Source organism: Marmota flaviventris, chromosome 11, assembly GCF_047511675.1.
Source record: "Marmota flaviventris isolate mMarFla1 chromosome 11, mMarFla1.hap1, whole genome shotgun sequence".
In the NCBI taxonomy this organism is placed as follows: Eukaryota; Metazoa; Chordata; class Mammalia; order Rodentia; family Sciuridae; genus Marmota; species Marmota flaviventris.
Window position 1 is genome coordinate 59,489,312 of NC_092508.1, and position 72,089 is coordinate 59,561,400.

The 72,089-nt window shown below is 39.5% G+C and overlaps 1 long non-coding RNA gene across 1 annotated transcript; it reads right to left on the bottom strand.

The window, feature by feature from the left end:
* Window positions 1-19,489: 19,489 nt before the first annotated feature.
* LOC139707713 (uncharacterized) lies at window positions 19,490-39,540 on the bottom strand. The gene is made up of 3 exons (XR_011709176.1): window positions 39,466-39,540; window positions 21,559-21,665; window positions 19,490-20,119 (listed from the first exon to the last, which is right to left on the bottom strand). It is a non-coding gene; the product is annotated as an uncharacterized lncRNA (long non-coding RNA).
* Between the last annotated feature and the right edge of the window lie 32,549 nt (window positions 39,541-72,089).

Below are 72,089 nucleotides of genomic sequence, written 5' to 3' on the forward strand. Positions count from 1 at the left end.
CTAAAAAGCCAAGAAAAGAAGAGTGAGTTAAACCCAAAGTAAGGAGAATAGGGGTAAATAATAATTAGCAGAAATCACTGAATTTCTCAAACCACAGAGAATCAACTAAAAGTTGATTCCCCCCCCCCCCCCACTGAGGAGCTCCTAGGAAGAATGATCTAAAAGAATAATAGATATAAATTACTACTATGAGATAAGAAAGTATCATTATAACAGATACTAAAGACATTAAAAGAACAAAATAGAGTACTCTAACATTTATGCCAATGAATTTGATAACTTAGATTATTAACTTAGATTAGATGAACAAACTCCTTGAAAGAACTTATCAAAACTGGCCCATGGGGCTGGGGTTGTGGCTCAGTAGAAGAGCAGTTGTCTAGCATGTGTGAGGCACTAGGTTTGATTCCCAGTGCCACATATAAATAAATAAAAAAATAAAGGTTCATCAACAACTAATAAAAATATTTTTTAAAAACTGGCTTAGGAAGAAACAGGAATCTGAATATTCCTCTTTCAATTAAAAAGATTGAATCTGTCATCAAAAAAACTATTCACATGTATATATGTAATACCAGCAGCTCTGGAGGCTAAAGTAAGAGGATCGTGAGTTCAACGTCAGCCTCAGCAACTTAGCAGAGCCCTGAGCAACTTAGCAAGACCCTTTCTCTAAATAAAATATAAAAAGGGGCCATTGATGTGGCTCAGTGGTTAAGTGCCCCTGGGTTCAATCCCCTATACCAAAAAAAAAAAAACCTCTTCACAAAGAAAACACTTAACCCAGATGATAAACATTTTTTTAAAAAAATAGCATCACTCTTCTATACAGTTTTTTTAAAGAGGGGAAAAACAGAAGAAAATAAATCTTTCTTGATTTATTTGATGAAGCCAAAATAATACTGATATTGAAACCTGAAAAATTACAAAGAAAGTTAGAGCCTCATATCTCTCACTTATAGATATTAAAAGAGCATTCAGATAACATTAGTAAGATAAATAGAGAAATATATCAAAATTATAATTCATCATGATCAAGTGGCATTTATCCCTGGCAGGTGAGGTTACTTTAACATTTGAAAATGAATCAAGGTAAATTCTCTATATTTACAAAATAAAAGAGAAAAGAAAAATCATACATTCGTCTCAATAATTTCAGTAAGGGGAATGTGCTAAAAGAAATAAAAGAAAAGAAAAAGAAAAATATCATGGCAAAAACTAACATAATGGCAAAATATTTAACTCTTGCCAGGGAAGGTGGTGCATGCCTGTAATCCCAGCTACTCAGGAGGCTGAGGCAGGAGGATTGCAAATTCAAAGCCAGCCTCCGCAACTTAGCAAGGCCTTAAGCAACTTACCGAGACCCTGTCTCTAAATAAAATATTTTAAAAGGGGGGGATTTGACTCAGTGGTTAAGGGCCCCTGGGTTCAATCCCTGGTACCAAAAAATACATATAATATACTAAACTCTTTTCTATAAGACAAAAAAATCAAATAAGGATATCCACTCTCATCCCTTTTCTTCAATATTGTCCTGGAAGGCCCAGTCAATGCAAAGAGGTAAGAAAAATAAATAATAAAGATATAAAGATCAGAAAGAAGAAACCAAATTGCCATTATTCACAGACAAGGTAGTCTACATAAAAATCCTGAGGACTCTACAAATCAGCTGCTAGGATTAAATGACCTCCCCAAATTTACATCACTAATAAAATCAAAACTGTGATTTAAACCTACATACTCTGGTTCCCAAACTCTTAACCCTTCTACCACACCCCCTCTGCTTAGAGATGACCATGTAGCTACACTTATCTTAGCCCACAAACCTCAACACAGCAGATATGAGAAGCCTCATTTGAAGATTTGGAGTCAGAGTTCAGGAAGATTAATAACTTGGTAGCTAAGGGTAGAAATCATATGGCTAGTGGGTGGAGGTTGAGGACATTGAATACAGATCCCCTGACCCCAAAACAGAGCTGATTCGGATATATCTGTTTTCATACTAAAAGCAGAAAACGGTGAGGAGGCCTCAGGTACACCACTACATGTATGTGCCCTATGTCTGAGGGAGCTGAGGGCTGGCTAAACTTTCCTTCCCTAAAATCCTAGGGAGAGCAAAATCAGCACCACAGAATTTAACTCTGCTTATATATTATACTGTGTTGTCCTCAGTCAAGAGATATATATATATATATATATATATATATATATATATATATATATATATATACACACACACACACACACACACACATATAGACAGATCACCAATTGAGATACACACACACACTTATAGGGGGAGGGGGATGTCATGTTCTCCTGTGGATTTGGGGCCACAAAGAGATGTCCCCCAAGAAGCTGCAAATAGACAGTTGTTGAGCATTAAACTTGAAAGATAACACATTGCTCACATCACTAAAAGAGATTCCTTGATATATGTGCCTCATAATGGAACTAGATAACACTTCTGTTGAAGCTTTCTTACCAAAAAATCAAACCTGAATGTGATCAAGCTCTAGACCAAGATACCAACTGGAAAAAAAAAATTTTATTTATTTTTATGTGGCGCTAAGGATCCAATTTATAGGAAATATAGGAGACAATGGGACATGTTAAAAGACACCATGGGGTACAATTAAATATCAGACTATAAAAAAGACAAGTTTCTTTAAGAAATTCATCATGAAAAAGAGAGAGAGAGAACCCAGACCTAGAGACAACTTAAAAAAACTTATTGAGATCCTAATAAAAACTGCAAGAAAGCAAGTTATGAAATAAATGGAGAAATTTAATATTGATTGGACATTTGATAGTAGTAGGAAACTAATGTCAATATTTTTTTAAGGTTTAACAATGCTAATGCTATTGTTTTCTTTATAAAGAGTCTTTACCTTATACATGCTGAAATACTGACAGATGAAATAACTCTTATGTGTGGGATTTGCTTCAAAATAACCCTGGGGGCAGAGGGGGCAAATGGCATATAAATATAGTAAGATTGGCAGTGAATTGATATTTTTGGATAGGGGAGGGGTGGTACAAGAACATACTATTCTCTTTCCTTTTTATATGTTTTGAAATTTTTCTTAATAAAAATGTATTTTTTTAAAAAAGTAGATTAGAATAGAGCTAGGAAATGTCATTTGTTTCAAGAAAAGGATTCACCAGAGCTAGGAAACAGAAGGAATAGCAGAAGCAGTTGTTGGCAGAGCCCATCTGGGCCCTCTCCCAGGTAAAGAGGGTAGGTACAGGAACCTGACTATAGAGTTGCAGAGGTCACCTTGAAGAGGAGGATGCATGTGGCCATCTCACCCTGGTCCCATTATCACCTTTTCCAGTCAGGATACTGCACTGACGATGGAGATGAGATGATGAATAAAACACAGGGACCAATGTCAAGGGATGCAAAAGGAGAAGTAAACAGGCCATTACCATGGAGTCTGCTTTGTGTTGTGTTATTAGAGTTGGACAAAGTGTGCTGTGGGAGCACTTTTGACCGCCATCTAACTGGAAGAGGTGACAGCCACACTGTCCTGAAGCATTTCCAGAACTGCTCTGATTAAAATTGAATTCCTGGACTCTGTCACTCTAGGAAAAGAATGCACTCAGCAGGCCAGAAGACCTGCTGGCAGCTATGCTTCTTAAGAATACATGAAATGTGCCTCTGGTAACCACTGGATTTCCCATGCAGCTTGCCTAGAGAAAGACTACTTAGCCAAAGGATGTGAGTGTCCACTTCTCTGACATTACAGATTTTACTGTCAAATTAATGAACTGATTTTTAAAGCCTCTGAGAGTCTGGTGCCTGTGCATCCATCCCCAGTAGATGCATTTATTCTCCATGTGCTGACAAATCAGGGTTGTAAGATTGCAAGGTCAGCCCTGAGCCCTAGGGAATTTACCAGGGTAATGTCAACCCTGGGTACCTTCCTGGGAGACATCAGCCTCCCCCAGAGATGAACTTCTGTTCTGCATGCTTCTTTAATCTTCTATACTGCTCAAGGGTGGGCCCATGTCTGATGTTTCTTTGATATTAAACTTGAAATGTCTGAGTCATCTTCTCATACCATGTGTGCTACAGAGTATTTTGGTGTTAACAAATTTGTTCCTTGATTTCCTTCATTCTCATTCAATCACATCAAAATAGCTAACATAACTTCTATTTAGAGTAAGTCAGATGCAAAGAGACAGTCCAAGAAGTATTTTGTAAAGGAAACACAAATACTTAAAAATTAATTCCTTGGCTGCTTTTAAAAGATGACAACCTTTTCCACACTTGATCATGTTAATTTCATCTTCTTCTTTATGGCTGTGACAGCCAGTGGTCCTCAAGTAATCCACTGAGGACTTCCCTCCAAGCTATGCACAACTTCTAACTAAAGGAAACAAAACCAAATTGTGAATTCCTTCCTTTAAAAAGACAATTTATTTCATCTCCAGTGGTTTTACTGTCAATCACTTAGTAAGCTTCTTTCATTTAGAGAAAAGGATGGCAAATTTTTTCTATAAAGGTTCACATAGTTAATATTTTTTTAATTTTTTTTAGTTGTAGATGAACACAATACCTTTATTTATCTTTATGTGGTTCTGAGGATCAAACCCAGTGCATCATGCATGCTAGGCAAGCACTCTACCACTGAGCCATAACCCCAGCCCATAATATTTTAATCTCTATGGGCCACATGTCTCCCTTGCTGCTACTCAACTCAGCTACTGTAGCATGAAAGCAGTCACGGACAATATGTAACCAAGTAAGTGTGGCTGTGTTTCAATAAAACTGTTTATGAACACTGAAATTTGAATTTTATATAAATTTCATAGGTCACAAAATATTACTTTTCTTTTTATCTATTTCTAACCAATCAGGAATGTAGCCAGGAAAAGTAACCCATGCCTGTAATCCCAGCTACTTGGGAGGCTGAGGCAGAGGATCGTAAGTTCAAGTCCAGACTAGCTGACTGTCAGGAACTGTCCACGGGTTGCATGTGGGTCACCACACATGGAAGCCTCATGGATAGAGATATCTGGTGTCTGGGAATGACCAGTGGACATTTCCTCTGCTCAGTTGCCCAGGGACAATGTGAATCTCTATCCACTCTGCCATGGCCCACATAGCACCTGAGATAGGTGTGACCTGCCAAGATGTCAATCAACCTGCTGACTGCAAGACATCCCAAAGCAAAATTCCACCCTTGAAATCTTATCCCTGCCTTTGATGTAATCCCCTAAATAAACCACTGGAACCATTTTGTCTTTGTCTAGTTCCAGAACCCATGTGGACTAGATCTATCAGGGGCTTCAATTTTTGTAAACATATTTCTGAGTATTTGTGTTTTGTTATTCACTAATTATTTGAGATTTTAAGCTTTAGGATGGCTCACACCCTCCTGGACAGGAGAAGAACCCCCAATGAGATGCTGGCCATGACAGACTTCCCCACCCCACCCCTACCCACTCAATAGTTGACTTAGCAAGATCCTCTCTCAAATTAAGATGTTAAAATGACTGGTGCTGCAGCTCAGTTGTAGAGCACTTGTCTAGAATGTGCAAGGCTCTGGGTTTGATCCTCAGTAACATACACACACAAAAAAAGAAGAAAGTAAAAACCCTTCTTAGCTCTAGAGATATACAGGCAGCTGCCATATCTGGCCCATGGGCCATAGTTCTCAGACCCCTGCTCCATCATGATGAATACCAGCAATGATTCACCAAGACATATGTGAATATATGTGGTCCCTTTCACTTCATAGTGCTTCTTTACCAACCATGATATCTTAAGTTCATAGGCTGAAAAATTAAAACCTTGTGGGAAAAATATTTTCACTAAAAGTAAACAATGTTCAGCACATTTTTAAAAATGCTATCTTAGAGTTTTGTTGCTGTTTGTAAGAAATATATACACAATTTTCTAAAAAAAACACATAATGCAATCTTATATATCTTAAATCTCAAACAGTTAATCATCTCTGTGATAAAAAAATATTACAAAATCTAAAAGATAGTAGCAAGCTTGCTTTGATTCTCAACGTGTCTGCTGAGACTTTTTCCAATGGTTTATCTATTTAAGTATTTGGTATCTTTCTGATTTCAAGATCAATAGTTGCAGGCTCTCATCTCCTCAGTCCTAGTCCTAGACCATGAATAGTTCCTATGTTAAACTCTTTGCATTTTCTTTCTTTAATCCAATCCTAACATTGGCATGTTTTCAACACACTTCCCCACATACAAGTTTATGCAGTATTATCCTGTCGATGATAACTTTCTAGGTGTGCCTCACAAAACACTTTTAAGGCCTTATCTTCCTTGTTTGTTTGCCTCACTTCGATTTCATCATATAACTTTTTTAACTCCTGCAACATTTTCTATTTTCACTCTCCTTTTTACTTCCAATTTCTAGATACCCACAATGGTTGTCACTTAAATCATGCATATATTTGAACTATATATCCCACTTATGTTGTGTTCTCAGTTAAAAGGGTCCAGCATCATATCCCCAAATGGTACATAGGGGTTCATTGTACCATTTCTTCTTTTTCTGTTCGTGCTTGGGAAATGGCCATAATAAAAAGCTACATAAAAATAGGGTGTGTAAAAAGAAAAAAAAATACAGCACACATTCCTATTTTCTAGATTCAGTCACAAGTGGAATTTGTGGTAGGGGAAAAAATTAGCAGATTCCTATGCCACACCTTTGTGTCTCTGCTCAAGCTGTTCCTCTGCCTGGCTTGCACTCCCTATCCTCTGCCTGGTTAAACGTCCCTTAGCCTCTGAGGTCCAGGCAAGAACCCTTGGGAAGCATCCCCCAGCAGACCTGATGACTCTCCTCTGCATTCCCAAAACATTTTACACATCTCCATTAAAGTACCTATCATCACACTGTGGTTAATTGCTTATGCAGCTGTCCTCATACCAAACCCTCTCCCGAGCCCCAAGCCAATAAGCATCCTCACTGCCCAGCACAGTGCCTGGTGGGAGGCAGGAACACTGCACTGCTCAGACATATTGAGGACAGTGAAATTCCACTGAGGGACTTCCGGGCTTCTCTAGCCAACTTCCAGCAGCAGCAGCATTCTCAACCTTTCCCCTTGCTGAAAAAATAAACAGATATATCTAAGTAAAAATGCAACTTCAAAACATGTTCCCTGAGGCCCTCTTACAATGAGACTACCACTACTAAACTACTTTTCACAGGAATTCTGACATCAACACTGCAGAAGAGGCAAGGTCATCTTAATACCATAAAATAAAATGTTTGCATGGCACCTCACAGTTTTCAAAGCATTATAGTTTTTCTACTCTTCCATTCATCCACTTATCCCTGGGAGGTAAACCCAAGATAGCCCTCACCTTCTTTTTGAGACACTCAAGGAAATAAAAATGTTACGTCCAAGATCAGAATTGGTGATGGCTCTGGGCCTAAAATCCTCAACTTACTGATCTGTCCATTCACCTGCCGTCCACTAATGCTAGGCTCAGTATTTGTAGCAGGTGTTTTGTTTTGTTAATAGTAGGGTTTTCCCTATTATGAGTAGTGGCATTAAATTGTGAAACTGTGTACTAAAAATCCATTCCAAATAAAATAATTATGAAAAGAGAGTCAAATATGTCCCACTTGTATTAATAGTGCTCTGATTTTACCATAAGTACTTATTAACTAAAGGATTTTCAATGCATTATTGACTGCTCAAAAATGACATACCATGCATTTCTTCAAACAGAAATATGCCATTTATTATCTAAAAGTTTCATAAGGAAGCATTACTATTTATAGATTAAGAGCAATATTTATAATTCACTTTTCCTGAACTAGTATGAAGCACTTATCACATTAGCAGCCTCTACAATTAAGTATGCTCTTAGTTCCTCTACATAATTCTCCGAGTTAACCATCACTTCAATTGTCTTACTATTTATTATATGCAACTCTTCTAATATTAGTATGTATTGTTTTAGACATAAATAGGACACTGCCTGCCAAAAAATCTTGCTACTATGTGGTAACTGAAAGTCAAGAATATTTCTCAGATATATTAATTTATTCAAATGAGCTACATTTAGCTTTTCTCTAATTTTTTTTTTCATCAGAGGCCTCTAACAGTGGAGCATGCACAGCATGTCACACTTCAGATTCTCAAGTTTGATCTGGTTACGAATCTGTTAATAGAAAATTTCAATATGGCAGAGCATACAAAAAAATTCACACAAATGCAAATAGAGATGTCATGCAGATAGCTGCAAGATGTGAATCATTGCCCTTCTGCATCAAACTCCAAAATTCGGCGACAGTTCACTCTGCAAGAATTCTTGCTCAGTTCTTAAAAGTTCAGATGCACCACCTTTTAATCAGGGTAATAAGCTATAATTGCTAACACACTGTGTAATGTTTACTGCTAAACCTGCAATCTGGACAAACAGAAAATTATGCTGTCAGAGCCTAGAAACAACTGCAGTCCGCTGTTACACACCGCACCTTCCCAAGAGAGCTGTCGTCGAGAGTTACGTGCTTCACGGTTTTAATATTTAAAGAGTAAGGGTCTTTTCGCGAGAAGCAGGTATTCAGACGAAAGCAGCCTCCCGCGTGACCTTCCTAACACAGACCTTGAGCGAGCGACTGCGGGGGCACAGAGCTGTGAATTTCAGCAAGGGACTTGACAGCTCTGCTGCGTCCCTCACACTTTGTTTTCAAGAACAAAAAAAAAAAAAAAAAAAAAAGAATGTTACTCTGCACCTGCCTGAACCCCCGCCCCTCCTTAAAACTTAAATTACGTTCACCCCTGATGTCTGAAAAGCCGGAAGATCGTATGTTTCCATTCTTCCGTCCCGTGATGCCAAGAGAAAATAACCCCCACCTAAGAGGGGAGCCTAGAGTCGCAGGGGCGGGGGGCTGCAGCTCTGTCCCCCACTGCGTGCATTCTCCCCACCACGTGTAATAATCTCACGCAGGTGGCATCCCCGAAATGCTGGGGTCCCTGGCTGCCAGCATCTGGGAGGAGGACCTCGGCCCCTCCCCCGCTCGGGGACCCCGGCCCCCGCTGCCCCGCTGCCCGGCAGCTGCGCCCAGGTGCGGGACTGCGGCTCCCGGCGGCCGTGCCCGCGGAGGTCTCAGGACAGGGACAAGGGTAGCGCTTCGGAACCCGGCCCGGGCTGGGGACCCTGCCCGAGATACCTTTTATCCAAGCAGGCGATCCACTCGGCAGAGGAGGAAGAATGGGCAGCGTGCGCAGCGACCATGTTGGGCAGCGGCGCGAGGTGGCCCCGGTAGCAGCGACCTCCCGCGCTCGCTCTGCCTCCGCCACCGCCTCGCCCGCCGCACAGACCCTGCTCCTCCCCGGCGGCTGCCACAGGCCTCCCTCCCTGCGGGTTCCCGCGTCCTGCGGGGCGGGGGCTGGCGAGGGAGGGGACCTGAGGGGCGGGACGCAGGCGCCCGGAGGGCCGAGCCGCCCGCGCCGCTGCACTGCGGCGCCCAGGATGGGGAGCACCTGGGTCCTGCCCGCTGCGCGGAGGCAGAGGTGGCGACCCCGGGTGGACGGCCACCTGCGACAGGTGGCCCTAGAGTCCCACAAGACCTGGGCCCCACCCTCACCTCCCGGCCTCTGAAGTGAGGAAAGGACAGGCACCACCGGACTGCTTGGGGGTGGGAGGGATGTCAGTGTCTATATATTTTTCATACAGCAAATGCCACTAAAATGGCTGCTGCCTCTCTGTTTCCTTAGAAACCCATTAGTCTTCCTCAGCAGCTGTCAAAACTTGCTGGCGGCTTCTTGCTCACCTTTGCTGTCTTCTCTTTAAAGAGATATTGAGAAAGGGACTATAATGACATGGGAGGGGCACAAGGTGGTCTCTGGCTGTGGAATCCAGAGGATGATTTCTCCCAAAGGTTGAGGAAGGAATGGGGGGGGGGGGGGGACATGCAAGCTTGGTGGGAGGCAGGGAGGAGAGGGAAGCCAGTGAGCCAGAGTGGCCTGAACAGAGGACCAGTGGTGACTGAGGGAATGACAAACTCAAAGTCACTGGCCGTGGACCCCTGACTTGCTTGGGCTTCCACACCTGAATGATGAAAAGAAATAAGCAATTAAGAATGGGAAGTATTGGGCGCCGCAGCAGAACTGAGGTTTCAGAAAAAGTACCAAGTTCCCAAGGTACTGCATGAACTTGGATAGTTGGCTGGGCATGCCATCCTTCCTCTAGGCAGGAGTGTTGAATGGTGGGCATAACTGCCTGTTTCTTGTAGGTGTTCACAGCAAATGTTATGCCTAGAAGTTGTTCAGTTACACTCTGCCAAAAATCAAATTCACCCATATGGTTGTTCAGGAACTTGGGGAACAACCTGATAATTCCACCAGCTAGAGATAACAATGTTAATATTTTAGTGCATTTCCTTCTAAACATTTGTATTTTAAAAGGATGTAATCATATATGCACCCATAAACACATACATAGAACTCACTGCTTTCATTCAGTCATGTGTTTATATATGTCTACGTAGATAAGAGTATTCACACAGATTTGAAAACATTAATATAGTTTATAGGCTTTCTTGACTTGGAATGCAAAAATGCTTTACATGTTTTTTAAAATCCTCATTGGAATTTTTTACTGGCTACCAAATATTCTAATCTAGTATAATTTATTCGTGCATTTTTAGTGAATTCTCTCACTATGAGAGAGTTGAAGATCTCTGCTGGAAATCTTTTTTGAGTTGAGGACAAGCTGTTAAGACTCATATCTGTTAACAACATGTAGGCCCTTAAATATGTTGCTTAATGTTTAAGATACATTTTTGTTCATCTAAGCAGAGGTTCAAAGTTAGGAATTTGGAGGTAGACAGTGAGTTCAAATTGCAGCTCCCTCTTCCACTAAGTGTTCGTCCTAAAATAAATTATTTAGCCTAAGACTGTTTCATTATCTGTGAAGTGGAGAAATTAATGTATTACACACGAACATGATGCTTGTAGAATATTTGACATAAATGCTAAGCATGTAGTGTGTGCTAACTTTTAGCTATTATTCTCTATGCAATACAGATAAATAGTATGTGGTCTCTGCATTTCACATGAACTTAGTAGTAAGGATCAAGCATCACTTACACTAAAGGGCCTTCCTTAACATCCATAAATCGTAGATTTGACTGTGAAGGATATGAGGGCCAGGTCTCCCTGAGAAACACTAAAGCTTCCCACTGAAACTATTTTAGACTTGGTGTCACAATCTTTATTCCATTTACATTCTGCCTACCTCTGCCATTCTTCATAAGAGACTACAGATACATAGCAGTGGGTAATTATTGCAACATATACATCAACAGCACATTAATAGAGATAGAATAAGGCCCCAATATTTTCCCATCCTTAGAAATTCTATCATAGATTGGGCATTCAGTTATATCATACTGGCTTACATGATTTTGGAGGCTGAACAGTCCCAAGATATGCTTGCTTTGTGGAAGGTGGAGACCCCCCAAAAGATGGTGGTACAATTCAATTTGAAATGGAAGGTCTGAAAACCAGGAATGCTGATGATACAAATCCCAGTCCAAGCGCAGGAGAAGATGAAGTAAGAGTCTCATCTCAAGTAGCGAGGCAGGGAAAAATGGAGCAAATCCTTCTTTCTTCCACCTTTTGTTCTATTGAATCTATAAAATCTATCAACAGATTGAATGATGCCTAACCCTTATTGGGGAAGGCAATCTACTTGTTTGAGTTCACTAATTCAAATGCTAATCTCATCCAGAAAAACCCTCACAGACATACCCAAAAATAATGTTTAAACTGGGCACCCCATAACCCAGTCAAGTTGACAGATAAAACTAACCATTGCAACTACTCCAAATTCCTACCTCAATTTCCACTTTCTAAACACTATTTACTCTTTGGGGTGAAGAATTTTAGGTTCATGAGTCTGATCTTTGGTATTTTTATTTATAGTCTGCACTATGGCATCTCACTTTGGAATTTCATATTATTCTACTTCAGTGCCTCAGATGAAGCTTGAAATTTAGCAGCTATGACTTAGGCTAGTGAAAATTGAATGCAGTCAACTTCCTTTTCTACATCTTTGACATTCATTCCTACTCAACCAAGGGAATTGCCTTTCCAAGCAGGCTATTCACCTGGGAGTGGTAAGGATTCCCACACTCATTAGGAAAATACAGCTCTGTGGACCCTTGGGATTTCTAAAGAAGAAAAGTGTAATTAAAACTATCTATCTGATGAGGAAATCCCCACTTAGTGGGTCATAACAGAAAGATTGTGGTTTTGATTGAAAACTTTGATGATTTGTCCACTGGGGGAATATATTTGGATTAAAGTCATTTTTTAAAAAATTATTTTTTAGTTGGACACAATATTTTTATTTTATGTATTTATTTTTATGTTGTGCTGGGGATCGAACCCAGTGCCTCACATGTGTTAAGCAAGCGCTTTACCACTGAACTACAACCTCAGTCCCTGAAGTCTTTTTTTTAAAATATATCTTTATTTTATTTATTTATTTTTAGGTAGTGCTGAGGATTGAACCCAGTGCCTCACATGTGCTAGGCTAGCACTCTGCCACTGAGCCACAACACCAATCCCTGGATGAGAATCTTGAAACAATAAGGAAGGGGATATAAAAATGACTAAAAGTGTGTTTAAAGTAATATAAGGGTTATTGTTTTATCTTACTGATAAGGCAAAGTCATAATTGACTCATGCTTAGAACCTCAATAGTTACAGTATTAAATTATGTATTGTGACAGTACTTTTGCAAGTTTTAAAAACAGATTTTTTCCTTTGCTTTGCTTTTTGTATTTATGTAATTATGGCATGTAAAAACAATTAAATCAGAGAGAAGATAACTATTTAATCTTAAATGTACTTTAGATAGATCCAACTTTGGGGCGCTAGAATTAAAGCAACCAAATATCATGAGAGCAAGAAAACATTTGTTTTGGGCTTGTCCTCTCTGGTGATGGTCTTTTAATCTCCAGATGCATAAAGGACTAATTTTTGTATTTCTGATGAAGAGGGAAAAGTTATAGTCCCTTATTTTACAGAAAGATGCAGTCAAGAAGCATAGTTAAAATAAACTGCCAGTTTTAAAATAAATCAGTTAAATTTTGTGACCTAATTACCAATGGAAGCAAGTTCTAAAAGAAAAGAAAAAAAAATCCCCCTCTGGAAGTAGAATTGTATGCTAGGGAAGCATACTGACGCTAAATAAAGAAAATTGGTAGTTATATTGTGTTAGTTCATATGCCATATGAACTCGCCGCCTCTGGGGAGTTGGCTGTGAGAACTTGAATGCTCCATCTGACCTCCTTCCCAAAAGGGACAGTTTCTGAAGAATCTCAGAACTGGGTCATTGATATATGCAAATCATACTGGCCCATAGGACCAATCAGGCTCATCACTCCACCTCACCAAAACAATGGTTGCCCTACAAGCTTGCTATAGAGTGCCCAGTGCCATTTCCTCAAGTTGGGTTGGTAAAATGAGCATGGGCAGATGATTTGGAGTGAGGAAAATGTCAATATGTCATAGCTTTAGTTTTAGGTCTATTTTCCAATGGAGTTTATCGATTTTGTGAAATAACAAGCTGCCATTGCTTTTTGATATTGTGGAAGTGACACATAGCATATTCTTCAACTCTGAAAATCTCTACCTGTGTTTTTATATACATTTTTCACATTAATAGAGAAAATCATTATACAAACAATTTCAAGTGAATTACAGTCACCTGGAATTTGTTATCATTTCTTTTCATCTATAATCCAATACGGGCTCCTGCATATTTCAAAAATAGATTAATCGGTGACTTCCACAGAGAAAATAAGCACAGGAAAGACAGAATGTGACTAAAAGTCATATTGATTGTATTAAATCAAGAGCACACAAAACTTGAAAGTAAAATGGAGAATTGTCATTTAGAGTAAGAAATAAAATCTTTTTTTTTTTTCTTTTTGGTGTGTGTTTTGTGTGCATGCTGAGGAATGAACTTAAACTCAGGGGCACTTGACCACTGAGCCACATCCCCTGCCCTATTTTGTATTTTATTTAGGGACAGGGTCTCACTGATTTGCTTAGCACCTTGCTTTTGCAGAGACTGGCTTTAAATTCTCAATCCACCTGTTCAGCCTCCCTAATCCCTAGGATTACAGGTATTCGCAACTGTGCCTGGCAGAAGACATAATGTCTTGACTGTCTAAAATAAGAAGAAGCTGAACACTTTTGACTAGGGAACACTAATTTTTGCTTTAAAAGCATGGTAGTGCCACAACTACTAAAGAAAACATGATTTGGGGCATTTCTCAATTGGAAATACTAGTTCGATTCAGAGGTAGATGATAACTCAGGAGGCGTAGGAAGGGATAAAATGGAAAGACAGTTTCTTTATCCACATTGACCCTGCAGGGTACAAGACCCACCCCTCTGGGCAAGATGGACCATCCCTGCTTTAGCTCCCCAAATTCAAAAAAAGAAGAGAGCCCCTGTCTGCAATTTCTTCTGCCTATAGACCCAGAGGGTCGCAGACATGACCCAGGCTCCCCCAGGAGCTGCATATTTAAACCCTGGAAATGGAAGTGTTAATCACCTAAACCTAGGCCCTGATGTGCTTAGGACAGTTCTGTTTGTACCCAGATAATCCCACTTCCACCCCCTCAGCCTCCTCCCAATAGATCTGGGGGGTAGGTAGCATTTTCATTTCTCTATACCCATTAATTCACTCAGTCATTCAATTCAGCAAATAGTTATTGACACCTGCATTGTGCCTGGCACTGTGTTAGGCATTGAGGAAAGAGCAGAAAACAAATTTTCTCCTTGCATGGAATGCTTCGATAGTGGGTAAAATGAAACACAACCAAATAAACACACATATAACATGTCCAGTGAGAACAAATGCTATGAAGAACCATTACACAAAATAGGAAATTATAGAGACAGGGAGGGGCCCTCTATTTCCCATACATAAGGTAGTCAGAAGCCTCCCAGCAGAACCTGGGACCCACCTCCACACCACCTATGCCTCCCTGGGGCACCTGCTGCCACAGCAGCCAGCAACTCCAAGACTGTAACACAGGCCCCTGTAGTTTCACTGCCCAAGGCCCACCAGTTACAGGTCTAGAATGTCTGGGTCTTTTCTCCACTTTGAAAGAGTTGAAAGAAGAAACCATAGGACCTTGTTTCCTAGGTGGTTGTCAATGTGACTGAGTGATGCAAACCTGAATGCAAAGGATTTAATTCCCCACGAGTGGACTTTGACCAGAGAGACACCCAGTTGTGGACTACTCTACAGATAATTTCCTCTCCCTCTCTCCCTCTGATGCAGTCTCCAGCCCACAGATTCTCCACACAGCCTGTATGTGTGATCAAGCCTGGGTGCTGTTATGGGCTGTATGGTGAGCCCCCAAAAAACATGCTTTGAGGGCTGGGGTTGTGGCTCAGTGGTAAAGCACTTGCCTTGCACATGTGAGGCACTAGATTGGATCCTCAGCACCACATAAAAATAAATAAATAAAATAAAGGTATTGTGTCCATATACAATGAAAAATAAATATATATTTTTAAATGCTTTCAAGTTCTAACCCCCAGTACCTGTGAATGTGACTTGGAATATACAGGGTCTTTGCAGGTGTAATCAAGTTAAGATAAGGTCATCAGGGAAGGCTGTAATCTAGTCTTTTGTCCTTATAAGAAAAAAATGACAGACAAGGAGCAGGTGGCCGTGTGACATGGAGGCAGAGGCTGGAGTGATGCAGAAGGACTGCTAATGACAGAGGACAGAGGCCAGGAAGGACTCTCCCCTGAAGGGTTCTGGCAGAACACGACCTAGCCACAGTTTGACCTTGGACTGCTCACCTCCAGAACTGTGACACAATAAATTACTATTGTTCTAAGTGACCCAGTTGATGGGACTTTATTACAACAGCCCTGGGAAACTAACATATTAGTGACCAGCTGTGTGGATTTTTACCTCCTCCATAAAGCACGAACACACAGTCCTTGCCCTAGGCTATTTTCCAGATAACTATGACAACTAGAGACCTGGGTAGGTTGAAAGATGATATTTGAGCAGATACATGAGTACAGAGAGTACTGACAGGAAAGCATCCATGCAAAGGCCCTGGGGTGGCAGCCTACTTAGTGTTTTGAGGAGCTACTAAAGGGAAGAATGTAAGGAGATGAAGTCAGAGACAGCCACAGACATGATTACTCAGCCTAATAGGCCACAGAAAGGACTTTGGAAACAATTTATTGTGTTTTATTAGGTGTAAAATGAATATACACCTTAAAGCTATGTTTTTGTGACTTTTCTTTTAACATCTGCATAGCCCAGTGTGACTACCATCCACATATAATTACAGAACATTTCCATCTCCCCAGAGAATTTCCTCCTGCTACCTTCTAATCAATACAACATACTGGAGCTAATTCCTACTCACTTTTATCATCAGAGTTGTTTCATCTGTTCTTGAATAGTGTATAAAGAGAACCATGTAACATGTACTACTTTGACTCAAAATAATCCTTTTGAGAGTCTTCCAAGATGGCATGTGTATTATGGACTAGTACTCCATTACCTGGATACATTACAATTTTTTATCCACCTTCCTACTAATGAATATTTGGGTTATTTGCAATTTTGGCCAATCATGAATGGAACTTCTGGGAACATTTATGTACTCTTCTTGGACATATGTAATCATTTCTCTTGGTATAAACCTGCCAGTATACTTTCTAGGTCAATAGCAATAATTTTGGGTTAACTTTAGTGATTTTTCAAAGTGGCTGCACCATTTTATTCTCTAGCCAGCAATGTATGAGAGATCTAATCATTCCACATTCTCACCAAAACTTGGAGTTGCCAATCTTTTTAATTTTAGCCTTTCTGGTTGGTGTGTAGTGGTATCTCATTATGGTTTTAATGTGCATTTTCCTGATGACTAACGATGAACTGCTTTGCATATGCTCATGGACTACTCAGACTTCTTGGTTATGAAGTTCTTGTCCATATTTTATATTTTTGTTATGGCCACATCCCACTTCCACAATCTGTATTAGTCATCTACTGCTATATAGCACATTGCTCTAAAACATGACAGCTCAAAGCAACTAACATTTATTATCTCACACTATTTCTGTGTGTCAGGAACCTGGGGGCAGTTCAGTTGGGTGTTTCTAGCTCAGGATCTCAGGTTGCAGTTGAGCTGTTGACTGGGGTTGGAGTTATATCAAGGCTGGACTGGGACCAAAGACTCTACCTTTAGCTAAGCTCACTCACCTGAGTTTCATTGTGAGACATGTCTGACTTTCATTAGACTGACTTAATATTGAAAAGCTTTAAGACCCTCTACTACTCTTACTGACCTCTTAGTATCCAGGTTCTCAGTGCAAAAAAAAAAACCTCATCTAAAGGATGATGAAGAGAGACCCAAAGTCCCACAACTAGCTGGGGAGGCTTTGGAAGAGGGAAGTTATCCATCAAAAAATATTAAGACTCAAAGAAATAGAACTGTTTAAAATGGTTCACTTTCATTAAGTTCCCACTCCTCCCTTAGCAGTTTCAAAAAACAAATCATGGTGGTATTTCAAGTCTACTAAAAATGGCCATTTGATCCAGAAACCTATTTATAGAAATTTTTACCAAGATTAGAATCCACAATATAGAGAAAGTTTCAAAAAAAGATGCTCATTGAAACATTGCTAATTACAAATCTAACTTATGGAACCATTAGAGGAACTATATATTCCCTCATATGATGCCATGAATTCATCAAAAGTGGTCATTGTGATTGCTTGGGATGGAGTATTATAGGAAATTCTTAGGAGTGTCCACTATGAAGTAGTAAGGATAGATGAAAGTGATCACAATGTGATGTCACTTACATATGCACATAGGAAAAGACTAAAAAAGAACAGTATAACTCCCATGTTAAAAATGATAGGATACTGGGTACTCTAATCTGATCATTAAACAGGCACTAATTAAAAGTAAAAAAATATTTTTAAAAAAGAGAAATGACAGGTTAATAAGTAAATTCTCCCACCCCTTACCACATTTTTAATAATTATATTTTTACAACTAAAAATTCTAAAAGTTACTATCTTAAATATTTTATTTGATAAAATAAAAACAAAATACAAATTGTTTTGTCATTTTATTTATTTTTATCAACTCTTTATTTAAAAATATTCAAACTCATAGAAAATTTATAAGACTGGAATAGTAAGTGCTTATCTCCCCTTCACCTAGCTGCACCCACTCTTGCCATATTGGCTTTACCTCTCTGTATGAAACATCTGAGAAAAATGCAGACACTTTGACACCAGGGGCTTAAATCCTACAGCACCTGTGTTCAAAGAACAAGGACATCCTTCTACAGTTATCACACTCAAGAAATTTAACCTTGATAGGATCCTATTATGTAATATAAAATTTTATATTCAAATTTCTCCAATGGGCCTAAACATACCAATTTTGTTTTTGTGTGTTCTGTTTGAGTCGAGAGGCACATTGCATTTAGTTGTGTTCTTTGGTCTCTTTTGATCTAAGGTAATTCACCATGTTAACAGTATTTTAGTATTTTTTTTAATCCTTTTGTGACGTTGATCCTTTTATTAAAGACTCTAGATCAGCTGTGTTTTGTTTGTTTTTGTTTTTTCAGAATATCCATTAACTGAGATAAGTCTGTTTCTTCACAATTAGAAATGACCTGAATTTCTTGACTTAACTCATTGATTTTATTTTGCATTGAAATGGAATTACACTTTCCCATTTCCTACGAATATAGAAAATCTCTAATGCTTTTGTTAAAGAGGTTAGGCTGAGATTTTGTTTGCATATAGTACAAGTTGTACTCATGTGTGCGTGTCTGAACTGAAGCATTTTGTCATCTAAAAAAACAGTAAGTATGTGTAGCTAAAGAAACCCAAGAATATACGTGGTAAAAATGGGAGTTCATAACCCACTTGAATCAAATGTATGAAATATGATATGTCAAGAGCATTGTAATGTTTTGAACAACCAATAAAAAAAAAAAAAGAAACCCAAGAATTTGAGAGCCACTGTGAATAAGCTCTAGTTTCCACAGCAGAGGAGGGGGTCTTCTTAACCACCTATATCAGGGGAATATTCTTTGTGTCTTTCTATTTTTCAAGCCAGTCTATAAGCCAGACAGAAAGTTAATTGATTTTAGATTTAAAGGCACCAGGTCTCAATCCTAGAGAATAGAATAATCTGCTTATCCAGACTGCTTAGGTGGCAGCAGTGCAGGTTTCTTCAAAACTGTTTTAATAGAACTTTTGAGTCCTGAAACATACCTGATCTCTAAACTAAACAAGCAGAATTTAGGCAAAGGGAAATCTACATTTTTTTTCCATAAGCTTATCAAGGCTTTTGAGAAATCATACCAATTTATATAAGTAAGAGCCATGGCAGGGATGTTGCCTTAATGATCAGAGCTTCTTACATGGGACTTACAAATCTGGGTTGTATTTTGAGGAACAGCCCACTGTGCACATCCAAAGGGTTGGCTTCAGTCCCAGGAATGACTTAAGTTTTTGAATGCATGCCATTGTTCTTACCTCACTTGCCTGTGACAGTTATTGCTAATTAATCACAATGTTCTTTTCTATTAGCCTCCACACTGCCTCAAATAATTTCCCAACACAGCACTACAAGCAGCACTAATAACTGAAGTCAATACATCAGATGAAGCCTCTATAACACTTAAAAAATGTTTTCCTGAATCTCAACTGAGTTTTAGTTTCTTATCTTCTCCAGCACATGAACGAATGGCAAGGGTTTAGAAGAGTATGTCTTTATGAATGGCCTAGAGATAACTGACAAGCCTGATAAAAATCTCCTATCAGAGCTTGTTGACAAGATGACGGGACAAGAGGAAGAAAGGAAGGGATATTAAGGTTGGCTATTTGCTGTGACATTTTGATCTCAATAGGTAATAATAGCTAAAACATATCAAAAAATTGATTTCTTATTCATGAAATAATCCAAGTTGGTTCCAGGTTGGGGAAGTAGGAGCGCATGAGCTCTGATGTACATGGCCATTAGGGACCCAGGCTGATGGAGCTTCTGCCATCTCACACATCTGACTTGCCCCATCACAGTGGCTGTTTGCATCCATCTGGTGGCAGAAAGAGAGGCATGGAGGAGCATCACATGAGAGGCCTTTATGGGTCAAACTTGAAAGAGGATCACACAATTCTTCAATATTCTCTGTTCTAAACACAGTTAGACGGTAACATAAAGATTTTGGTCATTACCCAGCCATTTCTACCCAGAAAAGGACATTCCTATGACATCCCATGGCTTCTTATAGGACAGGGGAATGATGATAACACTTTCATTTACCTGATACTATGGTACTCATAATATTTGAGTGTTTTCATATTCCTAAATGTGAAGAGCAAATTTGTAAAATTTTAGTCTCTCAGGTGTTTTTTAAAGATACAACTGAAGTTTTGCTTCTATAAGGACATGGTAGACAAGAACATGGCTCCTGACCTAGAAATAAGAAAAACTACAGATAAAATACAAATCTTAATTGTTATTGAACCCACCAGATATCTGAGACCATAGAACAATCAGGTAACCAGAAATTCAAAGTCCCTCCAAGAATACAAGATGCCAACTGTGTCTCACCTTTGACTGAGCATAAGAAATAGCAATGCTGGTTATCATCAAATAAGTAAGAAGAATTCATCCAAAATGTCTAACAAATTGCAGAAATCTGACCTTGAGCTAACATGACAGTGATACATAACAGAGAGACATAAGCAGTGGGAACCTAAGATTAAGGGGATAATTCTATAGACTGGGCCTACTGGGCTGACACTTACACACTTTCTTTTTTAAAAGCAATTTACCTGTGGCCCTTTCCTGGCTTAAGTCAGTGGGATATGTTACATCCCTCAGCAAAAAACCTGTTCTCTGCAGGAGAAATGCAAGCTCAAAAACTCTTCTCTACTGATAAGAACAGAAGTTACCCTGGAGCGGGGACATTTGTGACCTTTATGCAGACCAGATTTCAGGACTCAAGGGGACAAGATAATTAGAAGCAAAGCCCTTCAACTATAAAATCTGTAAAAACAAGTTCCAATTAGAACCAGTCTGCATGGGCCAAAGTGACCCAGAGTTGCCTTGGATCTCTAGCATGTCATTATAATAATAAAATATCCCCTCCCTGGGACAAGACCATGTGCATGGGTGACTTGAAAGTCCAGTGCAATCTTATTGTCAATTAAAAATCAAGAGGTGGATCTGAACAGGACTCTCTGGAAACTTTCCTGGAATCCCTAATAAAACTAGAGGGCAGGAGGGGTGTGCCATGCCTCTCGTCTCTGAAAGGAGCCATTCTCTTCCTCAAGAGTTTTATCTTTTTCCCTTTTCCTATCCTTTCTAATAAACCCATGCCAGCTATTCTGAGCAATTTATCTAAAATCTTTCTGGCATGATTGCAAAGAACTGGTGACAGAGGACATCCACAGAGCCAAAGAGAACTTGCTCTGCAACAACAGAATAAACGTGTCTGAGAGCCATCAATACAAGGGACTTTGTACTTACTGTTCTTCTAGGCCTTGATTGCTTGCTCAAGGAAAAGATCAGGGTCATGGTAGGGGACCAGAAGCAATCTTCCTTTGTGGCAAAGGTATAGGAGAAGAATATAGCTGCTGTAGAAAAGTCACAAAGCCTCCATTTAGTTGCTTCCCTAAGGAAAATTCTTCAAATCACTTGGGTAGAGACAGAAAATCGGTTTCCCTAAGGCAAAGTGAAGAACCACTATAGTTGGAAAAGGGTAAAAGGAAAAATTTCCATCATTGTTGGGGGGCAGGGAAGAGTCCATCTGTATCTTCCCACTAAACATGTACAGGAAAGTCCCCTACAAGACCTGCCAAAGATATACGGTAGTTTGGCTGCCATGGGAAGGAGCAATCGGATCACTTAGGAACTCCACCCCTCAGATAAAGGAATAAAACTGACTGCAACCTTGAGTAACAAGCAATAGCAGTCCACTCCTCAAGGATGGGCAGTAATATAGAGAGAACCCTTCTGTTCTGTGGTACAGACACACAGAATGGGCCAAAGGCTGAGGGTTAATTAGGAATATGGAGAAAGACTCTCTGGCACCCATGACGCACCCTCAGGACAAGCTCATGCCACAGGAATTTGAAGCCAGTGGTTACTGAAGCTAACCCAGCAACAATAAAACCTGCTTATCTGTTAGTTAGATTAACCCAACCCCCCCACACACAGCCTAACAGCAGGAGAGTTATGTTCATTTCCAAGTACAAACACTATCTCAGTCTCTGTTGTCCTAAAACTAATGTCTGGTGCCCAGTTAAGTGGCCCACACCTGAAATCCCAGCAGTTCAGAGGGCTAAGGCAGGGAAATCAAAGTTCAAAGCCAGCCCCAGCAATTTAGTGAAGTCCTAAGCAACTTAGCAAGAAACCGTCTCAAAATAAAAAAGGGTTGGGGTTGTGGCTCAGTGATTAATCATCCCTGGGTTCAATCCCTGGTATTACTACTACTACTACTACTACTACTACAAATAATGATAATGATGATGATGATGATGCCCGGCATCTCAAAAATGATAAGACAATTAAGAAGGCAAGAAAAAAAAAATAACTTCTATTATCATGAGATAAAGCAAGCAATAGAACCAGACTTAAAGATTCAGATGTTGGAACTATCCAGCAAGTCATTTAAAATAACTATTTTTAATACATTAAAGACTCTAGTGGAAAAGGTAGGCAATATGCATGAACTGACATGGTATTTCAGCAAGGAGATTGAAACTATAACGAAATAGCTAATGGAAATTCTGGAAGTAAAACAAGATGAGAACAGAGATAAATGAAGATTTCTTAAATGTGACATCAGGTTAAAAATCCATTGAGGTACCACTACATACCTCTCAGAATGTCTGAACTTAAAAAATCTAACTATACCACATGATGGTCAGGATATGAAGCAACAAGAACTGTCATACATCACTGATGGGAAAAAGAAATAATACAGCTACCTTAAAATACAGCTAGGCAGTTTTTTATATAAAACTTAACCTACACCTACAAATAAGATCTAACCATCATCTCCTAGTTTCTTACCCAATAGAAATAAAAACCTACATTTACTCAAAAGCCTATACAGGAATGTTTATAGTGACTTCATTCATCATTACCAAAAGCTGAAAACAACTGAATTGCTTCAATGGTGAATGTCTTTAACAAAGCCTGCTACATCTGTATAGCAGAATGCTACTCTATATTCTACTCATATAGCATAATGAAGTACTGATCACTCACATAAATCTCAAATGCATTGTGCTAAGTGAGAAGAAAGAAATAGAAGAGCTACACACTATATGACTCTATTTATAGGACATTCTGGGGAAAGCCAGACTAAAAATACTGGTAACAGATCAGAGGTTGTTAAGGACTGGTGGTAGGTAGAGGTCTTTACTAAAAAAGGAATTTTAACAGTGATGAAACCATTCAAAATGTTGAATGTAGTGCTAGTTTTACAACTTTATGCTCTTTTTTCTTAACTTGTGGAACTGTACACTAATGATGGTGACTTTTTTGTTCTATGTAAACATTATCTGACTTTAGAAATATTAAGTAACCATAAAAAAGATTAAAAAATTAAGGCAGAGGCTCTGCCTTCCTAACCCTTTCAATCCATTATTATACTGCCTTATAAGAAGATGGTGGTGAAGATCGATTATACTTTGGTTCAAAATATCTTCTGCCTTTCCTCTGTATCCTCCATAGAGGACCTTGCCTTATCAACCCAAATGGGAGCATTTCAGACAGTGCTAATTCATTTGACATACTCTAAGAGTTGGCTTTTTAAAAAAAAAATTCTACAAGCCCATATTATATTTGATTAAAAATGTATTATCAAAGAAAAATTACTCTGAATGCTATATGGAAATACCCAAGTTTTCCTGAAACATTTCTACAAATTTCAAGTATTTTTGTGAGCCACATTAAATCAGTCTGAACAGTTCAATAGAATGCATATTTTAATGTTCACATGAAAATAGAAATTATGCCAAAATAAAGCTTCATCACAGCATGGTAACTTTTCGTCCTTGTTCTCCTTTCATAATTTTGGATTTGCTTACTTTAGGTTGCCACAAGGACAACATCTATGTAAACATTATCTGACTTTAGAAATATTAAGTAACCATATAAAAGATATAAACATCTTTTTATTTTTTAATTTTTTTGGTAATGGAGATTGAATCCAGGGCACTCTATGACTGAGTTATGTCCCCAGTCTTTTTATTATTATTATTATTATTTTATTTTGAGACAGGGTCTATGTAAATTGCAGAGGATCTCCCTAAATTACTGAGGTTGGCCTCAAACCTGCAATCTTCCTGCTTCAGCCTCCCGAGACACTGGAATTACAGGTATGTGCCACCCTGCCCAGCTGACACTTTATTCTTTTCTGTACTGGAGATTGAACCCAGGACCTTATACATGCTAGGCAAGTGCTATACCACTGATCTATATTACAGTTTTGTTTTGTTTTTATTTGGTTTGGTTTTTTTTATTTTGAGACAGGGTCTCACTAAGTTGCTGAGGCTGACCTCAAACTTGTGATCCTCCAACCTCAGTCTCCCAAGTAGCTGGGAATACAGGCTGGCACCGCTGGGCCTGTCATAACTAACATCTCTGTGTTTCACTTGCATCATATTTCCTTCCATTAGCACATAATTCTGTCACCAACTATCCTGTTACCTAAAAATTAAATATTGTCTTCTCTTTAAAAATGTTTAAGCAGAATTTTTATGATTACAAAGTTTTCACTATTAAATATGAGTTTTTGAGCAAATTATACTCCATGTAATAAAGTCCTGGCTTCTTTCTCTTATGAACCATTTCAAAAACACATTAGCAGATTTTGTTGTGCCTTCCCCATGAAAAATGTAACAGTCCCTTCTTTAGGCTAGTAGCTCTCAACTTGATTGGAGCAACACCCTTCTTTTAAAACAATTGCTATATAATGGTTTTCCTATCTTGAAATGAAGTATCTTCCACCTTGCAGGATACCTAACACCCTTAGCTCCCACCCATAGAAGCCAATGAGCTCCATAATCTTTCTGAGAACCACAAAAATCCCCCTCACAAAGCTCCAGGTTGCCCCTAAGGTAGGAGGAGGGTGGAACCACCCCTTCAAGATCCGCCAAGCTAGGACATGTTTCCTTAATGGCAACAAATGTTCTAGTTAAAAATGACCAACTTGGACTAAAGGACAATTATTTTGTTTTGTTTTAAGTAATAGTTTCAATAGGAAGCACAGTAACTAAAAGTAGTTAATGGGTGATTTAGTGCTGTGCAGCCAATGACCCAAACACTTGCAGGTTTAAAACAACAAACTCTTATTATCTCAGTTTCTGAGCATAAGGAATCCGGGAGTAGTTTCTGGTGGGGTTCACAGATAGGGATCCCTGCATTGGTAAATAAAAATAAGTATGACAACTAATTTCAGGTTGTAATTGTATTGGATTATAAGAGATTGTTTCATAGAACTGAGAGGAATGGAAAATACTGTTGAAGTTTTGTTCCTACTAAATACAAACTTCCTTAGCAACATGACAATATTATTTTATTTTCTGAAATGCAGAATCACAGTTTATCCAATCTCTATATTTACCTCTGTATTCTGGATTTGTTAAACAGCTACATGTGAATACACGTTATTAAATCTGAAAAACACAATTTTTGGACACCTATGTATGTGTTTATTTTAGCAATAAGAAAATTTATTATTTATTAAGTTGGAAGATGAGACCAACCTAATCAGATATTTTAGTGCTAAGCGTGTATTTTAGTTAAGCCTGTAGAAAGGGTGTAGACTGAGAAAGATGAAGGTCAATATGTAGGGCAAGTAAATGTTTTTAAAAAATAAAGCCCTGATTTTTTCATATTCTGCTTCCCACCCCCATTGAGGGGCCAGTTCACATTTTATAACTTCTTTTTTTTTTCTCATGGAAATAAATGTTTATTCAAAAATGGAAAGGTACTGAAGGCACTGGATAGTTTTCCATTGAGCTGTTTGTCTGTGCCCCACTCCGCAGGTTGAGCAGCCAGTCAGCACAGTCACCTGAGCAAGGCAGTTGTTACACAATGATTCAAGCCTGAGTGACAGTCTCTTATAGAACGGCTGGTTAAACTTCCTAGGCAGACTTCATATCCCTGGGTTTCTAAAAGATTGGCAGCAACTTAAAACACTATGGGTCTCAGAGGTCTCTATTGTGGTCTTCTAATTGGGGTGACTGGGGAGTTCTCTAAAGGGCGTGCAATCTTGGGTGGTTTTAAGGGAGCTCATCTTCCAGGTCCTCAACTCCTGTATATACTCCTGCCTAAACCTGATCTGCCCGAGACCACGGCGCTATGCCCAGTCACTTTTCCCTGACCTCACAAAATAAGAGCAATCCTCTCGCCCACAGGGACTCCTGCCCTGGGTCTCAGTGCCTATGGTGAGGCTGCCTCCATCAAACACTGGCCTGGGGCTCAGGTGTGCAATTCAAGAAAGAAGAAGTAAAAATGGCCACAGTCATTCCTACTGATCAACATTACTTTTTTTTTCTTTCTGTTTTTGGTACTGTTATTACATTTTTAAGTGTCAGGACTACACACGGGAAGTGAGTTCATGTTTTATTCTTTCCTGTATATCCAGTCAGACTCAAAAGGAAAATTTATAATTAACTCTTTCATAAAGGTAATGGGTTACAGGGGTTGGGGAGGTCACTGAGAGGTTTGATTCCCGACATTGCACACACACAACAACAGAGTGGGTAATTAGTTATATAAAATCTATATTCATTGTTCATTTGGATGTATTTACTGCTACCTCTTATTGCTCAAACACTTTGGTATCAGTTCATTCTATCCTACAATGTACTTATTTAGATGTTTATTGGCTTAATGAGAATGGATTGTGGAATCTACTAGAAATAATCATTAATACAATTTTTATAAGCCATGTGTGTGAAAATAATCAATAATTTTGTTTTTGTTGCCAATGCAGAATTCATTTACATCCTAGCAATAAATAATATGTATGCATGTATTGATTTTGAACTAAAAAAAACTCCATTCATCTCCTTAACAGATACAGTTCCAGTAAACTTTTACTTATATTTAATAATTATCAAATTTAATAATGTATTTATTTTATGTCCAATTGTATTATAAGAAGGTGATAACCCAATCCAGATGAAAACTTCACCCTTCTGTTTTATGAATATAAAAAGCTTTATAAATATAGGAAATATCTGAAACATATATTTTGAATTTCAACATATATATTTTTGTAGGAGAAAAGTATGATACAGCCATTACTATTTTTAAACTTTCAAATATAAAGAACAAATTCGGTGGATAAAGTAAAATGAAAATTTGGCTTCAAGAGAAAACATAAAACTTTTTTACAAAAGTAGCTAATGTTAGAAAAGAGGTTTTTCATGTATTTTTTAAATTAATAACAGTCCATATAAAATGTTTTGGTATTTAGATTGTATTGTATACATTGAAAAGAGTGTTAATAGGTTTTTGTTAAAAGTGTCAATACCTACAATATGATTATATGCTTTGTTGCTATTTAAATATATGAGGAAAATTATTCAAATGTTAACACAAAGATGTGTGAAAGCATATTGCTCTTCAAAACTATTCTAGGGAGTATGCAAGCAAAAGAAAAAAATTATCACTATAATGAAGTAAAATAAATCAATGGTCCTAGAGTTCTGTTTCCAGACCTGGTATTAAAGTAGTCATTTCTTTCAGTTTTCTGTCTTCATTTTTCCAAATATAAATGAGCATAATAATAACTTTCCTTGTAGTCAGCAGTGTCTATAGAATTCATATAAGAAAAAAATCTATTTAATAGCATGCCAAATTGTATATTAAGTTACATGTGAACTAACAATATGGGTTGGAAATAAAAACACTCATTTATCTTGTTCTTTTTATACTTGTCAGAATTTATTACAGAAACTTGAAAATCTATGGGTTCGAACAGAACAGATAATTTAGAATTTCAGAGGTTTAAGGGATTGGTTCTGACTTTATGTTCTAAACCTATAATCTTTACTGTCTCAAAATGACTACTTACTTCACATAAATACGTATAAATATGTTGATCTGTTTTACATAACTAAATGTAAATATATTTACATGATATAAATCTACATATTCAACAAAAAGTCTATGAGATAGGCAGATGAAAGAATTTTAGAAGTCCATATTCCTAAGGGCGCTATAGTATTTCCCTCCTTTTGAGCAGAAAGGTCTTGACAGCTTTGTCTAAGTTTATACATAACACAATTTGCCTGTATCTGGATTCCTATTCTCTTTGCTGTGTAATAGCCTTGTTTACTTCCATTAAGGAAATGAAATTCAGGGAAATTAATGATGGAGATTCCCTCTGAGAAATTCATCGTGAGGTGACTTCATCATTGTGAGAACATCATAGAGTTTTCTTATACGAGCTAAGATGCTACCATGTCACTAGACAATATACTCTTATGTGACCACTGTCATATATGCATTCTGTCATCAACTGAACCATCCTTGTGTGTCCGTGACCATATGTTAGTTTAGTCAGCATTGAACAATTATTAATTAAGCATTTCCTGTGGACCCAGCTTCTATAAACTACTGGGTAAAGAGTTTGCATACACTCATGCAAACTGTAAGGATGGGATAGAAGGAAATTAAGGCAGTGTCTCAGAATTCAAATAGTCTGGGAACAGATCTGGGAGTTCTAGAAATAGTACAGTTCTTTACATTAATCACATGAGACAGCTTTATGTAGCTATTAAAATGGAACATTTCCAGAAGTAATTATCCAGTCAGCAAGGACCATTGCAGAAATGGAACAAAAGAAAAAAGTATCAGGAAAACTTTGGCATAAATCAGAAATCCAATCTAGGCTGAAAGGTGATGCTCCCTGAGGTCACATTTACAAGCCAGAAAAAAATTTTAGTTTTAAAGTGAACATTGGCATTAGCCAGCAGTTGGACTAAATAACTTCCAATGTCCCTCCCAATAATAGGCTTGTATTAGGTTACATTAGGAGCACAGAATTCAATTGACAGAACTTAGTTACATGATATGATTGCCTAATGGCACCAGAGTCCTCTCTACAGTGTGGATGTAGTGACTACCTGAAGCAGGGTTGGAGCATCCTTGCTTAGACTTGGGAACATCCTGCATCCTTCCAGGGTGGTGGGGAAGGCAGAGGAGAATAAAAGATAGAGAACCACCTCTGTGTAGCTTGACAGTCTGGAGAATCTCACTAATCTCTGGCACCTCCAGCAGAGGGCAGGCAGGGATAGGGAAAAAAGAAGAAACATAAATTTCTTGATTTCATTTGCAGGCTGTCCTTGATTTGCACAGTAGTGAAGAACATAAAGATGACTGCCAGCTAAAACTATGCAAAGCAATCTCAATGATCACTGGTAAGATTATGAGTCGTCCGTGACCTTTCACACTTTCAGTCAGAAACTAAAACTCCTGTCCATTACAAATGTGTGCAGAAATGAAACAAACAAAAATACAGTAAAACTAGCTTTCGCATTAAACATTACAAATATTGAGAATTAAAATGTTTTATTTCTTTGTAAAAAAAATTTTTTTCAAGAGTATTTTGAAGAGTGCTCACAGTCTTCCTGGAATAGAACTTACCAGAGGAAACCAGCATCCTCTGTGCCTTAGCTAGTTGTCCTACCGTGTTCTAAATCTGCATGGGCTTCTAACATGTTATGAGTTGCACTTTCCTTGTTATATCACATTGTGCCTTTCACATATGCTAGCTTAACTCCAAGAGTTCCTGTCGTGTGAAGTTCCCTGTCAGCACCACTTCTTTTGTATAGCTTCGTCACAACCACTGCTCTCAGTTTTGTTGATGAGTTCACCTGCACTGAGCACCCCTGGCTGAGGAGAATCTGTCCTGTGGTGGTGGCATCAACATGCCCACAGGCAGCTATTTCTTCTGTTTGATTCTGATTTCCAGTATTATCATGTTTCTTTGCTGCAATTTCATCTTTTTTACTTATCTGTGTAAAATATCACATGGGTTTATCATATCAGAAGACAGCATGACTACATGCTTGGCTTTCCTTGACTAACTGGAATAACATATGTGCAATGACCAAGTGAGGACAGATTTTGAAAAAAGTGATGTGATTAGTTACTGATGGTGATGCATCTTTGTTATTTATGTAGTGATTTGTAGGCTGAAGAACTAGCAGTTCTTTTACAATAAATCCACTTTTCGAGAATGAACCTACCTCCTTAATAATGATGATAACCATTCATAGTCCTCATCACCTAATCACCTCTTAAAGGTCTCACCTTTCAAGACATGAACTTTGGGAAACAAATTCAAACCACAGCACCATGGCAACTGAAATTTGAACCTTGCTCTTGGAGAACTGATACTTTTTAGCTAAACTGGTAAACGAAATTGGTGCATATTGGAACCAGGCCAAATGAAGGCTGCTCTATGTGCCAAGGTCATCATCATAAAGAATGTATGAACAATTTACTGAAATCAAGTAAGAATCAACTTCAAAGCTTACTGTGCTCGGGATGAGAGCTGGCTCTGGAATCAACACTCAGGCCAAGTCTTTGATAAAATGTAAGACAAGAATGTCTATTCCTCTTCATAGGAAAATAGTATGTTTAAGGTTCTGCAGTGGTGAGGGGCTGAGAAACTGAGAGGAGCTAGGGTGGAGGAAGGAGGGGAGGAGAGATGGTCCAGCAAGACAGCAGGAAGCTAGGACTCCAGAGAGGAGGTGGCCCATGAGCAGCTTAGGGTAGCAGGGTAATAGATGTATTGTTTTCTCCATTCATCATATAAAAAAATATCTTCCACTAGTTTCTAATGCATTTTATTTTTTATGAAATCATTGTATGTGCAAAGATTTTAAAAAAGAAAATTGTCTAACTGGTTCTTTAAAAAGATGCACAAATCTCTTTCCCAGCCATCTCTTAATCCCTTCTCTTACTTACAACAGACCACAGTGATCAACCCTTAGCTGTTTCTTCTAGGGTTTATTTCCACATTTATAAATAATATCTGTATACTATTGATTATTAATTTACCTATTATAGTCATTATCTAGTGAGAGGCTATGAAAGTAGTTGATGATTTAACTCTCTTGAACCAAGACTCACTCGCACACTTCCCCTGATTGTATGCTCCTCCAGGTCAGTGGATGATTGGTGTTTACATTATTATGTCAATTTAAATATTATTAATGCTTTTGTTTTCCTTAGAGTTACTAATAACCATAGTTTTTTTAGTTATCTGTGTTCCTATTATTACGTCTTATTGGCAGTTTCTCCAAAGGTTTTCTCCCCCATGGAGGTTCCTACTGCTGAAGCACTCTGTTCTCCTACTCTACAGTTCTTATATACTAGTTGGATAAAAATCATAGTTATTGGTGCCAGGCAGTGGTGCATGCCTGTAATCCCAGTGGCTGAGGAGGCTGAGGTAGGAGGATCACAAGTTCAAAGCCAACCTCAGCAACTTAGCAAGGCCCTAAGCAATTTAGTGAGACCCTGTCTCTAAATAAAATACAAAAGGGGCTGGGGATGCAGCTTAGTGATTTAGCACCCATGGGTTCAATCCCCAGCACCAAAAAAAAAATGAAAATCATAGTTATTATAATGCTGATAATAAAATTCCATTGACATAAATTCCATTTACTGTGGAAATTTTGTTTTCTTACTTATATGTACCTATTTGAAGTTAAAGTGAACAGACTTATACTTTCTAGTAAATGAAGTTCCATACAATAAACATATATGCTTCATGGTTATGAGCCAATGGTTTAGAGATAGTAATTATTGACTCATGCTTCTCAAGATTTTTGTTCCTGGGAAGATGATGTAGACATACTTCTTTCTATGCCTCCTACTATGTATAATCCAAACCACTGAACATCATATATAAAGTAAACATAAAAGATTCTGAAAGATGAAATGAAGGAGGCAGACTGGCCAGGGACCACAGGACCCAAGGAAGGACACAGTTACGAGATTTTAGATTTGTTGTTGCTGTTGATCCATCCCAGATTTGGAGCTCAAGCACCTACAAACCTGGCAGCGCCCAGGAGACTTGGCAACAGAGTCCCAGCAAGCTCTGCTCTCCAGCTAGCGGCTAGGAAAAGTGCAGCTGACCAGCTAATGACTTTTAGGCACTCACACTCTCTTCCAGCCAAATGAAGGTTATAGTCAATCTTTAAATTGTCAAGTTCCTACAAATAAGGCACATAAAAGATCTAAAGTCATGTAGTATGTGATAAGACTACTTCAGTGGGTGTGTGTCTGTGTGTGTGTGTGTGTGCATGTGTGTGTGTGTGGAGAGAGAGAGAGAGAGAGGGAGGGAGAGGCAGGGATGAGAGGAGGAAATTGATCTGAATTTTACTTGTACAGGAAGATACAGTTATTATGCATGTAAATCACAGCCTTCTAGAAGGCCCATAAAATTGATAATGTTTATAAATGACACCAGGTTCCTGTTAACAGTGTTTATTGTTATCATTTCCCTTCACTCTTAACCACTGAGTGAAACTCCTATTAAAATGAGGCATTTTGAGGTTAATATTTATTTAATCTAAACATTCTATTTAAAACATAAAACCTGGACTCTGTACCAAAAGCTCCTTTTCAGTTACCCTATAATTTTATTCTTATTTGACACTTTCAGCAATGATAAATGGGAATTTGTTTGCCTTTTTTTGGGGGGAGAGATACTAAAAATCAGGTTATTGCTCCTTGGTTTTGAATTCAATGGCTTTTGAATACTTTTGGACCACACACTTAACTTAGCTGTCCCTTTAAACCCTTTTTTGATTTTTCCCCCATTTTTGTAGTGCCAGGGATTAAACTCAGGGCCTCAAGAATGCTAAGCCAAGCTCTACCACTGAACTACATCCTCAGCCCAGTTGTGCCTTTAGAATAGTTATCATTTCAACCACAAGGGCAACATCTATACTTCTTTAGTTAGGACGGAATTAAATACTCATATAAAACACATAGTCCCACTCTACCTGTGCAAGCAAAGGTCAACTAGGGAGCCTAGACCTCCAACCATGCCGAACTCTAATGACAAAGTGCTCCAACCTATTAGAGAAGACCAGGTTGGGGGCCCGGCATTTTCATCCCTAACAGGCAGTGGGGAAGTCTCCACCCACTCTGGTGGCAATGGAGACTGTGCAAGAACTTTGAAAGCCCCACAACCTGCCCTCTCCACTGGGGTGCCATCAGAGGAGGCCTGCTACTTGTGTCACTTCCCAGAGGTCACAAGTCCACCTCCCTTCCCCTGTGGTATCAACAGGCCACATAGGAAGCAGTGATGAGGCATTCCTACTGCTGCTAGCCAAGATGGTATCAGCAGAGGCCTGGTGGGGAGCAGGGCCTCCCCCATTCATCAGCAGTGACAAAGAGCCCCTTCTCCTCAAGGGTGTTAGTGGAGGCTGACTGGGAAACCTGGAATTTTACCCCCACCTGTAGCAATGAGGAGGCTTCTCTGCCCCCTTACCCTGCCAAAGGAGAATTGGAATGGCTAAAACAGAAGGTGTAAACAGAATCCAGAGTCATATAACACAATACTCAAAGTAGGTGAGAAAAGACAATCAACAGACACCAAGACAAGACGACAGAGATGATTTTAACATAAAATGCTACAATAAATGTTTACAAACACACTTGAAACTGATGAATCAGCAGAGAATTAGGCTGAGTAGAAAAAGGCAAGCCTAAAAGGGCACAAAATTACAGAAATGGAGATCAGAGTCATTGCTTCAAAAGATTAAGTAGTCGGAGGAAAATGGAAGGAGCCACAGGAGAGAGTCTTGTGACAATTGGAATGTTCCGCAGCTTGATTGCATCAATGTCAACATACAGATTGCTGGTCACTGACATCACACTGTAGTCTTGCAAGATGTCACCACTGAGGGAAACTGGAGGAAGGGTGTGTGGGATCTCTCTGTACTGTTTCTTGCAGCTGCATGTGATCTACAAAGTTCTCAAAATAAAACATCTCTTTAACGTCTGTACCCCCAGGATTCTCAATAATATAAATGAGTTCTATGCCCTTTCCCACAGGCTTTATGAAGGCAAAATACAGAATAAGTATGTTTAATTTAAATTGCATAGAAACTGCTTCATAAATAGTCTTTTATCCTTTTCCTTTTCAAACAAAGGGTAATGGTTAATCCAGTGCTTTATATTCATGAAGTTACTTGTATAAATAGCTTTCTCATTCAACATTTCTTATTAAGCATTATTAAAACTGGCAATCTGATATATAATTTAAATCTAGTGAAGATTAAATCTAAGTACTAGGAGCTTACAGTATTTTTTTTATAAATTGTCTAGTCTGGGGTTTCTTTTTTTAATATTTATTTTTAGGTGTAGAGGGACACAACACAATGCCTTTATTTTTATGTGGTGCTGAGGATCCAACCCTGGTCCCACCTGTGTTAGGTGAGCGCTCTACCGCTGAGCCACAATCCCAGCCCGCTTACAATAATTTTACTCTACACCAGGATTGAGCAAAAATTTGTATCAGACTAATAGATCTTTCAGAAATCCTGGAATTATGGTATAGTGGTATTAGCTGTACTCAGGTAACAGTGGCAGCACAGAGTAGATGGAGAAAATTTCACTCAAGGATTCTTAGGGACAGACAAAGGTCAAGATTTGTACAGAGTTAGAACATCAAGAATTAATGATACAAAGGGCTATACAATCAGGAATCCTATAGGAATCATTCTATAGGAAGATTAACCTGTAGGAAATTATTTAGGTCCAATAAATTCTTGGATTTATGTCTTGGGGAACTTTTGTGGGCATTTTTTTGAGGGCTGCATTCCTACAAGAGGACTCGCTGGCTTAAATAGTTATGGACCACATACCAATTTTACAATCAATAATGGATTAGATATTTGACACTGGTCCCAGAAGATGATATCATTGTAGCTGTCTTAGTTTGTGTAAGTATACTCTATGATGTTTGTACAATAACAAATTTGCCTAATAACACATTTATCAGAATGTATCCTGTCATTAGGCGTTATATGACCAAATCTGAAAATTTAATAGAGCTGGCATGGTGGTGCATGCCTGTAATCCCAGTTACTCAGGAGGCTGAGGCAGGAGGATTACAAATTCAAGGCTAGCCTTAGCAACTTATCAAGACCCACAATAACTTAGTGACACCCAGTCTCAAATTAACATAATAAAAAAGACTAGGGAGCTGTGGCTGTGGCTCAGTGGTAGTATACTTGCCTCGCATGTGTGAGGCACTGGGGTTGATCCTCAGCACCACATAAAAAATAAATTAATTAATAAGCAAATATATATATTATATATATTAATAAGCATATATATATATATTAATAAGCATATATATATATATATATATATATATATATATATGTAACTAGGGATATAGCTCAGTGGTAAAACACCCCTGGGTTCAAGCCCTAGTTAAAAAAAAATAGGTATGAACAAATCTGCCCTTTCCAAGCTTACCAATGAACATTAACACAAAATGGCATATGAGATCATCAATTTCCCCTCAGTCTGTTTATTAATATTCTTAAATCTTTCTTTCTCTGGTTGTGGAGTCCTCTAGATTTGTTAACTCTTTTGCGGGCCCTGTTTTCTCTATTAGTTAGCAGTCCCTGGCTGTCCTGTTCCTCCTTGGCCTTACAGATCTGGCATATCCCTGGCTTGATATCTGACTGTTTGGTTGACATTAGCACTCCGTCACTTTTTACCTTCAAAGTAGGGGAAAGTTTATAGAACACCCCTCACGCCATATGGCGGCAGTTGTATGTGACCAGTTCCTCCTTTAGCCTCCCCAACTGGGAGGCAGACTAGGGAGGGAGGCTATCTACACACATTATCATTTTGTACACATGGAGGGGGGGGGTCCTATAAGTATTATCAGATGAGTAAGTGATAAAATACAACACATAAGCATGTGGGTGTTGTGAGGCTGAGTGTGGCATATTTTAAGCTTTGGGGCTTTGGCTAGGTACTTAACAGTATGCACTTGCTCTCAGGAGCACTCTTGCTCTGTGTAGAAACAGATCCTTCCTGTAACACTGCCCTCTTGTGGACTCCTCTGGAAATGCTACTTCCTTTTACAGAACCCTTTGATTGTCCAGGTACCCCCTAAGCTGCTCTACATTCTTAGAAGACATGGGGCAATCTCTTTTATCCCAGCTGGGTCATTCTGACACAAACCTCCAAGTGGCATTAGTGTGTCCAGATTTTCACACCCCTATGGAAAACAGCCCCTTTCAACTATTGTCAGCTGCCTTTCTTTCACTGAAGGTCCCTGGGAGTCACAGGAGCATCAGAACAGAGGTCTCACTGTTGGTATGGTTCTAGGACTCTTGAAGTGATCTAGTCTCCAAAGCCATGTCAAGCAATGAATAGATTCAGGAGAAGTAGAACAATAATAACACTCTTAAACTCTGTTTTACAGTTATTTGTTAAATGAAATGAAAGTCACTAGAAGAGAGAAAAAGCAAAGAAACCCTGCATAATATGCAAAGTACCAAAAGCTAGAAGGCAAAAGAAGCTCTTTAAATACTATCCTATCTAAGGTGACGTCCTGGGTTCCTTCAGTCAACCTTGATTTCTAACCTCCCCCATATTTCTCCTATCCTCACTTTAGTTGTCTCCACTCTTGTCATCTGCTAGGGTCAGAATTACTTATATTTGTATTCCATGTGCTTCTGAGGGGCACAGATTCAAGGCTTTGGATCTCCCAAGTCTTTGATGTCTAATTAAGTTAGGGAAAAGATATAAAGATGACTGATGGGCACAATCTGTGTTCATATTAATTTCCTGCCGCTGCTGTAACAAAACACCACCATCTTGGTAGCGTAAAATAATAGAAATGTATTCTCTCACAGTTCTGGAAGCCAGAAGTCCAAAGTCAGTATCACAGGATTGACATGAAAGTGGCAACTGGACTACCCTCCTTCCAGAGCACTTAGGGGAGAGTCTATTCCGTGACGTTTCCGCCTCCTAGTGGCTGCTGGCATCCTTTGCCTCGCTTTACTCTAGGGGTCTATCTTCATACCACCTTGTCCTCCCTCCGCTCCTCTCTTATAAGGAAATTTGTGATGTCATTTAGGACACACCCAGATAAAATAACCTCCTCATGCCAGAATTCTTAATTCAATCACATCTACAAAGATCCTTTTTCCTTACAAGGTCACATTAAAAGAGACCAGGGGTTAGAACCTAATATTTTTATTTTGGTTTTGGTGCTAGGGATTGAACCTAGGGCCTTAGGCCTGCCCAGCACAACTTCCACCACTGAACCACGCCCCCAGCCCCTAGAATCTGATAGTTCAGGGGGACGCTTTTCTTCTTCCTTCAGGTCAGTGGACATGGAAAAGGTTTTGCCAAGGGAATCTGAGAAGTATACCAACAGTTTTGCCTTTAATTATGGTAGTCTAAGTGATTCAGACCATCCATCCCATTGAAAGTGGCTAGAAAAAGCTGCATGTAACTTAAAAAAAAAAAGTCTGAGTGCATTCAAAGAAGTAAAGGATTATAGAGCCAAAATCCAGAAGGAACAAACCTACAGAGTGCAGACCAATAGTTTTGGCTGCTTTTCTTTTAGAGGCATTTGCTAGTTTCAAAAAAGACAGTTAAAAAGCAGAGAAGCTGAGTGGGAGCTTTTGGTAGACTAATGCAGGAACAGAGACAAGAGTTTTAATTCAGAGTCCAGCATTGAGAGGGGCCTGGGGAACCTCTCTGTCTTTAGCATGGAACCCTGAAGCACTACACCACAGGTGCATGGGTGAATTAAAAAACAAAACCAAAGGTGTATTAAGAATTGTAATGCAAAAATAAATAACAAAACAAAACATCAAACAAACAAACAAAAAACCAGGTCAGCTTTGAGTCACTTCAGTCCTTCATTCAAATAAAGTAAATTGGTATTACTGGTGCCCCTAACCTAGTTGCTGTTGGCTAGAAGCAAATGGAAATTCTTTGAGTCAGAAGATAACATACACAGTAAAAGTATTTTCAAAATGAAAAAGAAATAGTAATAATACCAACAAACACACACTAAGAATATTTGTCACCAGCAAATATAGACTAAAGGAAATACTAAAGGGAACTCTTCAGCAAAGTTAAGAGATTTCAGCTAACACAGTAAATACCTACATAAGTCTAGTTATGAATACTGTCTCTTTAAAAATAGAATACTATTTAAAAATAACAAGGAACATCTTCCAATAATAAAGACTCCACTTACCAGAAACACATAACAGTTCTAATTGTGCATGTATCTAATGATATACAGGTGCTCCCCAACTTAGGATGGGGTCACATTCTGATAACCCATTGTAAGTCGAAAATGTTGTAAGTTGAAATTGCATTCGAAGCACCTCAACTACTGAACATCGTACCTTAGTGACTGCACTCTAGGTGGTTCCTTCTAGTGATCATGCTGCCACTGCCCAGCAACATGAGAGAGGATCATATATCACTAGCCCAGAAAAAGACAGAAATTCAGATTTCAAGATGCAGTTTGCATTGCTTTCACACCATTGCAAAAGTGAAAAATCATTACACTGAACCAATTATAGGTCAGAGACTATCTGTACTCCAAATACGTAAAGCAAAATTTAACCCAACAGAGGTACAGATTAGAACCCTGTGTAACAAAACAAAACAAAATTAAATTCAGGATGAACTAGTTAGCAGCTCTTTCCAACTCGTGTGCTCTGGAAAGATGAATCACACACTGCTTAAACAACTAACCTCACTGCATGCAACAAGCCAATTATCCTGGATGTGCCTTGATTTTCAAAGCTCCATCAATTCTTGCCCGGATTCTGCCTCTAACTCTTCCATCAACCACCATAACTAACTCCTCCCCAGCCACTTTATAAAACCCAAATACTCAGGGGACTCGGGGAATTCATTTGATTGAAATTATTTGGACAGTTGCCACTTGTCTGGCACATTTTCATTAAACTCAGCTTGATGTTTTAATTAAAACATATCCGTTTTTTATCGAGACCGTCTTTTGTGGTGACCTTTACACACAAATATGGCTAGAAATATCAGAAGAAACAACATTAGGCAGAGCAGACCGTGCTTGTGTTTGGAGGGCAGACTCTGAGGGGTGAGTGGGTAGACCAAATGGCCAATGGATTTAGTTCAAAGCCATGATTTTTCTATGTGCATCTATTACTTTGTTACAAGTAAAAATTAAATTATAAATAAAAAAAGAAAAGAAGCACATTTATTTCCGCTGAAATAGGGCAAACATATTTAGTTAGATTTGGTAAATATTTGTGAAGGACCTATTTCGTGCCAAGTGTTGCACAAGGCAGCAGAATAACAAATCTGAAAAGACAGAAGTCAGCCCAGCAAATAGGTCATAGTCACCTGACTTCCTCCTGCAGAGTCTGGGTGGTCCAGTGGAATAAGAATCCATGTACTGCTTTTGGCACTGCTTTTAACTTTCACAACCAAAAATGTAAAAAGTCGGGCAAGGTCTGTGCTCAAAACCAGGTGACTTAGAAAAAAATATGAAAAAATTCATTTGACTGCAGGAATTGAGAAATCCGTTTCCAAGCCCAGATTTATTTATAGCTCGGATTCACAGAGAAGCTCTAGTTCTACTCAACAGACATCTCCTGATAATTATTCTTTTGATAATGATTATGTTTGCCATGCTATTTATTAAGTTCTCATTGTGCTCAAATTCTGCTCATTTTTATTCTTTCATGAATAATCGTAACATTTATCTCACCATAAAAACAATTGCATAGTTAAATTTCTAGCCACCCAGTTGTATCGACCAGGAGTGAAAAGTTTCTGTCATTATAACTGCTATTGTTCCTTAACATTTATCGAATGCCAACAAATTCCAGGGACACACACTAATGTGCAATGGCTTTTGAAATATTTTAAATGTCTCTAAAATATTTTAAAAATCCCCCAAATTTGTAAAGTCTATAGAAGAGGGTTTGACCCAAGGAATTATCTTCAAATTTCACTTCTACTTACCCCTTTGTTTGACATCAGCAACTCTCTTTCCAGTGTTTCATAACTTAGTCACAAATTAGAATCATCTGGGGAGCATCCTTAAAAAAGAAAAAAAAAAAAAGACAGTTTCTAGGATGGCTCCCCTCCCCCCAGCCCTAAGAGGTTCTGATTTCTTTGTTCTTGGGAGGAGCCTGGGTGTCCTTGTTAATATCTCTTCAGCTGGTTCCAATATACAGTTGGTGTTGAAGACCACTGCCTAAAACAGTGGTTCCCACACTGTGGTCCCAGGACCAGGCAGCACAAGGTCACCTGAGAACTCCTTACCAGTGCAAATCCTCAGGTTCCCCCAGCCCTGTGGAACCAAAAATTCTGGGGGTGGAGCCCAGTAATCTGGTTTTTATCCCTCCAGGTGATTCTTATGCACCTTAAAGCTCAAACCATGGACTTAAGAGAATATAAAAATAGGAATTCTCAGGATAATGCAGTTAACAAATGAGGGAGAACACAGATGGGAGCTCCCTTTCTGAGGTGGGAGCTCTGTGGTAGTAGTTTCAATGAATGTGCTGACCTTATGGAGGAAGATGCTTTTCTTTTATAATAATTTTACCTAGCATATGCATCACACCTTGATGATGTGACATTTGCATCCTCACCCAAAACCCCCTATCTATCTATCTATCTATCTATCTATCTATCTATCTATCTATCATCTATCTATCCATCCATCCATCTCTCTATATATACAGATATTCCCTCCATGAAATCAGGGGATTCTTGGGAGAGAGAAAAGGAAGGAGCAGGAACATGATCATAAATCTGGTGAGCATGAAAATTGGGAGTCCTGGGCCAGGTAGGGTGGCACATACCTGCAATCCCAGAGGATCTGGGAAGCTGAGGCAGGAGGATCGAGAGTTCAAAGCCAGCCTTAGCAACTTAGTGAGGCCCTAAGCAACTCAGCAAGACCTTGTCTCTAAATAAGATACAAAAAAGGACTGGGGATGTGACTCAGTGTTTAAGTGCTCCTGGGTTCAATCCCTGGTATAAGAAAAAAGGAAAGAAAGAAAAGAGAAGAAATTGGGAGCTCTGAGTGTTTGGTAGAACAAAGTGGGTATTTCTCAGTATTTCTCAATATCCATGCATACCTGCACATAGGTACACATAAACAGAGTGCAAAATTAAATTAGTTGATTTTAGGAAATATTTCATGTAGCCCTCTAAGGAGATCTTGTTGACTTTTTACTCTACCATAAAAATCACACAGTAGCCTGAAAGTCACTTTAGGCTGAGGTGAGTTCATTTGTCTCATGCCCAGATTGTACTTCAGAAGGAACAAATGCTGAAATTTTGATCATTTTATAGAGTTTCCAGCTTTCCAAAGAGGTACTTCTCGTAGTTGCCATGGTAAATCCCTTTGAACAGTATTTTTAATGCTTCTCATTAGCAAGTAGCATATGGTGAGGTTACACTGTGCATTTTTTTCTAAAATAATAACTATGGTAGCATGTGATACAAGTGAGCTAGGCAGTTGACTTGTACTATGTGGAGGCAGAATGTTAGGCAGGGGGTCATTTCTTCCATCATTAGGTCCTCAGGACAAGGATTATACATATCTATTGAAAGATAAATTGTTTAAGTAGGTCCCCAATGTTATGATTTAGATAGCTCATGTATTAGACAGTGCAAGAAGTTCAGAGGTGAATGATCAGATTATGAGAATTGTAACCACAATAGGGTCTAACTGGGCAGTCCCTGTAGGCAGGCAGGGTGCGGCTGGAGGAGGTGGGTCACTGGGGGTGTGCCTTTGGAGTATGTATTTTGTGCTGGTGAGCAGGATGCTCTCTCTGTTTTCTTGTTGCCAGGTCCTGAACTGCTTTCCTCCTTTCACTATGATGTTCTGTTTCACTTCAGGCCCAGAGTGGTGGGGTCAACCATCTAGGGACTGAAACCTTTGAAACCACAAGCGCCAAATAAACTCTTTCCACCCCCAAAATTGTTCTTGTCAGGTCTTTCGGTCACAACAGTGAAAAGGCTGACTAAAAACACCTTATCTTAGGGCAAACCCAACTTAATTTAGGTGAATCAATATTTCTAAATATCTCAGAGGACTGTATTGTAATTAGCACAGACATTTTGAGCTTGGCTTGGATGGCAGAGCATCAGCGCTCAGTGTGTTCTAAAGATGAGGACAGTTGCTGGATCCATCCTGATTTTCAAGGCCAGTGCTAGACTTGGTGTAATCAATATCCATGTAAGAAATATTCTTAACATGTCAGAGGCTTATGAAAGCTGGAAATTTACAGGAGAAAATAATAGTAGGAGCCTACCTGCATAGTTTGTGGCATTTAACCACAAGGATGTGGCATTACTTTAGAATAATTGTATATATTACAAGGATATTGCACTGTCATGAATAAGCAGTCTTGGGGAGGATACGAAGATACTCTATAGGATTCCTTATACCAGATGTTAATTGGAAGAATTTTAGCCATACAGAAATAACAAAGCAAGAAAATTAAATTACTCCTTGTATGTAAATTAGAAAAAGAGCTAGTTGGAGTATATAAACGGAAAGAAAGTGGACAATTAGGCTGTCATTAAGCCCTAGTATGTCAATGATCCTGTGTCATCATGCTAAAGCATATCATGATTATTATTACCTTCCTTAACAGCTTCTCAAGCAGAATCTGAGAGCCACTAAACTGGAATAGCCCAAAGACATTTGATAGCAATGCCATTCGCCAACACCTTGTGGGCTATTATATAAAGTTGTATGTTGCTAGAAAGTTAAAATTGGAAGATGCTAAAAACTTTTCAGGGTAATGTATTAGTCATCTAGCGCTGCGTGACAAATCACCACAGAGTTATTCGTCCAAAACAACAGAAATTTTTACCTCACCATGTCTTTGGGTTCTGTTCAGGCACAGCGGGGTCCTCTGCTTAGAGTCTCATAAATCTGAACTGAGGTGACAGCCAAGCTGCACACTCAACTGGAGGTTCCGCCAGGGGAAAATACTCTTCCAAGGTCACTTGGGTTATTGGCAAAATCCATCTGTGTGTGGCTGTAGGATTGAGGGTCTCCGCTTGTTCTGGCTGGAGGCTGTCCTCAGCACACAAGCTCCTGCAAGCCACCTGCAGGTCCTTGGGGCTGCCTGCCAGTTCCTTGCCATCTCGGCTTTCCCAACATGGCTGCCTACTTCATTCAGCCAGCACGTAGAGTCTCTAAAGCAACCAGCTAGCAAGATGGAAACTTGGATGACATAATGCTATGTCAGCGGCGGCATCGGTCACCTTCACCATATTCTGTTGGTGGGAAGCAACTCCAAATCCCATCCACACTCAACAAGAGGGGATTACACAAAGGCTTGACCACTGGGAAGCCAGGGGGAAGAGGTGCAGGGGCTTAGACTTAGCCCCTTCACCCCAGATAATCTATTTAACCCGCCTGAGTTTCATTTTCCTCATATGTCAAGCAGGATCTGGAATCTCTAGCCCATGGGGTATTGTGTGTATTAGATGAATGTAGAACACAGAGTCTGGCTTATAGAAAGTCCTCAAGATAATAGTCAACTCCTCACGTCTCATTTTCTTCCCTCCCCTTTCCTTACAGTGTGACAGCACATTTTTTTCTTTCCTATCTTTTCACTCCTTTTTAATTCCTTAAAGAAATAAGATTCGGGGCTGGGGTTGTGACTTAGTGGTAGAGTGCTTGCCTAGCATGCACGAAGCACTGGGTTCAATCCTCAGCACCACATAAATGTAAAATAAAGATATTGTGTGCACCTAAAACATAAGAATAAATATTTTTTTTCAAAAAAGAAATAAATAAGATTCTAATGGCTTCTAAAAAAAGAAATGTCAGCCAGGTGCAGAGGCACACGCCTATAATCCCAGCAGCTCAGGAGACTGAAGCAGGAAAATCTAGAGTCCAAAGCCAGCCTCAGCAAAGGTAAGGTTCTATGCAATTCAGTGAAACCCTTTCTCTAAATAAAATACAAAATAGGGCTGGGGATGTGGCTCAGTGGTCGAGTGACCCTGAGTTCAATCCCTAGTACCCACCCCCACCAAAAAAAAAAAAGGAATGTCAAATTTTAAATTTCTTGGGCAGGGTCTCTCTTCTTCTGGCTTTAGAATAGTGCAGGATTCTTGCTTAAAATCAACACAGAATGTATTTCTCTTAGCTTGGTGTTAGGGATCAGGAAGTTTTTACTTTGGACAGTGGGAATTAACTTCCTATAGTTAAGGGTGAGGAAAATGAAAAGGCAGTTTTCTGTTCTCCCTGTCTCCTGTCCACTGGGGTACCAGGTGGAGGTGGGATGGGTCACACACACACCACCCAACATTGGTTTGGATGTCCAGACTAGGGATGCTTCACCCAAAGTAAGAGAGCATGAAAAGCTTTCTTTCCCCATAATGAGGCTCTCTGGGGAGAGCAGGACAGGCTGCCAAGAAAGTCTGAAGAGGGCCCGAGAGAAAGCAAGGAGGGGAACTGGCTTGGGCTTGTATATGGCTAGGGGGCGTGCAGGGCCAAGGGCTTGTGTGCACTAAACTTCCTTCCAGATGGAGCATGTGGGCTTTCTTATTCACCTGCTCAGCCGTGGGACAAGAGAGTAAGACTAATAGATAAGGTAGAATAGAGTCAAACTTTTAATTACACCTTCATCAAGGTTTAGAAGGAGGAGGAGCAGACATGTCCTCTGCCTGAGCCCCTAACCCATCCCACTTGGGCTTATGTGGGACACATTAGCTGCGCTAATTCTATAGAAACAGAAAAGACTGACCTTACGCTAGGCACCCCCTAAGCATTTCACTTCCATCAACCCACTTAATTCTCACAATAACCCTGTGAACATGTGTACTGATAGTATTCCCACTTTGTAGATCTGATGCAGGTGTAAGACCTGGGGAAGGAGAAAAGTAGAGAAGGAAGAAAGGAAGGAGTTAGATGTGTTGGTTAGGGGAGTGGACCTGATCCCTCCAGAAACCTGCCTCTGAGTGCAACCCTAGCTAAAGCAAGGCCACAGCGTGAGCACCAGCACCGTGTGGAATCCAGCTGTGGTAGCTGGAGGCTGTCAATCAACTGTGCTCCCTGCAGCAGGTTCTCCTGAAGTGGCAACCTGAGCAGTGTTCCTCCATGATTGTCACAGGCTGTGATCCCTGTTGACGTCCTTTGAGAATCTTGCACAAAGAATGAAAGTCCTTTTTCATGCCATTTTTGTTGGGATGGAACCTCAAAGAAATGTCTTAAGACAGGGTCTCACACTCGATAAGCAAAGTTTATTGACAGGCTTGGCCTGCCAGGCTGTCCAGTCGAGGGGTGCAGCAGCCAGTGTCACTTGAATGGAAGCTCATATATCTTTTAGACAAGGAACAAGAGCAAACTGGAGTTGACCTTGGGTGCAGGTGCTTGGGTAACAACAATTTTTTTGTGTTTAGGGACCTTGGGGTGGGGGTGGTTGCGGGAACAGGGTATCTTAAGTTTCTTTTTCTTGGCAGTTTATAAGTTTTGGTTTCGGGTCAAGATGGAGTCCCAGGACCAAAATGGAGTTACTATCGTCTAGGCCTCCTCAGACAATGTTTCTTTGAATGCAACAGCACTTGATTATTTAAACTACATCAGCACCTAACATAGATCCTGAAATTTTAAAGAAACCTGTAAATTTTGTTTAAGATTAGCTCTTAGGAACAGAGGATGTATGTTTAAGAGATTGAAAATGCAAATGTCAAAAAGGAAAAAAAAAGAAAATGTAAATGTCAAGCTGAAGAATTTGAACTTGATCCCAGGCGCTGGAAACAATGACATTGTTTGAACAGCAATATGATGCTGAGAATAACTATGTACAGCTCTCTGTTTGGCATTAAATGAAGTGGTATGGAGTTTTGTAGGTAATTTGATAAAAAAAAAAAAAAAGTCTAAGATAATTAGAACCCAAAGTGCTGATTTATTATGAACAAATATGCACTGGGTATATTTATTGGGTTCTGTGGTAAGTGCTGGTTTGGCTCATTTACAATGATTAAATGTATTGTGCAATGCTGAATACATTTTTATTAGTGTGGTATCTTACTACTTAACTTAGCAACGTCCCAGTGAGGAAAATACTATTCTCATTATACAAATAAGGAAACCAAAGTTTAGAATATTAAAGTGACATGCCCCAAATGAGACTTAGTCTTAATCTATCCATTCATTCATTCATTCATTCATTCACTCAACAAATGTTTGTGCCCAGCTGGTGAGGGATACAGAAATCAGACTGTGGACAGCCTTCAAGTTCAGTTTCTGGATTCGAACACAGGAGGAAGAGAAAGCAGGGCAGTGACATTTCCGTTTTTAAATGTTCTCACTGCCTCAGGCATGATCTCTGAGCTGAGGGAGTCTTCAAGAGCCACTTTAAAGAGGCCAGGGGTGGTAGGGCAGCAGAGGGGAACAAACAAATTCCAAGATATTTAAGAGGCCCAATATTCAGCAATTGGTGACTGATTTGACATTGGGTGAAAGAGAGGTGTTCAAAATGACAGGTTCTGGCAATAACACTGAGTAGATCATGGTGCCTCTGGCTGAGATGAACACAGGTGAAGGGCCAGGTCTGGAGGGAAGATTGCCAACCCTTAATCCCAGCTTGATTAAAAGTGCCTGGGGTATTGATCCCAAGGCCACTTGAGATGACTGACTAATCTCCAGCTTGGCTGAAGGTCTCCTAAATACCTACCAAGTTTTCATCGTCTCCCCTAAATTCACCCTCCTCCCCTAAATTCACCCTCCTCCCTGCTACTAGTTCTTTCTCTAAAACAGAACTGACAGATTATTATGGTGGCTCAAAAAAAAATGTATCTTCCCTTTCCTCTTCAAGAAATAGTATCCACAGGCTGGGGTTATGGTTTAGCGGTAGAGCGCTTGCCTAGCATGTGGGAGGCCCTGGGTTCAATCCTCAGCACCACGTAAAAATGAATAAGATAAAAGTATTGTGTCCAACTACAACTAATTAAAAAAGAAAGAAAGAAAGAAAGAGTATCCAAAGGTTTCCAACCTGCCACCAGGGCCACTAGGGCTTTCTGTGCAATGAAAACTCTTTCCTACCCCTCCGTTAGGCCTCAGGGTTGCTCTCATTGCCCCTCTAGACTGTATCCTCCTGTCTTGCTGGAGCTCTGAGAGGCCAGGAGCCATGTCCTTCTTCCTGCTGGCTGCGAGTGCAGGTGAGCAGCCTGGGCTCTGCCCAGCTAAGTACAGAGGGTCTGCCTTCTCCTGCACACTACACTCTCCCTTTTTGTTTGTTTGTTTTTGATTTTGATTCCTCACTGGTTGCTCCTTAAAGCGTTATGGAAAATAATATTCCTGGAGTGGGGCTGTAGCTCAGTGGTAGAGCGCTCGCCTAGCACATGTAAGGCCTTGGGTTCAATCCTCAACACCACATAAAAATAAATAAATAAAATAAAGTCATTGTGTCCATTACAACTAAAGAAAAATATTTTAAAAAGACAAGACTATTCCTACAAGACAGCTCCCCAAGAAAACTGGAAGGACAGTGTGGCTCGGTAGGAGGGAGGGGAAATTAGCCAAACATTGAACCTCTCCCAGTACATCCTTTCCCAGTGACTGTGGGCCCTGAGGGAAAGCAAACTTTCACCCCTTCCTGGGTTCATCTTCAGAATGTAGCTTAGTGATAAAGCAGCCCTGGGTTCAATATCCAGTACTGAAAAAAAAAAAAAAATATATATATATATATATATATATATATATATATATATATATATATAGTGGTATATATACCACTATGTTCAAACCCCAGTAAATATATATATATATATATATATATATATATATATTTTTTTTTTTTTTTTTTTTTCAGCATCTAACCACTTTTCATTTTGTGCTACCCTGAGGCCTCCCCCAAGTCCAAAGCACCATGATCTCATACCTAGATTCTTGGGATAGCCTCCTTATTGGTCATCTTGATTTTACTCTTGACCATTTTCTAAGTTAGGGTAGTCTAGATTTCCACAACAAAAGTAACCCCAAATCTCAGTACCCTAAAGATTAAGAAGTTTGTCAGGTATGGTGGCTCTTATCTGTAATCTCAGCTACTAGAGAGGCTGAGGCAGGAGGATTACAAGTTCAAGGCTAGCTTGGGAAACTGAGTCTGTCAAAATAAAATGTAAAAAGCCTGGGATACAGCTCACTGGTAGAGCCCTTGCCTAGCATGAGTGAGGCCCTGGGTTCAATACCCAGTACTCCCCCTCCAAGAGAAGGAGGAGGAGGAGGAGGAGGAGGAGGAGGAGGAGGAGGAGGAGGAGGAGGAGGAGGAGGAGAAGGAGAAAGAGAAGAAGGAGGAAGAGAAGGAGGAGAAGGTGAATCTCTTTTTCATATTGTCAGAACTCACTTTTCTTTTCTACACCACTTTGAATGTTTATAATTGACTTATTTTCTATGTGTATTATCCATCTTCCTCAACTAGAACACAATCTATTTTATTTACTGTTATTTTCTCAGCACTTAGAATGCCTGGCTTGGGATATTGATACTAGGTTCTCAATGAATATTAGTCAAATGAGTGACAAAAGTTAAGAGTGGTGTCCAGGTCTTGTAGGTACTAATAACTCATGTTCCATCCCGTCATTAGGACACATGCCAAATCTTGCAAGGAAATTGGGAAAGAAACACTAATCAGCTGGTACCAATCTCTCCCCACTGCAAACACAAAATTCAAAATTAAATAATAAAGCTCCATCATGTGCATGTCTGTTATTGGAGAGTAGAATGATCCTGTTCATTGGGATTGGGACAGCATTATGTAATAAGGACAGTCTCTGATTCAGAGCATTATTTTACCTTCTTTTGACAACTTTCACCATACAGTGACTACTTTAAATGATTACTACAAAGTTGCTCCCAAAGAGAATGCAAACCCCTCAGACTTATTACAGTCCAAGATAAAAGAGATCCCAATATCCAAGTAGCACATACCGGCTCAGAAATAAGTCAGACACACTAAATTGCTTACTGAGTTGCTTTTCATTCAGGCAATGAGCTAACAGTCACTAAAAAGAAAGAGATGTGTCAATGCCTAAAGGTAATCCCAGGCTTTTCCTTTGTCTAACTGGTCCCAGGTCCTCTGCAGTTGCTCCTGAGACCTGCCTAACACTCTCCTAAACTGTCAGGATTGCCTATAAGCTGTCACAATACCCATTGTCTTGTTCCCTCTAGCTAGAGAGAGTTGACTGATTGCCAGATTCACAAATTTATTGTCAGAATCAATGAGTGTTCTGTTGTTTCCAGAGACCGTGGCTCCTGCAGATACAAAGTAAAAAAACAAAACAAAACAAACAAACAACAACAACCAAAAAAAAACAAAAAACAGTGTAATTCATGTATTCAGCAAATTGAGCAACCAACCACTATGTTCAAACCCCAAGCATGGGATATTCAAAGATGAATAAACTAGAAAAGCCTCTTCCCTGAGCTTGCAATTCAGTGAAAGATACTGCCAAGTAAATAATTACATGTGTAGTGTATAATTGTGATAAAGATGGTGACAGGGGTTGCCTGGGAGAAACACCTGGCTGAAATTTGGCATATTAAGGTTTGGAGGTTGGGGGTCAAAAAAAGCTTCACAGAATAACTCTACTTAATGAACTTGCTTTGTTGTCTCAAGCATTGAGAGAAAAAAATGGTTTCAAATTAAGGAGACTAGTTTTTTGGCATTTTTTTGTGTTTGTTTTTGGCAGAAAATTCTTGTTTAAAAAACTACAATAAAATCAGGTGAGGTGCACTAAGTTCAACCTGGTTCTTTCTAATAGCTGCATTTGGTTTTTGTCTACTTTTCCTTTCTGTCTCCGTTTTGCCTCTATTATCAATTTTTTCTTTCTCTCCCCACTTTTTCCATAATAATTGCAATTTAGAGAACAAATATGTTGAGAGACAATAAACTGCAATTTTGTAACCTACTTGTCTTATTTCTACTGTGAATATTCTGAACAGGTTCCCACCCTCAGGTGGTCACCACCGATTCCGGTAAATATAGTGCATTAGGCTAGAAAAATGCTTTTCAAAAGAAAATGCTTACATTTCTCCCTTCTCCCAACTTTTTACCTTGTTGTTCAAATGGTAAGAAATTCAATAATTTTTGTTCATGAAAATTTGGGGCAGTTACAAACTAAAGAGCACCAATTCAGCAGAAAAGACCAACCAACCAACCATTACCATCCATAAAGCTATACATTCTGGGCCATGATTTCTGAAAGTTTAATCATTATGTGAAGTCTTATTCTGGGACTTCTCTTCACATTGTAGAGAATTATAGATGCAGATAACTGATTAATCAAAACTAAGGGCAGAATAAATGCACTCAGGACTCAAAATAAATCACATGACTGACACAATGAATCCCCACAGTATGTTGCTAAATATCCTAAAAAACTACTAGAAATCTGGGCAAGGTGGTATACATCTGTAATCCCAGCAGCACGGGAGTCTGTGGCAGGAGGATGGCAAGTTCAAGGCCAGCCTCAGCAACCTAGTGAGACCCTAAGCAACCCTGTCTTAAAATCAAAAAGAGCTGGGGATGTGGCTCTTAGTAAAACACCTCTGAGTTCAATCCCCAATATCTCCCCCACCCCCACCCCCCCCCAAAAAAAACTACTAGAAGATGAGCTTCAGCAAATAAAGGAAGTATATGAATGATAGGATTTGAATATGTCCCTCCAATTCCCTGCATTAGACGCTCAATCCCTAATGCAGCAGTGAGAGGTAGACCTCTAAGAGACAGGGCTCCAAGCTCCAAATGGATTCATGAATGCCATTATGGCAGAAATGAGTCTGTTATTTGGGGAGTAGGTTTGTTGTAAAAGTAAGTTTAATCGCTATTGCATACACACACGCTCTCTCTCTCTCTCTCTCATACACACACACACAAAGACACTCTTGCTTTTCTGTCTTGCACTACAAGAGACAAAGCCCTCACCAGATTCAGTGCTTTAGTCTTATACTGCTCAGTTTCCAGAACCATGAGCCAAATAAACATCTACTATTTATAAATTACCCAGGTTGTTGGGTATGTTGGCACATACCAAGACTATAATTCCAGGGGCTTGGGAGGCTGAGGTGGGAGAAGTGCAAGTTCCAAGCCAGTCTCAGCAACTTAGCAAGGCCCTGTCTCAAAAACAAAACATAAAAAGGACTGGGGATGTGGCTCAGTATTTCGGTGCCCCTAAGTTCAATCCTTGGTACCAGAAAATAATTACCCAGGTTGTAGTATTCTATTCCATCAGCATAAAACAGACTAAGATAATGAAGAAAGAGGGAAGCATGATAGATTTGTACCCTGAGTAATAAAATTCCTGAGCTTTTTGTTCCTGCCTAATTTAGTATAAATGTTGCACACCACAATCTCCAAAAATGACACTTTTCATCACTTCAGAATCAAAGCAAAGTATAGGGAGACTTCAGAAGCCTTTCCCGCTCATGGTCTGAAATCACAAATCCTTGATGGTTGTGGAAATATGCCTGACATTCAGATTATGAAGAGAGCAAGCATTGAAACCAGAAACAAATTTACTTAGCAAGAAGTGGAGAAAAGAAAAGTCTGTCATCCAAAGGACTCTGGTGATTCATGGCTAAAAATACAACCACTGAATGCAGAAAGGAGATTTATGTCTTGGCCAGAGATTTTGTTTTGATATCTGATGCCAATTTTAAGTCTCAAGCAGCTTGAAAGGCCAGGGGCATGACTAAAACGAAAGCCATAGCTGATTCAGAGAGGCATATGAGATCAGCAGTTCTGGGGAGAACCTATTTTTGTCTCCCTCTCAGCAAACCTACTAGAATTCCAAGAATACACTGCATCTCTTTCAAAATCCAGGAAGCTCTCTTTCTCTCAAGACTCCCATCTCTGCCAACTCATGGTGTGCCTTTCCCAAGGCTTTCCACAGAAATAGTGAAAGGAGCAAAACTGCACTCTGCTGACCTGTCCAATTTCTTTGTTTATTCATTGAATAAGTATCTATTGAGGCCTGGGCGCTTGCCTAGCCTTGTGTGAGGTGCTGGGTTCGATACTCAGCACCACCAAAAATAAATAAATAAAATAAAGGTATTATGTCCAACTACAACTAAAAAAAAAATTTAAAAGTATCTATTGAGGGTTCATCTTTCTCCAAGTCTTTTTCCCTTTTCTTAAATGTAATTAAGTTTTTGTTGTGTTACCTGTCTTCCTCTCTTCGATTTACTTGTAACTGTCTGGGGCTATCTTGAGGGAAATAATATAATTTTCTTTGGGGCAGAAACACTGACTCTCTTCTCCCCTGTAGCATGTTTCACCATAGAAACACAGATACGAACAGTCCAACACTATTCACTTATACCCAGATTTATTGGTTTATTACATTACCAGTATGTTCCATGTTGGAGATAGTCTTTATATCCAATATAATCAAGTAGACAGCAGTCTACAAAGAGTTTTCACAATGACTAGTCCTAGTTATTTTTATAAAAAGTGCTCCCCCGCCAGACGGATGTGTTACCCAGTATACTGACTCTGTGCCTTGGCTGAATTTCTGCCCTCCCTAGTCTTATTCATCATTGAGGACACAAGCTCCCCTTGAGGGGGCATAGCCACAACCCATTAGATCTAAGGTGGCTGCCAGAGTGACTCCTAGACAACCTCTTACTTCATTATTATCCCATCTACCTGCTAAATGACATCCCGTGACTTTTGACAATTGCCATGGGGGACTACCAGAAAGAACCATCGAAGGAACAAAAAGAATGGCTCCTGACAATCTCCACCCATTCCCAGAAAATACATGAATCCTCCTCCCTTTATTAGCCTGTCCATCCCCTTCATTTCTTTTCTCCTAATTATCTATGACTTGTCTATTCCCAATCGGTTGAGTCGGTTTGCAATCTGTATCCCACTTCTCTCATTCTTGGCCAAAGGCAAACCTTCCTACACTGCTCCCTAGGAACTCGGTCTCATTTATTGGTACCTTGATTCAAAGAGGGAAAAGGGACTCAGTACAGGGGTCAAAAGCTGGTAACAGAAGAATTTTTGTAATCCTCTGAGGAAGCAACTGAGACCCTAAATAGCCTAAGAGCATGAAAGTAAAAACATTGTCTTAATAAATATATTCCAATCTACTTTTGCTATTTTAGCTTTAAAATACCTAACAAACAAACAAAAACTGTCTTCAAAATTACGTAGCTATAATTTATTTCATATCAATTACCAAATCTCAATATTGTAAATAATTATAATATAAATTATAATAATAAATAATTGATAGTTAAAGGTGACAAAATCTTAAGGGTCTTAATATTTGGTGAGAAAGAAAACATTTTTGCCTAAAGTCTTCAGATTTACCTACAGAAACCTAATTATGCAAAATGAGTGACTGCAACATTGTAGAATACAGAGAAGATACTCAGAACAACAGTTGGAAACACACACACAGGAAGCTATGAAGCTGTGCTATTTTTATAAAAAAGACAAAACAGTAGGAAATTATATTTTTTATAACCTTTCCTATGAAGATGACTCATTTTGAGAGAAAGATTAGATCACAAAGTCAAATAACAGCAAATGGACCAAGTCGATAATTTTAATGTTTTGCAGTTCCTGAGGCAGCGTATAAAGTCTATTTTAAAAGGTTCATCTAATTGTGGCTGGGGCTGTGACTCAGTGACAGAGCACCTGCCTTGCACATGTGAGGTACTGGGTTCGAACATCAGTACCACATAAAAATAAACAAACAAAATAAATATATGAAAAAAAAAAGGTTCATCTAATTGCATATAGACCCTGTAAGTCTCTTTGGAAAGGACACTTGAGGCTTATCTCAAGCCCCAAATCATGGACTTCCAACCCTTCTTAGAGAACATGAGAAACAAACCTGAAAAAGAATACCTATAAATAAAAACAATTTAAAAATAAATCTCAATTGATCATACTGTAACCAAGTGTACTGATCAGCTTTGTAATCATGGTAATATTTGTTTCCCTGGGTTTTTTGTTTGTTTGTTTGTTTTGTTTTGTTTGTTTTCAGAGCTGGGAATCAACTTATGCTAGGCAAATGCTCTACCAGTAATCTACCAGCCATTTTTATTTTTATTTTTCATCTTGAGATACAATCTTGTTCAATTGACCAGGGTAGTCTTGAATTTGAAATTCTCCTGCCTTGGCTTCCCTAGTAGCTGAGATGTACCAGCATCCCCAGCTCCTATATTTTAGTATTTAAAACACTTAAGAAAATTTATTACATCTGTGCTTTCAATTGAATGAAAAAAAAGGATGTTTACCCTTAATATTTATAAGAAATTTAGTTTCTTAAATTTATGAAGTTTTAATTTATAAGCTATGTTAGTATTGTATGAATACTTGGAGATATATTAATCATCTACAGGTTTATAAGTTAAACTTTAGACAAAGTACAAATAGTGAATGTTCCTAATTCTATCATTAAAGAAGACATCAATGATGAGGTCCTGTAAAGTAAGATAAAACCCAAATGGATTTCTACAACTGCCTAGCCTATGAGAATCTTAGAATACTTCAATCATATAAATGTGAAAATATCTAGTAGAATATGTAAAAATTAATATCACAAGGGAAGGTATGATCCATCCACATTGAACTACAATGACATGGGGAAAGAGAGTTCTGGAAGGCTAAACCATGACTGCTATCATTTTTATAGGTAGTCCCTATTACAGAAATGTTCCCTTGAGCAATCCTCGAGATCCTAGGAGATGAAAAGTTTGGGTCATAGTGATTTGTATTTAAAACGTGTGCAAAATTTACAAGTCAGAAAAATTATAATCTAAGACTCGACTTAAACACTAAAGTAGTTGATCAAGTAAAAAAATGACAGGTTAAAAAAAAAAAAAAGAACCAAATGATTCCTGTGGATGAATGTGAAGATCCTGTAACCTTGGTGACTTTAGAAGCTCAGAGAAACTCTGCTCAGTGAGCATGAATCATGGAAATTGAAATAATTTAGTTTGTAAAAATAGTTATAGAACATAAGCAAGGGAGAAAATGCAAGGACACTTAAAATTTTATTTGCATCTAAATGGCTAACAGAATAGTACATACTAATAGCAAATGGATTATATTGACGTGAAATTACAAAATTGCCACCTTCCATATTTAAGAACTAGGAATTTATTTTTTTTAATTTAAACCTTAAAGTTTTGCTCATGGTACTTGAAGTCATTGTTGGAGAAGCTGGTGGCTGCTCACAATTTATGACCCATCCAGGAAAGGAGACCAGAGGGAGAAAGTGGTCTTTAGCACACTACCTATATGGTTCATCCATACACCTAGAAAATTAATACTACACAAGCAAAAATGTGAAACCAACCTCTCAAGCACAATATTACCTTTTAACTGTTTCTCCATGCTGTGTTTGTTTGTGTGTGTGTGTGTGTATTTGCTTTCTTTTTTTAAAATTTTTTTTCTAATTAGTTATACATGACAGTAGAATTCATTTTTAAAGGATTTTTTTTCTGGTTGTTGATAGGCCTTTATTTTATTTATTTGTATGCAGTGCTGAGAATCCAACCCAGTGGCTCACACATGCTAGGCAAGCGCTCTCCCACTGAGCCACCACCCCAGCCCAAATTCTGAAATATTTCTAATGCCTATCTCTCATCAGCATACTTTCATTTTCACTAATGATGGATGAAGCAGTCATGGCTTTTATTTTATAACTTTTAATTTTGAAATATGTTTTTCTACTCTCTAGCAAAATATACCATTTGTATATTAGTTCTCACTCTCATACCCTTTTATTTTAGCCTTAGGTGCGCATTTATATATTTTTAAATGTTCACATCCGTCCTTTTGCTAAGGTTTTTCCAGTTATCACTTGATTTCCCTAGTAAGTTCCTCCAGGAAGGGTCACTGGGTGTTTAATTCCCTAAGTTCTGTAAGTTGATTTTTCTGTTTGCTTTAGATTTGAAGAACGCTCGCCTCACAGTTCCTTTCAAGAAGCTTTAAAATGCCGCTCCATGTCGCTATGCTCGTTTTGAAATGTCTGATGCCAGTCTAATTCTCTCACCTTTGTAAGCTATTTGATCGTTCTGCCTGGAGGCCTGGAGAGTTGCTGACTTACCTTTGAAATCTAAGTTTCATTAGGCTATGTCTTAGAGACTGTTTATTCTGGTTTAGTTTTTACTGATACCCAGTGACCTCTCTCAAAGTGGACAATATGGTCTTTTTTCTATCATGTTCTGCTGGATTGTAGTGTTAAATGCCAGGTCTGTGTCAGTGTTTTTTCTGTCTTCTTTAGGGACCACAACAACGTAAAACTTGTTACTTTCTGGCCTGGCCCCCGGTGTCTGCTACTCTTCCTCTGGCCCTTCTTTTATGCCATTTTTTTTTCTCATGGTTTTCCCACCTTTCCTCGATACCCCTTAGTGACTTTTTATTTGTATCTATTCTCCCTTTGACATATTATAATTCATTTTTCATTCCTGAGATCATTTGCCTTCTCTTAATTTCTTTCTTGAACTTAATCAACCCTTTCTCATCTTCCTGGGTTTTTGTCTATTTCACTTTTAGTTTTTATGTTTCTCAGGGAAGATCATTCTCCCTGTCTCCGATGGCTCACTTGCACACATTCAGTACTGCTTGACATGTGAGCCTACCGGTTTCCTTCTTATTCCGGGTTGTTTTATCCAAGGAAAATTTTCCTCAGTTGATACATGTGCAATTCCATTTCCTGATTTTGGCCATAGCTCTGTATATGGACTTTGCTTTCCATTTGTTCATTTTTACAGTATTGGGTGATTCAAGATTCTTTGCCTAGTGGCGTCATCTTATGGTGGTGTGGCAAAGCCACAGACTTGGTCAGGATATTTGGATTTGCTTTGATGGAGAAGAGAGGATGGTGTGTCTGCTACTTTTAATTTCTCTTTCATCAAACACCTAAAATTTCTGATTTTTCTTCTTTTCCTCTTCCTGTGTAATGCCAAAGAGCATTTTTCCTTCCTTTTCTGTATTTTTCTTCTTCCTCAGGGCCCTGAGTTTCAAAGATTGGCCTACTTTTTTTTTTAATTGATTTTATTTTTTTAAATACACAACAGCGGAATGCATTACAATATTTATTACACATATAGAGCACAATTTTTCATATCTTTGTATATAAAGTGTGTTGATGCCAATTTATGTCTTTATACATGTACTTTGGGTTGTTTTTTTTTTGCATTACAATTCTTATTACATATATATACCACAATTTTTCATATCTCTGTTTGTATATAAGGTATGTTGACACTCAATTCGAGTCTTCATACATGTACTTTGAATAATGATGTCCATCACATTCCACCATCCTTGCTAATCCCCTGCCTCCTCCCTTTCCCTCCCACACCTCTTCCCTATCTAGAATTTATCTATTCCTCCCATGCTCCCCCTCCCTACCCCACTATGAGTCAGCCTCCTTATAGCAGAGAAAACATCTGGCATTTGTTTTTGGGGGACTGGCTAACTTCACTTAGCATTATCTTCTCCAAAGCCATCCATTTACCTGCAAATGCCATGATTTTATTCTCTTTTATTGCTGAGTAAAATTCCTTTGTGTATATATGCCATATTTTTTTTTATCCATTCATCTACTGAAGGACATCTAGGTTGGCTCCACAGTTTAGCTATTGTGAAATGTGCTAGTATAAACTGATATGGCTGTGTCCCTGTAGTTTGCTGTTTTTAAGTCCTTTGGGTATAGTCCGAGGAGAGGAATAACTGGGTCAAATGGTGATTCCATTCCCAGATTTCCAAGGAATCTCCATACTGCTTTCCATATTGGCTGCACCAATTTGCAGTCCCACCAGCAATGTATGAGTGTACCCTTTTCCTCACATCCTTGCCAACACTTATTGTTGTTTGTCTTTATAATAGCTGCCATAAAGATTGGCCTACCTTAAATGACCCATCTTCAGACTTCCTTCCCTGAGGTCAGTGCTTAGACCTGAGAACAGGGAGGCCTTAATCTTGCTGGTGTTAGATTAAAATCAAACTCAGGAGCTCCATCAGCAGCCCTGAGTTGCTTCCGCAACAGGCCTTCTTGCTTCTAACCCCTGTGGCAGGACTGGGATATGATGGGGTTATGTGAACTTGTGCTCTGGGGCACTTTACCACTGAGATACAGCCCCAGCCCTTTTTGTTTTTCACTTTGAGACAGGACCTCACTGAGTTGCCCAACCTGACCTGGAACTTGCCATCCTCCTGCCTTAGCCTTCCTCGTCACTGGGATGTGATTACTCTTTTTACTCATAATTATTTTGAAGTTTGGATACTCTGTGTCTCCAGATTATGCTGAAGGTATACTTTGCACATACATTTACTTTTTCCTTCTGCTGTCTGTGTGGTTGATAGAGGCTCCCTCAGGCAGCAGTAGTTCTGCCCCTGCTGTCCTCTGCACCTACCCTTGAGTCCTTTAACTTGCAAACCATTGCAGATGTTGCAATTTGCCTGCCAGTTTCCATCTTTTTTTGTCATTCTTCCCTGATTGAAAAAAAAATACATTTTGCAATAGAGGAAGCAAATACACAGTTTTGGTGTTTCTTGTTTTGTTTTTACAAAATTCAATTTCAAGTCTCCTATGACCAGATGACCCTTTGGGCAAAGAGATAAAAGCAAAAATCTATTGGGTGAGGTTTTCAGGAAAGTCTGCACCTCAATAAAAATGATTAGACGCAGCCAGAAGTACCCTTTTACTCTTTCTCTTTTCTTCCTGGAACATTGAGATGTGATCCCTGGAGGGGCAACAGTTATTTTGTGACTTTAAGGATGAAAACCACAGCTAAGGATGATAGAACAAAAGCCAGCAGGAGCCTGCAGACTTAAAGGTCTGCATCAGCTCTGGAGTGTCTATCCATCCCTAGACTGCTGGTTAGGTAAGAAATATAAGCCCCTTTCCTAACTAAGGTCCTGTGTTCTTAGACCTCTGTCCAGAGCTGTAAATATGACCAATATCTTTATTTATTGAGGAATTTCCTCCTTTGCATGACAAAGAAGATCCTTTTCACAGCCCAGCTTGCTGTTGTACATGCTATTCTTTGTGTAGCCATTATATTTTAAGAGACTCAAGATGTGCGGCACAAGAGGGGTACAGAGAAGGTACCTTTCTTCCCTAGGTACCTTTCTTCTCTCTATGGACTTTTCTTCTTTGTGTACTTTTGTATTAACATTCAGTAATGATCCCGCCTCTTGTACATAAGCAATGTTTAAATGCCCACTAAAATGAGTCACTAGCTAGATTTCTTATTCACTTATTTATTTTAGTTTGCAATGTGAAATACAAAGCTTGCTTTTCCAGGAGTCAGATGAGATGGGATGCAACCAAAGAGGGCTGTGCGTGTGGCAGCAATGTGCCAGGCGTGGGAGGAAGAAGGCGTATTACAGTGTGCTGGTAGGGGAGGAGGCCAAGAGCACAGCAGGTTAATGTGAGAAGACAGGAGGCCTGGGAGAAGGCAATAGTAGGTGAACAAGAGGGCTGTGGGTGAAAAACCTCATATGTCAAGTGTAAATTAAAATGAGGTTAAAAAAAAAACAAAAAACATTCAAGATATATAAGATGTTCTTGCCTTCTCTGTTTCTATTATCACAAGGTGGGCTTCCACTCCTTCACAGAGTTCCTTGTACAGAGTAAAACCAGATTTTCAGCCTGTGCTGCTGTGGTGTTGCAGCAGACTCCAGCCACTTGGCAGTGACTTCTTTAGGGGTTCTTGTCTTGAGAATTTGAAGCATGAAACCCACTGACAACAGAAAGGCGAGAGTGAATTCCACATAAGTGTGCTAGTCCATGGGGCTTAATATAGCTACTTGATAGGATCAATACCCATGCTAATCAGGTATTGGAAAAGAAATGTTGTTGGTCAATATCTGTGCCAATCAGGTCTTGAAAACATACCAACACTACCGGTCAAAGTCTGTTCTAAACAGGTATTGGAAAGGTGTAAAGTTCTCGGTTTGGTCCACGACATTCTGATGGATCATCCCTGAGTCTACAGTGTTTACCTCCCTCAGCTCTGACTTCCCCACACTCCCGCAGCGGCTGCCTGAGACAAAGGTGTTAAGGTGTTGGATGGAATGTTTGGACTGTTTCCTTGGGTTAATTTCATGGAGTAGGTTGTTCATTTAGAGAATCTCTTTTTGTGGGGACCTTATTTGCCTGTTTTATGACCCATGTACCTTACCTAACTCCGTAGGACAGGCTTGAATGACACTTTTGAGTGAAGAATTGAACCAATAAATATTGAGGTAATGAGTGATTATTTTTCAAATTGACTCCATGATCTTGGACTATCCAAATGCTTTATGCTTAATTCCTGTTTTCCAATGATCTATTGTTAGAAAAGGTGCCCAGAGTGTGTTTGAATCAGGCATGTGGTAAGACACACAGACATGGAACTTTTGGTTCTGAAGGAAGAAGTTTTTGCACTCACAGATTCCTGGAAACAGGAGATGCCACACACACAGGGCCACGTGGAAAAACACGTGGATCACTGAGGAGGCAGTGGTAGCCAGGGTCAAACATGGGCAAGACCCTTATTGTGGTTGCTGAAGAAAGGAGCAGGCAGGGAAGCAGTTTTGAGGACTGGCTAGTTTGAGCAATTTTAGCAGGCTTTAGGTAACACTAGGATGTCTCTGTTTGTCTGGCACCTGGCCCTGTATTGTGGCCTGGAGTGTAAGAGCCCAGAACAGGCGGTAGGTGGGTGAAGTGCAAGTTCAGAATTGGTTGGTCTGCATATGAAAGGCAAGTTATTTGCTATTTCTAGGAATTAGCGACACTAAGAGAGGCAGTCTCTCCATGACAGCAAGGCCACAGATGGCAAAGCATTGAATACAGAAACTAGAAAACATGGTTTTCACACACACTATTGTAATTACCTCAGTTTTCTCTGAAGAGCATCTAAAAACAAATTCTTGGTAGATAAAAGCTAATTTGTAAAGCAATCTGTGCTCTTTTTTTTTTTTTTGTACTGGGAATTAAGCCCAGGGGTGGTCAACCACTTAGCCCCAGCCCTTTTTAATTTTTGAGACAGTGTCTCTAAATTGCTGAGTCTGGCCTTGAACTTGTGGTCCTTCTGCCTCAGCCTCCTGAGAAGCTGGCTGAAATCTCTGTTCTATGGTGGTTTCTACTAAATATACATATTAAAATCTGCATTATCCCTAGATACTAATCTACCCTCTAGTATTGGGCTCTCTGCCTTATTGGCCTCTCAATAAATGAGGGTTAATGAATATCATAGAGAGTTTCAGTAAAACATTAAATGGAACCAATGACAGCACGGATGATCATTGGCAAAACTGGGAACTGACCCTGAGCTTCGTGCTCCCTACACAGTGTTAAAGATGGTGGTAAATCTAAATAAAATGATGTTCCCTACATAGTGTTATCCAACAAGATGATACTTTAACCAGATCAAAAGTAGGCAGCAACTCTTGAGAAAGTCCAAATAATACATTTTAGGTGGTATTGGCCTTACTTCGGGTCTGAAACCAAGAGCCTATCCAAAAAGGCTTGTTAGGGTCTGTAAACAAGTCAGGATGGCACCTGGCAAATGTTGGAGTCTGTAAACAAGTCTGGATGGCGCCTGGCATTTTGCCAGAGGGAGTGGTTTGTGAAGTAACGCCAGCGAGCCATTAAGTGTGGAGATTCCTTATTGGTTGACTGCTGTATCTAGTTTATGTTAATTAAGATAAGCTGTGTAAAATGTATAAATACCTCTGTTGTCCTACAATAAACGGCTCCCACTCCTGCTGTATCAATGTACACAAGTTGCTCTTCACCCCCCGGTTATTTTGCTGCAGCCGGACTGCGGCAAAGGCTGACCCTGGGGAGTTTGAGAGAGGTTCCAGGAAGAGTTTTCTCCACTTTTGCATTCTGGACTTGCAGTGTTCTATTGAATTCCTTCCCCGAAAAGAATGATCACAAGCCTGATTGAAATTCAGAAATCTGGTAGCCCCATAAGCATCAATAATAACTGCAAACCAGTTGCTGCTAGAGCAATTCAGAAACCACAACACACTGAGCCAAACCAGTCACTCAACTTTGGGGCAATGAAACAAAATTAAGAAATACAAGTAAATCTTCACAGTCATATTGACATTGGTCTTGGAGATCAGGAACAGGTCCTTGTTCTCTTGGTGTTGAAGATTAAACACTCAAGAAATGCCCAGGCAAGTGTAGAAACCAAGTTTCATTTAAGAGAGGGACAGAAGTAATAGACTTTTCCAGAGAGAAGGGGGTCCAGAGCTGGGTGTCTGTGGGAGTGGGTGTGCCTTGCTCTTTTATAGACCCCAGAATCCACCCTCGTTCTCTTTTTTCTCAGTGTATGTGCCTAAGGGCAGGAAGGAGCAGGAGCACAGCTGGTAATCATTAGCAACTCCCAGAGATTAGCTGTTAGCAACCCATTGTCTTTTCTTTGATAACCAATCCTCATCCTCTTGACCCCCATCATTCATTATCTACATAGACTGTCCCCTGTCTCAGTTCCTTGAGGAATGTGACATATCCTGTCCCCTCAAACTGCAGACAGATTTCTTTTTGGCAAAGAAAGCATGTGGGGAGTCCAGTACAGTGGGCTCATTTTATAGAATTATTCTCTTGGCCTCACCTTCCCACCATCCTCATCTATCTGTCCCCTTATAATATATTTATTTGTTCGTAGATGTGCCACCCATCTCTCTACCTCCTACATAAGCAAACAGTAATTATCTGTGAGTCATAAACCTTGTGATTCACTCCCGTGATTATTATTTTTCTCCAACAAAATAAACTGTATACACCCTTCATGATTTAATTTTGAACTCTTGCTGTTTAGCTACAGGTAGTAGCTTTGGTATTAATATGTCTAAAATGTTGCTTTAATGATTATTTTAGTCTCTCATCTTGCTCTCACCTCATAGGAAATTATGGCCTCACTGGCTGCTTGCTCGGCAGGCTGCAATCAAATGTCAACCAACCTTGGTGAAGATTGTTTCATTGATTGGCCACCAGTCAAGCTAATGTCATTTGCATTTCCAGCAGAAGGAAGAAAAAAAAAGCCATTTTTTTTTAATGGCTACTTGTATAGGAGCAGACCTCTTGGTCTACGATCTTCTAAATGCAGACAGTTTCTTGTCCATTACTTAAATCTAAACTACAATATTCTATTTCAGTTATCAACCACTTATGTACATATAACTAGCATGATTTTAAGATATTAGATTTATTTCTGCAAATCAAAATAAAATACAAACATGCATTAAATAGCCTTTTTTTTTTTTTTTGTACCAGGGATTGAACCCAGGGGCACTCAACCACTGAGCTACATTCCTAGCCTTTTTTATATTTTATTTTGGGACAGGGTCTCACTAACTTGCTAGAGCCTCACTGAATTGCTGAGGCTGCCTTTGAACTTGTGATCCTCCTGCCTCAGTCTCCTGACCTGCTGGGATTACAGGTGTGAGCCATTGCACCCAATGGTATATGGCCCACCTTTATTTATTTATTTTAAAAAGTAACTTTCCCTTTCCCTTAACAGGAATATGTCACATGGACATTTTGTTGTTGTTTTGCTTGTTTGAGATTTTTTGGCTTTGCTCTGTTTTCCTGTTAAAGCAAAAATATTCATGGAAAGATGCTCTCCAAATGCTAATTTTCATATACACAGGGGCTGAGCACACACAATTGTGAGAATAGTATTCATGTATAACTATCCTCAATACTTTTTAAAAATATGTACATACATGAATTAGTGCTATCTCTTGGTGAGTAGGGTACAGGGGATTTTTACTTTATTTTTGCTTATCCATATGTTTTTATGATGGATGAACAAAAGCTCTCTCCTGCTCACAGAGGGTGGCACTGGCTGGTCAGCATTGAATTCTAGAGAGCACGATGGTCTCCTAATAATAGCCACAAGCTGCTAAATGCTTCTCTGGTTGCCTGAGATGGTTACCAGACTCCTGACAAGCAGAGCCTCCTCATCCCTGTTTCATTCCCTCACATTCCTGCTAGATGGCAACCTCGCTTGTTAGATTCATCAGAATCCAGATGATAAGTTCTAGCAGTGTTCAAAGTGTTCCATTCACAGCAAAAGACTTGCTCCTTTACACACATAAATGCCCAGCGCTAGCCTTCTAATCTTCCCTAACAGAGACAAGGTCACAGTTAGGGACACAGGCTCACTGCACATCCAAGCCAAGACCCAATCACTATAGGGCACTTCCCCATGCCTCGCCACGCATCAACCAGGCTTCAGCTGCAGTTTACAGCTAAAATTATAGTAAATTGGTAGTGACTTATTGTTAGGCATTTTCTTAATGTGTGATTTTACCACTATCTTGCAGAGGTTCGGGAAACCGTTTTAGTTTTAAAAACACAAATTCTGAAGCCACTATTCTAAAATAAACTTGCCTAATTATACTTGAGGACAAGATTGTACTCAAAGAGAGGACAGAAACAATATGGAGTGAATTTAATGTGGACAATAAATCTTCAAATACAAATAGAGTAATAGTTGAGATCCAGAAAAGAGAATAGACAATGAATATCTTTCACATTTAAAATGTTTGTGTATCTAAAGAAACGAAGTTTCATGGTGGATTTGTGTCAAAAACAAGCCAGAGTCACTCTTGTCTAAAAAAACAGCTAAGAGGGTGTGGTATACGGTGGGCTGTGTCTTGCTGTGACCCAAACCAACTATGGCAAATTAGTTTGTGCGAGTGCATGTGCGAGTGTGCCTGTGCTATAGGAAATTATTTATAAGAAATAATTGTGATTATTTCCTGAGTGGAGGAGACCGCCTGATAGGCTCTCAGTTATTTCAGTGTCCCCTAGAGACCTCAGCCGTACCATTCCCTACTGCCCAGTTCTTGGCACAGCATACTTTGAATTCAAACTCCTCAAAGCTGGAATAGCCCTGATTTAAATTCACACTGAAGAAGGGTCTTCAAGAACTAAGATAAGCCCATCTCTAATCCCAGCCACTTCAGAAGCTGAGGCAGGAAGATCTAAATTCCAGGACAACCTCAGCAATTTAGTGAGACCCTGTCTCAAAATAAAAAGTGAAAAAGGAATTGGGATCAGTGGCCTCCCCCTGTAATCCCAGCTACTTAAGGCTGTGGCAAGAGGATGGCAAGTTCAAGGCCAGCCTCAGCAATTTGGCAGAGACCCTGTCTAAAAAAATTAAGAGGATTAGGGGATGTAGCATGTAGCTCAGTGATAAAATACCTTTGCGTTCAATCCCCAGTACCAAAAATAAAATAAAATTTAAAAAAAAACAGGATGAAAACATATTCAGTGGCCTTTTCTTCACTTAAAGCTTTTCAATATGTATGTAAAAAGTACAAATAAACAAACAAGTGTACAAAAAAACAAAAATCCACCACACCTATTGGTGATATAATATACAACTTGAGAGAAGGAATCATTCAGACATAAACTTTCTGAGCTCCACTATTTCTTACCAAAAGTATGTTTAATGACTTCCCAAAATATTCCCAAGCTAAAGGGTAAAAGTTAACCAACAGAAATTTAAAGACATTCTTAGTAAAAACAAGTTAACAGCAAGAGGAAGTTTATCATCCAATATCTAAAACAGGGCATAATTAAATTTAATCTTATTGAGACCTAGCTCTTGGTTTAGTTTCTTTTTTCCTTCAAAGAAAGGCTGCTCCCAATAGACCATTTGCACAAAGTACTTGTGGGTCTAGGGACAGTGTCCACTCTGGCAAGATTCCTTTTACTTGGACAGTCCCTTCTTCACTAAGGCTGGGCAAAAAGGAAACATTTAATTTTTTATTATATTTAATAATTGACTTATTTTCCAATCCTACACATACACATATATATTCCACACACATACATAATCCTCATAATAATTCTGCATCATTTGTCTTTTTTGTAGTTGAAAATACAAAGACTCAAGCATGAAGAGACTTGTGGGAAGTTAGATTATTGATAAACATCAGAACCAGAAACCACATCCAATTCAATCCATCTCTACAACCTCTGTTATTTCCCCACAGAGCCACTTCCCAGAATGATCAGTAAATGACCAATAGCTTGGAAAACACTGGTTGGTACTTTGCCACTTTCACATGGGAAGAGAAAGTTTTAAAAACAATGTAAAATAACCAAGGGAATAAATGAGCTTTTTCTAAGAATATCCAGAAGGAACCCCTGGGAGTGAATCAGTGAGATTTGGAACAGTTGTATGAGTAATGACATTGCCATTTGATCAACACTGGGAAAGTGTGAACACTGTTGTCTAGTGAGTTTATAGTCTAAAGAAACAGAGTTTTGGGCTGGGGTTGTGGCTCAGTGGTAGAGCACTTGTCTCTATGCATGAGACACTGGGTTCAATCCTCTGCATCACCTATAAAATAAATAAATAAAATAATTTTTTTTTTAAAAAAGAGTTTTGCACATGACTGTGATTCCAATTTCTCAGGCGGCTGAGGCAGGAGGACTGCATGAGTTTGAAATCAGCCTGGAAAACATAGAGAAGAGGAGGAGGGAAGAAGGGAGAGAAGGAGGAATTGGGAGATGGGGGAGGAGGAGAAGTCTGATGTGGCCCATCATAGTGGCACACACCTATAATCCCAGCAGCTCAGGAGCCGGAGGCAGGAGGATTGCAAGGTCAAAACCAGTCTCTGCAATTTAGCCAGGTGCTAAGCAACTCAGTGAGACCCTGTCACTAAATAAAATACAAAATAGGGCTGGGGATGTGGCTCAGTGGTTGAGTGATCTGGAGTTCAATCCCCAGTACCCCTCCTCAACAAAAAAGAAGTCTGATGCGTGCCTGCATCTAAATAAAAAACAAAACACTCATATGATGGTGATTCCAAGGCCCACCCCCATTAGGAAGTCCCTGCTATACACCAGGTTAGGGGAGTACATGCCTTCTTGGCCTCTAAGTCCGCTATCTGAAGTACCATCTGCAGACTAGCAGCATGAACATCACATGGGAGGGAAGCCGAATCTTTGCGAGCAAGGCCCAGGAGTCAGCATTTAATAAGCTGTTCAGGGCCATCTTATGTATGCTGAAGTGTGAGAAACACTGTAAACATATTTTATTGTAGTTAAGTAAAAATCACAGACTAACACCGTTCACCCCTCCAGTCCAAACCCTACCTGAAGCAACTGCACCAAGTTTACTCGATTTTTTTCTTGAATGTGCTTACCTAAAAAGTCCCATAATTCAGTGTTCTCTTTTCTCAACTGTTCCAAAAATATGTCACAGTGCCACTGTAAAGCTGTCAAATCAGAGGGGAAAAACTGGATTCTTGTTTGCAAAAAGTGAATAACAGATATTCCAACACTGAGCACCACTTCTTTTTTCCTAGGAGTTTTCACAGAGAAGTTTATTAGTTTCTGTGCCAAAAGAGCATATATGTTAATTAAGTTGTCATTTAATTTGAATTCTTTGTATAATGAGAATCACTCTCCAACAGACATATATAAGGAGTCGTGTGTGTGCATGCGTGTGTGTGTGTGTGTGTGTGTGTGTGTGTTACTGGGGATTGAACCCATGGTTGCTATACCACTGAGCTACATCTCTATCCCTTTTAACTTTTATTTTGAGACAGGGTCTCAATAAGTTGCCCAGGCTGGCCTCAAACTTGTGATCCTCCTGCCTCAGCCTACTGAGAAGTTGAGGTTTCAGGAATGTGCCACTGTGCACAGATTCTATTGTGTCTTAATTCGTTAATTTTGCACATTATGATCTAGCCACAGGAAATTCTACAGTAAATTATGAACCAGTTGAGACAGTACACACGATGCAATTATGCTATTTTTAGTATTTTTAAATTAGGTATTGTTTTCTTCACTGTTAAATGTACATGCTTAGGGAGAAAAGAAAGGATGGGAATGGATATTTTGTTCATTTACCCACAGTAACCTATGGGAGACCAACCTTGCATGTGACTGAGTCACACTCCCCGGCTGGGTGCTGAGGCGCTCAGTCACAGAAATGTGGCAGAGCTTTCCCCACCCTTCTTGGGTGCGAGGGTCGGTGTCTCGTGCATGGGTGTGTCTTGCTACAGCCCAATGGGTGAAGCTATGCTCACCTGTTCCTTTGTAATATAACCCCTTGCCCTGTTTAGGATAGAATCTTCCATGGAAGTGCCTTGTGTGTGTGTCCCCTTCTCTTACTGCGCCCTTGTGTGTGTCCCACCCAGGTGTCAGTCTACCTGCTGACAGTGGACATCATGAAGATAGACTCAGCCCCCTGAAACCTGACCCCTTGCCTCATTTGAATAGCTTCTCCTCAATAAAAAGGGTCAGCGCGTGCTCTCGCTCTCTCTCTTTCTACGGACCCTTAAGGTCAGAGGAGCCGTCACAGCGACCCCCAAAGAAAAAGGTATTTGTGTCTCTCGCGTGGTTATTTTGCGCAGCCCAGTCAGCCCAGCTTAACTAGAGTGACCCCTGAGCCTTTTAGTCGCGAGAACAGAAACCCGGCAGTAACCTAACTCAATCAACCTATCACTTACAACCTTTAAAAATCACTTTTAAAAACAATACTCTATGACCAATCCCATATATGATTTTATTACTGCGTGATCGAACTATTTTATTCAACCACTTAGCCAACAAACATCCATTCTGTGAGGGATTGTGCTGAATCCAGGGGAAGCAGGAAAGAATAAGAGGGTCCAATAGAGATGGAAAAGCCTGCAATGACCATTGCTCTTGTCCCCATTGCTATAGCAACAGCCCCTTTACTTGCCCCATCTTGGAGCCACCTCTGTTGGAGGACCATGTACATACATCCTCGTCAAGGAGTGGTATTATACAGTGCCCAAAATACATGCAGACACATACTAAGAGCTCAGTAAACAAAAATATTTAAATTTTAGTTCCTACTTTGGACTGTCTGTGATGCTGTCTCTTAAATGTACATCTATGTGTAGCACTTGCTGATCTCTGAGGTAAAAATGCTCCCACCACAGCTTATTTAAAGTTGCCTTTCACATTGGAACGTGAAGCCATCACTCCTTTGGCCATGAGACCTAATGCCTCTTCCTTCTTGGGATAAATTTGCATTTGTCCTGTGGCTCAGAGCTAAATCCATCCATCCAAGGACCTGCTTTTCATTTGAAATTTTGCTTACTATCCATAGAGGCAAACATTTTCCATAAGAACTAATAATAATAGTTTTTATTAAATGCTCATAATGTACCAGGGATTTTACATATTCCACTTCATTTAATCCTCACTCCCATCCTGTAAGTGTTCCAAATATTATTCCCATGTTACATGCAAGGAACTCAAGCACACTGCAGGACATGGTGGCCTACACCTGTAATCCCAGTGGCTTGGGGAGACAGAGGCAGGAGGATCGAGAGTTTAAAGCCAACCTCAGCAACTTAGTAAGGCCCTAAAAACTCAGTGAGACCCTGTCTCTAAATAAAATATATAGGGACTGGGGTTGTAGCTCAGTGGCAGAACACTTGCCTATTGTGCATGAGGCACTGGGTTCGATCCTCAGCACCACATAATAAAATAAATGAAATAAAGGTATTGTGTCCATTTTACAACTAAAAATAGTTTTTAAAAAATAAAATAAAATATATAAAAGGGCTGGGGATTTGGCTCAGTGGTTAAGCACCCCTGGATTCAATCTCAGGTACCAAAAAAGGAAAAAAGAAATAAAAAAACCTCAAGCACAGAGAAGGTTAAAAAAAAAGAATTATTCGAGCAAGTGCTGTGGGGAAGGCCTGTAATCCCAGCTACTCAGGAGGTTGGGGAGGTAGCGCAGTGGGTGGTCCTGGGTTCAGTCTCCTGGAATGAAGGAAAAAGAAGAGAAAGGGAAGAATGGAAGGGGAAAAAATTTTACCCAAAACTGTCTCACAACTAACAACCATGAGAGCTGGGATATAAGCCATGTTTTCAGAATTAAAATGTTTCTAAAGCCACATTTTAGGGACCCTATTCAGTCCCTAAACACTGTATACCAAGGTGCTGGCTAATTCTATGTCCCAGCAGCCCAACTCCATGTGATGTACCTTGACTTTTTTCCTGGCACATTTTAAATCTCTCTTCCTGCCCTAACCATACTCACCTCCTTCATCTCGTCTAAAGACAAATGTTCACTGTGAACAGAGGAAGTAGGTGTCACTTTATTATCTCAGGGCGATCTTCAAGTCTGCCTTGCTCTAAACCTGTCATGCTATGTGATATGAACCACTCTGCACAGATGGTACTCAGAGAACTCAACAATGGGAGCGGAAGACTCAGGTTTCATATGAGTTCTATAAACTTGCTCACTCCTGAGTTGCTGTGGGTGGTGAGCCCACCCCTAATATTTGCAGGGCCTAGGGCAAGAATGCTTGTGGAGGCCCACACAGGATTTGTCTAAATATTTAGAATTATAAATCAAGCTAATAAACTATTAAACAAAATATATTCTGCCCTTCCTAATGCCTTAGGAAGCCAGATTTGAATTTAGAATTACTGAACTCCTCAGAATTTCTCACAGTGGGGAAAGGGAGAATTGGGCCCTAACTCAAAGTCTGTCCTTTTTTCTTGCCACCCCCAGCTCTGTCCCTGCACAGATGAATGTAGACACCTCAGCCCATACATGCAAACTAGTTTCCCCTCTCCAGCAAACCCTGGCCACACCTTTGGTCTAGGGGTACATACAGAGGACCTGTGGCCTGTCCCCAGGAAGATAGACCCAAGGAGGAGGACATCACTGGCTCTAGATGTAAATTTACGGTATTTGGGTAGTAAATTCCAGAGTTCAGGGCCTAGAAGAGAAGCCCTGAGACTGGAAGAGGACTCAAGTCCAGACTTCCAAAGCACAGAGCTCAAGATTAAGGCCCATCTCCAACTTATGCAGACTTAAGGTTGGTCCCAATGGTTGGAGCCTTGGGCATGCTCTTCCTACAGTGCAGCTTTGAACTCAGGCTCATAAATTTTGAATGACTCAAGTATTCAACAAATGGGCCAATCAAGGTGAAGCAGTAATCTGATATTTATAACTCCATCATTATAAGGTGATAGCTTCATGCCAATGGCCATAAGCCACCTGTTTAGCCCCTGATGTCAATAAGACCAATGTGAAGGTTAATGTGGTACCATTTGGCTAATGGCTTGTAATAAACATTATGACATTCCAGAAAGAATCTCGATTTAAATAAACGGGAGATTCCCCAATGATTTCCAATACACAATTTGAGTTACTCAGTGTTATCTCCTTCCAAAAGGCCTTCCTGAATATGCAAATTATTTGAATAAATTTTCTGTATTTAGTTCCCTGAGTGTGAAAGCAGATGATTTCCTGAGATTAAAGATTTGAAGGCTAGAAGTATAGCTCAGTAGTAGAGCTCTTGCCTAACAAGTGAGAGGCCCTGAGTTCGATCTCCAACCCAGTCAAAAACAGAAAAATAAGAGCAAGAACATAAAGTTTCGACGCTTTACTTTTCCTATTTCAGCAGATGAAAATAGATTGAAGTCAGAGCCTAGGCATAGACACCAGGTGCCCTGAGGTAGGGCCCAAAAGACAGGACACGCCTGAGGATGGAATGCCTCAATAAAGCACACCAGGCCCAGATTACACTTTCTGGTCTGGAAGCTCTTGAACTTTCTAGTGCATCGCCCTCACCTGGTGGGCTTATTAAAAGGCAGCAGAGTGCTGGGCCCCCCGAGAGTTTCTGATTCAGTAGGTCTGGGGTGCATTTTATTAAAAATGCAAACCAGGGAGACCTTGATGCTGTTGGTTCAGGGACTCTACTTTGGGAACCTTCACCTTAGGTTCTCCGCAGCCCCTCCTGTCCTACCCATAGTTCAACTCCTGCTCCCACCTTCCTGATCACATAATAGACAGTCAATTTCACACCAAGTACCCACATAGAAGGGTCAGATCAACAATGAAAGCAGTTTTCTCACCAAAAAAGGAAAAAGTACAAGCAATTTCTCAAGGTAATGATAAATTCTAAAGGTCTTAATGACAATGAACGTCTTGCTTCTTATCCATTTTTGCTATAATCAAACAAAATGGATACTCCATTCAACCCTGTATTCTTCCA